The sequence below is a fragment of the Phragmites australis genome, chromosome 6, assembly GCF_958298935.1.
Source record: "Phragmites australis chromosome 6, lpPhrAust1.1, whole genome shotgun sequence".
In the NCBI taxonomy this organism is placed as follows: Eukaryota; Viridiplantae; Streptophyta; class Magnoliopsida; order Poales; family Poaceae; genus Phragmites; species Phragmites australis.
The window spans coordinates 30953094-31025182 of NC_084926.1; the positions used below are offsets into that span (position 1 = coordinate 30953094).

At 42.4% G+C, this 72089-nt stretch overlaps 1 protein-coding gene and 1 long non-coding RNA gene across 5 annotated transcripts; one reads left to right on the forward strand and one right to left on the reverse strand.

Annotated features, from left to right (window-relative positions):
* Nucleotides 1-24735: 24735 nt before the first annotated feature.
* Nucleotides 24736-38355, forward strand: LOC133922216 (AUGMIN subunit 6-like). Of its 3 annotated transcripts, none has more exons than XM_062367439.1 (13): nucleotides 24736-25178; nucleotides 25305-25361; nucleotides 25443-25537; nucleotides 32009-32159; nucleotides 33061-33186; nucleotides 33275-33434; nucleotides 34129-34189; nucleotides 34280-34547; nucleotides 36229-36354; nucleotides 36453-36608; nucleotides 36872-37103; nucleotides 37255-37701; nucleotides 37937-38355. In XM_062367439.1, the coding sequence occupies exons 1-13, from the start codon at nucleotides 24966-24968 to the stop codon at nucleotides 37975-37977; spliced, it is 2133 nt and encodes a 710-aa protein (XP_062223423.1). In that variant the 5' UTR covers nucleotides 24736-24965; the 3' UTR covers nucleotides 37978-38355. The 3 variants fall into 3 exon arrangements, with proteins under 3 accessions (XP_062223423.1, XP_062223424.1, XP_062223422.1); XM_062367440.1 differs by having other exon boundaries at nucleotides 36453-36521; nucleotides 36872-37115; XM_062367438.1 differs by having other exon boundaries at nucleotides 24737-25178; nucleotides 36872-37115.
* An 846-nt stretch (nucleotides 38356-39201) lies between these two features.
* On the reverse strand, nucleotides 39202-41977 carry LOC133922217 (uncharacterized). 2 transcript variants are annotated; one of them, XR_009910422.1, is made up of 4 exons: nucleotides 41699-41977; nucleotides 40884-41009; nucleotides 40326-40415; nucleotides 39202-39462 (listed from the first exon to the last, which is right to left on the reverse strand). It is a non-coding gene; the product is annotated as an uncharacterized LOC133922217 (long non-coding RNA). The 2 variants fall into 2 exon arrangements; XR_009910423.1 differs by having other exon boundaries at nucleotides 40326-40567.
* Nucleotides 41978-72089: the final 30112 nt, after the last annotated feature.

Here is a 72089-nt window from a genome sequence, read left to right on the forward strand (position 1 = left end):
GTCGAGACTTCAAGATATGCTAGAACCGAGTTTACAAAGATAACTAAGCAGCAGCCAGGCAAGTGCCCTTGAACATATTGCACCTATTTTAGCAATTTATGTTAGTTGTTTATCCTTCATGCATGCTTTTCTAAATTAGAATCCCATGATTAGGGTTTACTAGTATTTGTATCATTTACCTTGTCACCGTTGATGAGTCTTGGGAATAAAGGGTAGATATGCTAGTCGCTATCATGGTTGGGTTATGAGTTCAACTTGACTAATGTTTATGCAACATGAATCAGGTGTGCTAATCTTTTGTGGCAACATGGTATAGGGATCCTAACATGATGGTTGGTTTGAGGATGGTGCAAGAAGGCACATGTGTTGCGCTGCACGGTTGGAATGTGTATGTTCCTATGTGGGATCCTAAGGACTGGTTCTTGAACATGTAACCAGGCTAAATAGCGCAACGACGAGGCTTATATAGGTACAGCCTGGCCAATTAACTAGCCACCCCTCCGATTCTATGGGCACCAGTGGACGATTGAGTGGCACAAGAGGGGGCTTCTGCAGCGACGTAATCAATTGTTAGCGATGAAACCTTAGTGGTGCTTACGGGATGGCGGGAGCTTTGTAACAGCCTTGTAGTGATCTCTTAGAACACATCTCGGAAGTGTGTAAGGTACTGACGGGTACCGGCAAAAGAATTGATCATGACTCATGGGTATAACTGATCGATCAGTCGTGCTCACAGTCAAGAGTGGGCTTGGATTTCTTCTTGATTAGTTGGGATCAGGGTTCTGGTATGGATGGTCGGGTAGCCAGGTAATGGGATTACCTGGTGAGTTTTGGTAGCCGGATATGGGGTATCTGGTGAGTTTGGTTGTCGGATGGAATCTGATGAGCTGTTCCTCTTGCTTAAGTTGTGTCTTGACACTTAGTAAATAGGATGCATGTTTCTTGGAATGATAAGTTAAGATTGCTTAGTGTAGTAAACAAGTGTCTAACCTTTTCTTGACTCTAGCCCTCATGTCATGCTTTCCTACACTTGTGAAGTATGATATATACTCACACTTGTTGTTTCCAATAATAAATGATGCTCAGTTGGGGAAGACTACAAGGAGATCAAGGAAACTGAAGACCGTTGATTGGAGACAGAGCGTCCTAGGTCATGTAGCCCCAGTCGATTTCCTGTGGTGTGCCCAGAAGATCCATAGGAGTCCTCTTGAGTTCTTCTGCTGCTGAGTAAACTATGGTATTTAGTTTTTTTGTTCGATATAGAACTGTATATCACTTATATGTCATCAAATGTATGATGAAACTGATCATGGCATACATGTGGATTGCCCTGGTGATTCTTCTAAAAAACCGGGCATGACAAGGGGTCACACGTGCAAAGCATACTTCTGAGGTCGTGAGTTCGAGTCTTGGAATCGTGTGACTTGTGAATGGTCAGGTGCAGTTCGGTAAGCAGTGACTTGTCGAGTGCTTGGTCGGGTGTCAATTTTTTTTCGACCAAAAATTATTTCCCTTTTTTGTTTTTTAAAACACATATTATTGACGGGTCAGGACCAGACCCATCACTAATGTGGAGTCATTAGTGACGGGTCAGATCTAGACCCGTCACTAATGTGTATCATTTATGACAGGTCCAAACCCATCACTGATAAGTCCACATTACTGATGTGTTAAGAGTAACGGGTAAAATACCCGTCACTAATGAGGTTATAACCCACCAATAATGTGGATTCCTCAGGTAGTGGATGTATATCTCTTCTCTATGCATCACCTTTGTAACAACCTGTTAACAATTCTTAACACAATTATTAGTCTATAGGTACTGTTATTAATTACCAAAACCACACTTAGGGGCTAGATGCACTTTCAATCTCCCCCCATTTTGGTAATTGATAACAATCTCACTACATGATTATATTTGAAAACCTAAAATTCTAAGTATTTATTTAATCCAAAGACGAATGTATACAAAGAACAAGTTTTAGAAACATCGAATATCACAAAGATAATTGAGGTTAACAAAACTAGCTTTATTAGCATCAAACACTACTAAAGTTTTGATGTTAGTAGAACTAAACATATGTATATAGCAAACTCCCCCACAATCTATACATATGTGAATGAATCTTGATTATCATTGTATATATTGTCTATCTCAAATTTTAGATGGAGTTTCCTTTATACATATGAAGCGAGCGTGACAAAGTATATATTAAAATAAGAATGCTCATGCAAAGCAAAACTTTTCAAAAAAAAAGTGTTGCATGGTTTTGTTTTAAAAATCCCCCAATTGACATCCTCTTTACAAAACATAACATCTATTACAAATTCTCCCCCATAAGCAAAGTGCTCTTACAAAATAATACTTCTAGTCCAAATTCTCCCCAATTGACATCAATGCCAAAATGGAATCATTGAAATGAATTCTCCACCAATTGATGTCAAATTGGTAAGAATTTTGGAGGACTTGTTAAAAGGAGAAATTCTCCTCCAAAATATTTTATTTGACAAAAGGAAATTCTCTCCGAAGCACATTAGCCCTATCCCCCAAAACGAAATCATTGAAAGCTATTGCATGACCATGTATAGTGTAAACTCCTCATGATGTGTGCATTTCTTATAATTTGAGTGAACTCAAATGCACTTATCCAATTATGAACTATGTAAGGAGATCATGCTATACTATGTAATAAAGGGGTTTGAAGATATACCAAATGAGATTTCAAAAGGATACCAAGATACCAATTGAAGATATATACCAATTAAAGTCTTCAAAAGATATCAATTGGATACCTACAAGAGATACCAATTGAGAATCCAAGGCATATCAATAAAGAGATATCGATTGAAAATATAGGTCAATTTTAACAAATTCAAGTTGAAGGCAAGTCAAGCATTAGTCCGAAATCAATATCCACAACACCAGTGCAGTGGATTAGGCTCAAAAGGTGAACATAGAAATATTGTTGACATTATGTCGAATTATTCATTTATCACAAAGAGTCAACATCTCATAAGCTTATATGTTCAATAGAGCCAATTTAAAGCGGAGTAAAAACTTCAAGCAAAAGACTTTTCCATTTTCATCAATATTGCATATAAGAGCAACTCAAGCATTTGATGTGAATTCTTTTGCATATTTGGGATTGGATTGATCATAAACATGATTATAGTGTTCTCACAAAAAGATGCTACTTCAAATTGCCCATATTTGCAATAGAGAGGTTTTTAAGTACTTGCATAAAAAAAATTGTAAGTCTTTTTCATGCTATGATGCAATCTACACAAGATTGAATCTTTGATATTAAATGCACGAATTAAGAATAGGTTACCGAGAATGACATTAGATTGATGTAGTAGATCACTATTTATTCGTGCTTTGCTTTACATTGATATGGTCCTTCTTTTGATTCCAATTGAGGTTGAAGGAGAGGATCTTCTTTATGAATACCAGTTGAAAGATAAAGACACTATTTATGAGTCGCAATTGAAATGATCTTCATTATGATTAATCCAAGCATCCAATGCACCTCTATTGTACCTAAAACTCATTTAAGTACAATTTGATCCCCAAACTCATTGGGTCCTAAAAGGTTAGTGAAACCCCACCACACAGAGTAAACTTTCCAAAGGACGGTGCATATAAAATATATACCAATTGAAGATATATACCAATTGAAGTATTGAAAGGATATATCCCAATTGAAAGTCAAATGAAAACTCTATGCACCTTTTATCCAATAAAAGAACTTGAGAGAGGCTTACTCCATATGTTGGATCAAAGAAATCAAGCATGCTATAGATGTTAACATTTAAGTCAAATAAATATGCTTCTCCCTTTCAAGATCTAATAAAGATATAATTTAGACAAAAAAATAGCATATATGACATGAAGATAACAAATGAAAGGGAAATATTAAAAATAATTTCTAAATTACATCTAAGATAAAAGATCAACAAATGATCACTCACAAAGTTCAACAAATGAACTAAGTGAAAAGATTGAGCATATAAATAAATGAATAAGTTCCAAACATACTCAAAAACTTATCTCAAGCAATTATATTGAAAGGGATACAACATTGAGATTGCAAGCTTCTATAAACTCCAAAAGAAAAGTTTCCTTGAATAAACCAATTTTCCTAACATAGGAGTTAAAGGAAATCTTTCACAAAGAAAGAAATCACATAGAAGTAAAGATTGAAAGGAAGATGATCAACAATACTACCACTTGTACTACTACCAATTGTAAGAAAACAATGATATGTGGACATATCGGAAGATGGAAATTACAATAAGGCGTAGATCAACTTTCTTTCAAAGAAGCGTGTGAAGAAAGGTTTAGGAATAAAGCAACATGCTTCAAAAACACTCTTCACAAAATCAATTATTACAAGTAAACACCTAAAACTAATAGTTGGTTTGATTCGAATGAGAAATGATTCAAATTAAAATTTTGAGATTACATAGATCATTAAACAGGTACCAAGAATCTCAAGTTTCAATTTAAAACCAAATATGGATCAATTAATGGATTCTTGCGAAATTGAGCTTTATATGAGCTTGACATACCATATAGATGCTAGATAAATAATTATATTAGTTCCAAATGGTATTGCTCAAATGTTCACACTTTTATGGGTATTTAAGATGCACAAAGCATAATATTTTCTAATAATGTGATAATCCATTAATATCTACAAAAGAGCAAAAAAGAATTCAATGAAACGAATAGGATCAAATAAGGTTCAAAAACCACACAATCAACAAATAAATGTGCAACGCATCTTATACATACTAGTTATATGATTTACACATACTAGTCGGCAAGAAAAGCTAGATGTGCTAGAAACAAATTCATAGCACACTTAGCAAGCAATCAAGACATTGTAGGATATGAAATAAGATCATGTCAAGAATACAATAAATTCTACACATGCTAGGATAAGCATAAACTCTAAGCAAGCATAGATACAAAACCTACATATGCAAAGAGCTAGGAACTTCGAGAATCCAAAACTTCCGGATACAACCCTGAACTTCTAGTTTTTGTCAGCGTCCGGAACTTCCGAGTTAAACTAGGATATTCCAAATTCTATAAATTACATAAAATTATGTACAACAATAAATCTATCACAAAGATAAATTCTATGAATTTAAGGACATTGTGATAGAATGTTATCTTCATAGAATGACATTGGATAGATACTAAATATAATTCCACACAACTTGGCTCTTTAATCAATTAGATAAATCTTCAAATAATTTAGCCAAGTCTCCAATGCTCTCTATTTCACCAAGAGACTAAACACAAATTTCACTTGGATAAAGATTAGTCTCAAAACATAAAACATAGGATGAGCTCCCTCTAAATATGTGCATCCACGTACTTGAACTACTTGTAATATGCACTTAGTTCACTCAAGAATCTAGAGGAGTTTACCCTATATTTTGAGTTAAGCTACAAAAGAAATTTGCAAAGGAAATACTTATGCCAAGAATGAACTTACAACCATGAGATCATGTAGATTACCACAAGATGTAACTTATGTCTTGGCAATCGACATGTTTTTCCACTCGCTTTTTCTTCACATGGTAGGTTAAGTTCATCTTCCATAGTCACCACCAAGTCCAAATCCTCTAGTGTTTCTTTTATCATCCCTCTTTCAAATGTCGCCTTGAACATCATTGATGGAATGGTTTCTTGAACACTTGATGAGCTCTTGAACTGAGTACTTGAGGTTGAGGTCCAATTTTAACTTCTTTCTTCATCTTAACATACCTCTAACCTTCTGTAGATTTTAGAGCTTTAGAATTTAGCCCGGAATGTCCTATTTACGAAGTCCAGAACTTCTGGATTGAATCCGGAATATCTGGATTATCGAGAAAATCTAAGATGCTTGAGGTTTTCATGAGTCTTGATCTTTTCTTGATATTTCTCTAGATGACCACCATCAAGTATTCATTGCCTGCATCACTCACAAGACTTTGCTCTGGAGAGCATTATTAAATGCACCACTTTGTAATAATGTAGAATTTTGAGCAAATCCAACTTCAAGTATTCACAATCACCAAAGATTGTGAGCGATTCACACCTACATGAGGTTAAGGAGGATAGATATTTCAAAGTAGGTACTTGTTACCGAGATGTCACTGGCTCTTGATATTGGAACAATAATCTTCATACTTTATGCCCTTTCCACAAATGATGAGAAATACCACTTGAAACAAAACTTGATATGAGATGTGCAATATAAATCTTTTCAAGTAAGTTAAATCTTCAATGCATCTCCAAGTACCTATTTAGCAAATTAAGCACTTTATGGTACCCAAACCATGTTGGGTCCTTTAAGGTTATTCATGAGAGACTTAAGCACCCAACGGCCCTTGCATTAGCATGAGGTGAACTAATCACATTAGAAACACAAGTACCACTCTTAGCCTTACTAAGCAAATATTGATCATTATTGGAAGAGTTATGCTTAGTAATGTTACTCATGGGACAATTCTTACCAATATGTCCCCTCTCGCGGCATGTGTAGCAAATTTTGCTGCCAAGCCTCTTTATTTGAGGCTTCTCACCTTGATGACCCTTTTCTTTACCCCTTGTCTTGTGTGATCTTGTCTTAGCTTGGAGTCTCTTCTTTTTGTGTTTGTCATCATGATGAGAGCTTGCTTGAATTCTTAATGGTGATGAAGCTTCTTCCTTCTTGTAAGGACATGATCCAATTTCATGCTCCTTCTCAATGCAACCATAACACTTTCTTTTGTTGATTCTAGATTTCCTTCTTTGAAATGTTGCTTCATCATTAACTTTGCTAGGATAACTTGAATCAAAGTGTCATGCATTGATGCACTTGAAGCACTTGATGTGAGCAAAATTCTTCTCATTTCTTTCTATATTACTCATCTTTTTTTTTACTTTCTTCAAAGGGCAATCTATCACATGGTTATCCTCTTTCTTGCACTTGAAACAAGTGATGAGAGCATTGATCTTCTTTTGATTTTGCCCCTTGATCTTGATATTGTTGGACTTGTTCTTCTTGATGAAATTGAGTCCAAGTCCACTTTTATTTCTTGAATGCACTTGATCCTTGAGCTTGTTGATTTTCCCTTTACTATCAATATAACAAGCAACACTAGGGAAAACATTAGCTTTAGAGCAACAAGGATTAGTAGAAAATTCATTATTGGGTATATACTTGACATCAATTTAATTGCTAGAACTAGCACATGTCAAATTTTCATTAGGCAAAGAAAATATGCTAAAGTTCACATGAGGTTCATAGGATTTTACCTTAATGACCATTACCTCATGAGCTATTTCTAGCATGGCATGGGAATCTACAAGATTTTTATGAGTGCACAAAAGCTTGTCATGACTTTCTTGTAGGCTCATATGCTTGCAAATAAGCTTTTCAAGTTGAGCCCTTAGCTTAATATTTTCTTTCTCCAAAGATAGCTACACAAGAATTAGAGTTAGTAGCATAAGTATTAATAGGAGAAATAGTGAATTTATCTTTAGATAAAATATTGCAATTAGTATATGGTATTTCTAAATCCACTAGAGGCATATCATCTAATTTATCAAGCAAAAAATATGCTTAACTTTAAGATCCCCATAAAGATTATATAAAGAACTATGAGGTTCTTAAAGTTTTTCATATTTCACATTTAAAACTTTAATTTCCTCAATTTTCTTAATGAGGAATTCCTCTTGTCTCTCAAAGCTACCTTCTAAGCCTTCCATGGCAGTCATGAGCTTAATCATTTTAGATATGACTTTTTTGCCCAAATAATCAAACTCAAGTCCGTCAATAGCATTATCACTATCATCCTCACTTACCGGTTTCCTATTACCTTTTGCCATAAGGCTCATGTGGGTGTATGAATGAGGAGATGAACATCTTGGGGAGGTGGATGCTTCACTTCCAAGTTGAGGACAATCAATGCTATAGTGTCTATGTTGGTGACAAGTATAGCACATATTGTTTGTCCTTGATCTTCTCCTAGATGAAGCTTTCTTGTTGATTTTTGTTGTAGCTTCTTTACGTAGGCTTTGTCTCTCATAGATGGTAGTCTCACAAGTACTGGTGGAAATAGATGCATTGCTATGAGAGCAAACAACCATATCATCATGATGAATAAAATTTTTTGCACTAGATGATATGCAAGGATTAACAACACTAGTTGATGAGCAATGTTCGCCTGATCTTCCGATAGGTAGTGATAAGTCGGTGGGCGAAGAACTCGACGTTGATGATCCAAAGGCTTCGACCCGAACAGATCGTCTCCCTTGCAATCACTACACCACAGCTCCGATGGTTATCAACCGTGTCGCGCGGTTGACCTCGCCAAAAAGGCTCAATCCCTGCAAGCGTACCGAGAACACAAGCAAGAACGTAGAAGATGCAATCTGAAATATTGCGAATTGAATTCAAGCACTCGAAGTCGGGGTTCCACAAACACTTGCGGCGGCCTAGTCGGTCCGGAACAAGAGCGAAAATCTCACAACTGTGTGTAGATCAATGTCTAAGCAAAACCCAACCCTAATTAGGGTGGCGGCTACTGTATATAAAAGACTAGGGTCGGCCAAGGACCCCTGGACGTGTCCCTAATGGACTCCAACACGTTACACGGCCCAACGGCCCAAAAGATGGTGGCGCAGCACCCTAACAGATTCTGGACGTCCACTTGTTTCGACGATTCCCGTTGACTCAGAAAGAATTTGGACATGGGACCAGTACCGTTGGAAATCTTATCTCCTTAGCTTTCCAACCATGTGTAGAATGTCAACAACGGAGTCCGTATGCGTCCTGGGCGATGATTTTAGTGCAGACTGGTCCTGGACTCCGAAACGGACTCGAACTGGATTGGGCCTCCACCTTGGCTTGGGCGCCCTTGCTGTTCTTCTCCCGTGTTCCTAAATAATAATACATCACAATTATTCAGTAGCATCCCATCCTCATCAAAATATAAAGGAGCACTAAGGAACGAGCTCACCTCATGATTTAGTTGACGTGCACGAGCTCGTGTCAATGGACCTATTGTTGGAGGAATACTCGGTGTGTGTGTGTGTATCCGAAAGAGTGATGTCCTCATCACTAGTAGATACAAAAATTTCATTGCAAGTGTTTTTAAAGTCTAAAGGAATATTTGAACACTTACTAATCCCACTCACCATATGATTACCTTGCTCAGATTTATCAATTTGTGAGATGGATGACGAAGTGAAATCCTCTTGAATAAGGGTGGAAGTCATTTGGTGCTCTTCATGATGTGATGATGTAGTAGAGAATTCCATAAATGACGTCTCCGAAAGAAGTTCTTCTTCATCACATTTGAGTATTCCAAATAAGATGAGTGTCTTCAAGTGGCATGATGCATTCAACAAAATCTATACTCAACATTAAATAAAGTATTAGTAGCTTGAGCATTGAGATGTAGTCATTTATCTTCCGCTTCAGGTATTAGCAAGATGTCACTAGGATGAGAAATGTTTAGATCTACAACTTGCTCTATTTGAGAATCTATGGTCCTAAAAATTAAAAGCATGCGAGTACTCCACTCAAAATAATTAGAGAAATCTAATAGGAGTAGTTCTATATGCACTAATTCACTAGTCGACATCTTTACTCGCTAGGCGATAAAGCCCTAAAAGAGAGACTAGGCTCTAATACCAATTGAAAGGACAATGATGTCATCTAGAGGGAGGGTGAATAGGTGTCCTTGCAAAATTAAAACTATGCAGCAGATTGTACAGAATTTGGAACTTTCAGGTGTAAGAGATTTTCTAGCGGAATGTGCATAATCCAGAACTTTTAGGTTAAATCCGAAACTTACAGGTTCAGCAGAGAATGAACTCAAAACTGAAATCAAAATACACCTAAAGAGTTCTAGCTCAAACCAAATTATATCGTGTGTTCCAAGTGATGAATCAAAGTAGATCCATGGAGAACCTAAAATCAATTTCACACGAGCAAGTAGATCGAGCAAATTCCCACAATAGTGAGCAAGAACTCAAAAATAAAGAAATAAGAGAGGAGACACACGATATGTTTCTCGAAGTTCGGACACCTCCACTGGAGATTCCTACGTCTCCATTGAGGGCCTTGGTCACACTTGAGCCAGGTCTCTCTCAACTCTTTGCTCTACATGCTCGGCCACACTTGAGCTTGGCTTCCACTCTTGATTTCTTCCCTTACAAGGGCACACCCTAACTTTGGGTGCTCATCGATGACTCCTAACCGCCTAGGAGCTCCAAGCTCCAAGAGTAACAAACGTGACGACGAACTTCTTGCCGATGGCCTCAAGTGCTCAAGATGGGAGTTATGCCCACTTGCACTCAAACTTCTAATCTCTCAATCCAACTCACTTTTCTTCTCAAATCCCACACTAGATTGGCTTGGGGAGAGCTCTATTGACTTTGGCTTTTAGTGTTTTCGCGGAAGCACCAGCAGCTAATGAAGAGAGGGTGTGAGGTGGTATTTATACCCAACCCCCAAAAACTAGCCGTTATACAACTTTCTAGCTTAACCCAGAACTTCTGGGTTGACACTTGAACGCAAAATAGAGAGGCCTAGCCCGGACTCAATCCGGAGGTTCCTGCTACTCACCAGAATCTAGAAGTTCTGACCCAATCCATAACTTCCTGGTTCAAACTTGAAATTTAAACAGAAAACATCAGACCAGTCCTTATCCAGAACATCCGACTACTTGGAACTTCCAAGTTGGTTTGAAAAACCAAACCGAGCACCCCTGCTTGGATTCTAATCCGGTGGTTTTGGCTTACCTAGAACTTCTGGTGAATAGTAATTTCAAATTTTTTGATGAATAGTGTGTTTAGGATTTTCTTGCATGATGGTTATGTGGCACAAGAGGGGGCCTTTGCAGTGATGGAATCGTCTGTTAGCGGTGAAACCTCAGTGGGTGCCTACAGGTTAGTGGGAGCTTTGTAAAGGCTTTGTAGTGAGACCCCGACTCCATACCCTAAAAGTGTGAAGCAACACGGGAATCGTGACTTGTGGAGAAAGCTGTGCAAACTCAACAGAGTATAAACTGATTGATCAATCGTGCTCATGGTCAAGAGTGAACTTGGACTTCTTCAGGATTAGTTGGAATCAGGGCTTGGTCTGGTTGGTTGGGTAGCCGGGTAATGAAATTACCTGGTGAGTCTTGGTAGTAGGATAAAATCCGATGAGGCAATCCTTTTGTCATAGTTGTGTTCACTTGGTAAATAGGATGCATATTGTTGAAATCATAGGTTCAGGTTGCTTAGTGCAATTAACCTGTGGCTAAACCTTTTCTTGACTTAAACCCTATATCATGTTTCCCTCCACATGCGGAGTATATTTTTGTACTCACACTCATTGTCCCCTTCCTTGTATTCTTCCGCTGTTCAGAAGCCGTCAATGAAGCCACTACTTTCGACGAGGACGACTTCGACCCGGAGCTGCTATTCTATGCTGGTGTGCCCCCGGTCGACGCTTGTGGAAGATGGAGGCCCCGCTGGCACTAAAGACCTCTTTTTAGTTCTGCTGTGTTTTCTTTTAGACTCTTAGGTCCTTTTGTAATAGTTAATTATCCTTGTAATTTTGGCACTATGATGATACACTAATGAAGTAAGCACATGTATGAAACTTGATCCTGGCATACATGTGTTGTGTCCAGTTTTATTCTTTTAAAACTGGGTGTTACAACAAGCCCTTGATCACACGTGGGGAAATGAGTCAAATGGATGTGGTGACTTACGGTACTTGGCTTACCCGTTCCATATTCAAGTATGTGGTGACCACGAAAAAATGTTAAAGCCAATGGCACCGATAGACAGTGCTTAAACGATGCAAGCGGTCTATGGAATTTGGGCTCCTTTCCCGACCTACCACTAGCACCGCCCGCATCTCATCCAACCCAATATCATAATTATAAATGTGAACAATAGTAAGTAATCCCTAAGCTCGCAAACAATGGCTACACCGTCGTTTGACTTCTACAAAGGACCTAAGCATTGCTAAGTATTTCAATTAACCATTGTAGTTAGACATCGACAATATCATCCTAGGTTACAAGGAATAGGGATCATCAACAGATCAAGATAGAGGTAATGTAACAATATAGGTTCTACCCACATGACCCGACATCGACTTGCTAAATATGCAAACATACATAAAGAATACTTTATCAATTGTGACTCCATTCAATTTGAACAAAGAATGTAATATGCTTAGTTGCTTGCCTTGTTGATCAGCTTCACAAGTAAGGGAAATAACTTCCAGATTGCCCTTGATCACGCCCGCGTTACACTCTGGTTCTTCGTTCACTAAGAAGAACACATGCAATGATGAGCATGAAAGAGATGCTATAAAAATTCTACAAAATTTTAATGGGGATGTGGTACTGGCTAATGAACATAATGCAGCAAGAAACACTTGAATTAAAGCACATATGCTCATGGTGTAAATGATTTATTTAAGGACTATCCAAAAAGGACTGTAACTAAGGTAAATATCAAGATTAGATGAATTTCAACAATTTAAATAGCATTTTCATACCAAAGTATATTTTTCCTAGATAGCACTAATCAAAACACGAATTTTTCAAGTTGTTTCATAATTTTAGTAACTATGATTTAATTAAGCTGAAACACATTTAATTAATTAATTATCAAAATGTATTTTTCTTGAGTTCTAACATTTTTAACATGTAGTTCATACTCATACGAAGCTAACGCAATTGGTTTCATAATTCTTGAAGTTCGTATGAATTAATTATAAAATTTACAAGCTATCAACAAAGTAAACAAAGAAGAAAACCTCTGATGAATAGTAACTTCGAAAGTTCCGATCCTCGGGTCAGAACATCTGGTGTTTTATGAAAATGGGGTTCTTGGGTTGCAGCTCTTTTCAATAGAAAGTTCCGGTATAAAAGTCAGAACTTTAGTTCGGATCGGATATTCCGGACTTATATGAAAAGGAGGCTCTCGGTTGAGTTAACTCAAGTTTGACCGAAACTTTCGATATGAAAATTGAAACTTCTGATACCTTCCGGAATACAAAGTTTTGCAAATAACGTAAGTCGTTTCGATTTGTATGTTGAATCCTAACCTCTATAAACATATATTGGCACTAAAACATTGGTTCTAGACCTAATTTATACACTCCACAAGCACAATTCAGGTGTTATCTCATCCAACATTCCTTCTAGCTCAAAATTACCTCAAGAACGAAAATGTGCTTCGTAATCCTTCGTTCGCGACTGTAAAACATGAATTCTACCTATTCAAACTCGCATTATCACCAAGAAAAACCTAAAGGACTTACCTAAGGTCTTGTTGGAGGATGGTAACTGCCGGTTGAGGAAGAAATCGAAGTGAAAGCTCGGTGGAGAGGATGACAAGGCTGCTGAAAATGCAGTGAAAGAGAGGTGACAAAAATTGATTGAACTCCTCCAAACATTCATGCATGTGAGAAAAAATTAGATGGATGGAGAGCTAAGGATGTGGGAAACACTATGGCAACATATGCATACCTTGATTTGCCTTCTTGAGGGAGGAATTTAGGTGGAGGAGGAGAGAGCTTGAGAGAGAGAAGGAGAGCAGCTCTGCTCCTGCTGCTTTAGGTGGGAGAGAGAGAGTGTGAGAATGAGGGAGTGAGGGGGAGCACGGTGGGAGGGAAAAGGGCTACTGTAGCTGGGAGAGAGAGGTGAGATGGTGGGGTCAGCTAGGCGGGTCCCACGTATTAGAGTCACATGTCCATTTCAGCTGAAACTTATTTCTTTCTCTCCCCATTTTATTAATCCAAACGAGGTGTTCTAGTGCTCTAAAAATCTTAAGGATTATGTGCCACAATTATAAAATGAGATGAACTCAATTTAAACTGGACTCACCCAAACGCTTATGCGGAACTAAAATAAAACTCTAACATTGAGTATTTTCAAAAACACTTAGCAAATATCAAACCACCGTTTGAATTTAACAAGCAAATCCAAAATGTTAACAATTAAATATGATAATTATGATGCTAAATTATGCTTAATGACATGATTAAGAATTGGATATGAAAAGTCAGTACATAAGTTCTACCCGAGCACCCTTAGTCGGAGCCTTACCCGGAGGTTCCAGCAACCCGGAGATATCAGGTCAGCCCGGACACTCCGGGTGCAGACAAACACTAAGACCTTCCTGGTATTCGTGGGGTGATTGTGTCTCTTATATTTGGTCTAAAAGAGTCATTTGAGCATTGAGACCTCTTCAAGTCAATCTAAACTCATCTCTCTTGATAGTACGGTATTCATAACTCAAGTTCAAGAATAAAAAAAATTAAACCTAATGAGTAACTACATATCGCTTCTCTTTTCTTTTTGAGAGACGTCAATGTTGTTTAACTTCTCAAATGGAACTAAAACCTGCTTATAACTTCAAAACACATTAGTACCTTAATCATTTATCATTAATTATCCAAAACTCACATAGGGTCCTAGATGCACTTTCAAAAATACATATTGCTATTTCTGTTGAAATTGTACACGCCGAATATTTCGGCACTCACAAAGAAAAAAATCCTGTGTTCACAAAAATACTCCGAAATTTAATACAAGCCAGATGTTCCGGCATTCACAAAATGAGCATACCGGACCATTTTTTCCAGAGAGGTTGCAAATGGCTCGGTTGGCATCTTATGTACGTAGGATGTTCTGATGTTCAAAGGACATCATGCCGTATCTTCCGCCGTTCACAAGAAAAAAAGTGAAGTTCTAACAGCTAGTTTGTAGAGAGTACATCTCGGATGGTCTGGCGCTTGTCATGTTGCAAATTCTGGACCTAACGGTGAGTACAACAAAATATGACTGTTGGGGCAACGACTAGTCCGCAGGGTTAAGACTATAAATACCCCTTCACTCGATCATTTAAAGGTGTTGGAGTCTAGAGAAGCTTATATAAGAAGACATTCAAACCACTAAAGTGCTTAAAGTGATCATCTAATGTAATTAAGCACAAGATTAGAGAGTGATTAGTGCTAATAGGTCTAGAGAGAGTTGTTACTAGATATTGCTACCTAGAAAGTAGATCAAAGAGTGATCCTAGAGTGAGGGGTACGTTAGCATCTTGGAGTCTTGGTGAATCACTGAGATCGTGAGCCTTAATGACTCATGCTTGTTGACTCTCTGACTTGGTAGGGAGCAGTGGCAAAAAGCATGTATGAGGATATGGAGACCATTGCCTTGATGGTTCAAGCTTCGAAGTGAAGACGACGATAAGTGACCAGAAGAGAAATTAACGATGAGACCTTGCGTTGGTGTCTTAGTGGCTTAAAAGTCATGACCAGAAAAGTCTTGGTGATCGGAACCATATCTTTAGTGGAGCTCAAAAATGAATTATAGGTGGCATTCATACCAGCGATATTATATGATAAAAATATTTTGCACCAGATTTGTTTTCCCTACCTTATTTATATTTTCGTATTTACATACTTACAATTTACGTTTCTAAATAGATTATAAACCTTTTAAATAGTATAATAAACACACTAAATAAATTTAAAATATATTTAAATAAAAATTAATATAGATTTATCTTATAAAATTTTTAAAGCTAAATAGTTCTAAATAGCTTAATTTACCTCTATTTTATAACATAAAGATCCTTACCAAGATTTCAGGTCCGGTCTCAGGCCATCTCCAACGGAGTCTCCAAATTTGAAGATTCTAGTGCTACAGTGTTTTGCGGTATACTGTAGCACTAGAAATCCATCTCCAACAGATCCTCTATCCAGTGATACAGTACTGCTACAGTGTTAGGGATAAGGGATGCTGTAATAGTATTTTGAGGATGAAGATTTGAGGTAGCTGTTGGAGATGGTCTCAGCTTCTTCTCTAGCGACGTTGTTCCTGCGGCGGGATGTGAGTGAAATATCTGCCACTCGTGTACTAGTTAGCACGTTTTTATTCTTTAGGCACTAACCGGTTGACTAGACAGTAATAGCTGCACCGTTTCTTGTACATGTACGATATATACTTGACAGGTCAATGAGAGCTCCACTCTCGCTCACGTAGACATCGCCACATCGGCTTGGCCTCCGTACGTGGCGTTGGAGCCCGCCGCTCGACGCGTTGCAGAGGTGACCCGTCACTGTCTGTCAACCATCCTCATCGACACCATCGGAGGCCGCAACCCCCAGCGATGAGCCGGTGATGCACGATGGGCGACCTCCATGAAACCCGCAGGGTCATAGACCTGGCTGGATAGGGGTTGGTGAGAGGCGACCTCTGCAGGAGCAGCACTGGCCCCACCACAGCAACTTGCTTGCCCTTAGGCTCAACACAGCGGGAAGGCGACAAGTCGGCTAGCGCCAGCAGGGGCGGATCCAGCCTAATGCCAAGGGGGTGCTGGACCTCTTGTTATTGGACCAAATTCATAGTTTATGGGCTAAAATGATGTATTTTTTCTGGATTTTTCATTTCTTTCTCTGGGTTTCCTGGGCTTGTGGGCTAAAATGATGCATTTTTTTCTGAATTTTACTCTACTTCCTCTGGGCTTCCTGGGCTGGGCCCGTGCTGCAGCCCCCCAGCACGGGCCCTGGATCCGCCCCTGAGTGCCAGGAACCCCAATCGAGTAGGAAGACGAGGTGGCCGAGGACAAGGGGCTCTGCTCCCACCTTCATACTGCCGGACGGAGGGGATGGAGGGCGCAGCCTCACTGGATTCCGTCTCTGCAGACCCCAGGAACACGGCGGAGGCGGAAGCCAGAGTAGCGCTTTCTATCTCTGTGAGAGAGAAACCTACTAGCGGGCCTTATGGGTTTTATGGGCCTTGCTCTAACACATATGCCTTTTTAGCAAATTATCTACAATTATTATAACACCACAGCCATGACCGGCGTGAGGCTCTGGACTCTGCGGCCGGAGTGGTCACTGCCTCACCGGCGTGAGAACTTCAAGGGCGTGTTTAGTCATACATGCCAAAGCTAAAATTTGGTCTAACCTAACTATTTTAGTATTTATTTAGTTGAAGGTCAAAATTTAGTTTGACCGGTTAAAATTTAGCTTTGCTCATCTACAGTAAATGAAGGAGCTGGGCCATTTCGAGCGGCGTGTGGCCAGTGAGGAAACTAGAGTTTTTTTTATATTTTTTATTAAAAATTTAAATAAATAGATTTCTCGGGGTAATATTTGCAAAAATATGCGACTACCGCCTCCTGAAAGGGCTGCAGCCCTCTGAGAGAGCGGGTGGACTAACCGTCCCTGAGAGGACGGCAAGAGGCCTAACCGCCCTCACAAGGGATTCCGCGCGCCCGCCACCCTTACCGTCCTCTGAGAAGGTGATTAGACCCCTTGCCGCCCTCTCAGGGGGCGGTTAGGAGGCCAGTCCCGCGCCCTCCTCCCTCCTCTATATAAGTCGTTAAATTGAGGAAAAATTCTCATTTTATTCAAAAAAGAGAAAAGTAGAGAAGAGGAGAGGAGAGGAAGACAGCGCGGCGAAACCTTACTGTTTTCGATCAGCGGATTTAAAGAGTATTTTTGGGTAATTTTTTATACTCATATTTTTATTAGTAAGTAAAGTAGCACTAGATCTAGGTTTAGAAAATGCTGTATTTTGTAGTATATTGTCAATATTAATTACGAAACGGTAGGATAGTCATTAAATGTATAGTAGTATTTTTAGTATAGTAGTTTTGAATATCTAGATTGTATAGAATAATGATGTTAGTAATAATTGTATGTTAGTTTGCATATGGGCATTATTGAAGAACCTATTGTTAGGTAATAATCGGTGTCAGCAATTTTTTTAGTTTCGATAATCAGAAATATAGTTTGCCGGTCTTAACATTGGATATATTTACGGATGTTTCTAGGGATGACAGATAAATTATATTTTTAGATATATTATGGTGAAGATCAAATTAGTTATGATCCTAACAGTGTAGATCTCTCTAGATTTTGTCATGTCGTTAAGGGTCTTAGTAAAGCCAATGAGAGGATCATTGTGGGTGTGTGCAAGTGGCTGGTGCGACATTTTCTGAATCCGTGGTAACATGATCTTAAACTGAGAGCTGTCCTAAGCCGTGCTAGTCAGGGCTACTTTGGCGAGCTCGTCCCGATCGATGTGACATCTACTTGGAGGCAGTATGTAGATATATCATGTGATCGTGGGCTCCCTCTGATTTTGTTAGCTGAGATGTACCAGAAGGATCCAACAGAAATAAACTCTACGGAAGTGAGCACTCAAAAACTCTATCGGGAGTCTAACTTTAGTCACAAAGTGACCACACGACTCAACTTTAACTATTAAATGACATCACCTCTGTCCTGACGTAATCTGCAGACACGAATTGACCGTACCACTCAACTTTAACTATAAAATGACAACACATTTGTCCTTACGCAGGTTATAGACAAGAAGTGATAACACGAGAGAGTTTTACCAAAAATTAAATAACAACACATATATCTTGACACATGGAATCTCTGTCCAGCATCAATGCCACAACTTTTCTATTCTTGGGAATCCAATGCTCCTGCTCCCATCCCCCCCCCCCACTAAGCCTTTCCACCCACTCCTTTCTTAAAGAGGGAATCCAATGCTCCTACCCTCCGCCACCATAAATAGCCCCATCTTGATGCATGGATACACTCATTTATCAGTTCTCTCAACTGCAATGTCTTTCTCAGCTCCATCAAGCCCATCCAAGAAATATTGAGAGATTTTCATCCCTTAGGGGGTCAAACCACCGATGTGCTTCTGTGGTAACCATTGTAGGCTTCGTGAGTCCCAAGACATCTCCTACATTTATGGGCTACACTTCTTCATGTGTGCCAACTACTAATACGATAAGTCTCAATATGAACCGTATGAGTACCCACCGGTATAGCGACAAAGATCCGCCACATCTTTCCCGATTTCACACACTGTTTTACTAATCTTTCATCTTGCTCTATTTGTCCAGTCTCCTTCACCTATCTGTGACTTTATTGAATGGCTCGACATTGAGCAAAATAAAGACCAGAAGCGGTGAGTCGATATAACCATGCGATAGTGGAGGGAAGCTTACACACACCGAGAGTACGAGCAACAGTAAGAGGAACTACGTCTGAAGCGGCAGGAAGAAGAACGCATGAGGAAGGCAACGCAAGACCATACCGCGGCTCAGGCCCGCGAAGCTGAGAGGGCAAAGAATCAGGAGTGGGCCCGTCGTGCTAAGGCGGCAGATCCCGATGCCTTGCGAAAGAGCAAATATCCTAGGCGCACTCAGTAGAAAGTATCTAATATAACCCGACATGTTTTCACTCCCTAATGCATGTTATGATTAGAAGCGACGCACTATTAAGTAGGTTTTTATGTGAACCGTACATGTCACTTTTTTGTCGTCGTGTCTTCGTGGTTACAGTCCCGTATAATGTTTTTCACCGTATGGATAATCTTATGTTTGTTGCCGTTTGTAATCTCATTGCCGCCGCGTAATATGCTGCGAGTGCTTCACATATATAATTTGTTCATAAATATTAATTTTGTATCCTATTTTTTAAATGTTGCCCCCGATAAATCTATTTATTTAAATTTTTAATGAAAAAATATAAAAATAAAAAACTCAGAAAACTATATCTTCTCACGTAGCTTTGCTCATTTACAGTAAATGAAGGAGCTGGGCCATTTCCCCGGCGAATTGGCCAGGAGAGGGAACTAGCTCTTCTCCACCGTAAACAGTAGCTGTGACTGTTGTGATATAATACTACTACATTAAAAGAATAAAACTGTTGCAGATCCCTCGTTACAGTAAGATTACAATAATTTGTGAACAGTAATTACGATACAGTGTCGTGGCAATATTTTACTACAAACCACTGTTCACTCTCTTACGTATCACTGTTTATTCTACTATTTAGGGATGACTTTTCTCTCCTAAGTCAGAAATCTGGTTCCGAATTTGGCTTGACCGTTAGGCAGCCAGGTATGACGTGTCAAGCCAAGCCGTGAATGGATGCATTAAATGTATTACGTTTTGGATTATCAAATTTCTAATGATAATATATGCTAAACTATAAACCCGATTAATACTCTATTTAAACCATTGTACTTCTAAATCTATAAATCAAGACCTATATTAACTATATTTTGACGCTAAAAAATATTAGTTATATGTGGATATCACATGTCATACTCACATCTTTCAGAAATATTAACATGACTATAATTCAAACGTCCTCTTCTTCATTAATTTTGTCATTATCCTAATTTTGGTTTAGTCATGAACCAAATAATATTTTTTCTATCAAATTTCAACACTATCCTAATTTTATCCATAACCAAAAATTGACTTGAGATCAAAATTTAGCTTGGCCTGTTGACATCATCCACCAAACACGCCCCTAAGTCTGGGAGTTGGGAGAGGCGATACTCCCACCTCCTTGAAACCGAGGCAATTCGCACGGCATGCTTGTATGGGAGCAAGGACAGGATCCAAAAGGCACCATTTGGCTTTGACTTTATTACATAATCAGCTGAACTCGGCCTATCAAGAACAAATGTTCATCAGGTGAAGCTCCACGCTTGAAATCTTTATTCAAAGCCCACTAGCGCACGAACCAACATGTCGCTTTCGAACCAACGCATAAGAAACAAACCGACGCTTCAAACATACACAAGGACAGCAAGCACTACTCCAACCCCACACCAAACCCCAGCTCCTCTCTCGTGATCTCGTGGTGCCGGCCAGACCAGCGCAAAGTGTCCAACGGAATAAATAACAACGTCTCGCCTCTCCATCTCCGTACGCTTTCATGGCTTGATGGCTGCAAGTCTGTAACTGTAACCATCCATTCCAAGGCAGCCCTCTCTTCTCGTCCATTTCAATCAAAGGAAACGGTACAGTGGGAGAGGTAAAATCAACTGAGGAGTCGACAGTAAGATGAAATATCTCACACTTTGGAAATGTAATTGAAAGTACAAAGGAAATCTAAAGCCGCTATTCGCAGCAAAATTTCATTTCCTGTTTTTCTTTTGGTTTGGTTAGCTCCAGTTGAGTTTAAATTAGTTTTAACTTTTATGAGCCAAAGTCGATTTTAAAAAAAAATCAGGCGGAGTTGGGTTTAAAGTTGGAAATTCATAGGATGACACTACATCCAGAAAAGTTGGTATAGTGCTAAAACTTAAAAATGGTCAATATAATATCAACTAGTAGAGAGAACGGACAGGTGAAAAAATGTCTAACGAACCATGGTGTGGCTCACGCATCCGAGCAAGATGCCGTCGCCGCCCTATGTCGCCACCACTCGGATCCGCAGCCTCGTGCCGCCATCGTCCGGGATCTATGCCACCCCGAATTGCCAACTGCTGCACGATTGGTGTAGGCTGCCACCGTCAGCGGTACCACCACCCTCGATGTTGTCTTCGTTGCCACAGTGTACGCCATAGATGGAGTGGAGCCTCGTCTTCAAGAGGTGGGCTGGTGCAGATGCTACCGCTGCCTCGCACGTGATCACCTAGTGAGAGCCTGTCGGGACTCCTTTCGCTGCATCCGTTGTCGTCGTCCTGGGCATCGGGAGCGGCATTGCCGCTTTCAATCCCCCTCTCCCGACTCGCGAGTCCACTCCTCTCCCGTCCAACCATGTCGTCCTCAGCAAGCTCGATATTGGGCTGATGTCGTGGCCACTTCTCTGCCGAGTGGATGTCGCTCTCCGTCGTCATCTTCGCCTAGAGCCATCGTTCCCAACTGCCACAACACGGAGGGAGCCACGTGTGTCTGCCACTGTCGTGCCTCTCCTGTGATGCCCCACCCGAACCTTAAGTCCTTACTTGAGACAATGGTGGAATCACTGTGATTGGAGCTCCGTCAGCTGCTCTTGAACCATTTCGAGGAAGTGATGCAACCTCTTCGAGATGAGGTTTTCTCCATTAAGTTGTGGCTGGCGCGCGTGGCCAACCATCTCGAGCATGTGGAGCCTTTTACCATGGGTCCTGACATTGTCAGCCTCTTTGGTCCCTGCTCACGGGTTCAGCGCTCCCCGACACTGTCTCTCTTTGACTCTCTCGCGGCAGCATGCACGCCTCCAATGGATCTTGTGCTCCACGAGTCTACAAGATCCAATGTCGCACAGAAGCAAGCGAAGAAACCCAATGCATCCTCCGTCGACCTTGCGATCAGCCCCACGACTTCTGGGGGACTGTCGCCGTGCTTGTCTAAGTCTGCGGCTATTGAAATTCCAGAAGATCGTGATGTCCCCCTCATCATCAGGGCGGAGGTGGTGCCCTCATTGGCCTCTGTTGCATAGGTGCACCAGGAGACACCTGTGGAGCATATGGTGCTCCAAGTCGTCTCCCCTGCTAAAGGGCTCTACTTTGCGGATGGTGCTGCCCAGCCAATCACCAAGGACTATGATGAACGGCCTAAAGTTTACCTTTAATACCTTTCGGAGCTTTTGGACTGCTATTTGGACCCCTTTGCTGTACCTAAGCACCCCCCCCCCCCACGCGAAGGCTAAAGATCTGCAGTATCCTACTATGGACTCCTCCATCGAGGACTCTTCTTCTGAGGAACCCCTTGCACTACGCTACACCCTCAAATGCTAGTCACGCCTGAGCGTTCTCCCTCCGCCGGGGTTGTGTACCCCCCTCGCACTCCGCTGCAACCTCCTCCTTTGGCAGTGCCAACAAGGCAAAAGCGAAGGTCCTATGATCGGTCATCAATTCGCCAAAGCGCCCGCCTTGCCGAGTGCAAAGTTTAATAGGCTTAGGCATCGTGAGAGCCAATGAGAAGTTCCATGACGACACCTTACACGGCTTCGTCAAATCCCTCACAAAGCTAGTTTCATTGGACCTTCTTGATGCTCTTTTACGCCTAAAGGGTCGTGCCTTTTGCGATTTTGTGACGGGGAAGTCGCTTCCTTCTCGTTAGGCCCTTCTCCTTGCAGAAGTATCTCGTTTTGGGGGGTTTTATCTTTCGGATGTCGGTTGTCTGTTGTTTCTCCCCCGCAGTTGCAGTTGCTGATGTTGTGTTGTTGGGTTTTCTATTGTTGTTTTGCTGTTGTTGTTTTTGTTGTGGTCTCTGTCGACGTCCTGTCCAGTCTGAGCCTAACTTTTTCTTTTTTAATATAATAAGCAACCCTCCTATCTATTCATTTAAAAAAAGTATAATAGAGAAAGGAAAACAAAAGACACTATTCACAATGAATACCACTATTATTTCTTCGCTTTTATTAGTTTGTCCAGTCAGATGATAGATCACACTACTTCCGTTGTTTTTGTGAAGTTGTAAGTTTGTTTCGTGCTCACATTAAGAAGGTTTCTCTCCTTTTATGAAGGACATCTCTAGCAAGGATATAAGCTAGTAAGCGGATTCATATCAACATTTGTTCTATATGAAGGAAAGAGAGCGAAGAGAGAGAACACAACTAGCTTTTATTGAAGAGATAGTATATAAGTGAAAACGACGTAATGTGTGAGCATTTAAAAATATGAAGAGACAACTTTATAGATAATCTATTGGAGAAGTTATTTTTAGCATAGTCTATAGATGATATGTACACTCTTATAACTAAGAAGCTATCTATATTATTGAAGATGCTCGAATAACAAAATTGAAAATAATATTATTAGACAATGTGCTTGCTATTTTGACCTAGAAATTTACATTACATCTCTCTCAGATAAAACTAGACCTGAGCAAGATAGGCTTGGCCCTAGCCCAAACCCGAAGCTTGGCTCAAAAAGGCCCAAACAATAAGCCCGAATAACTTGTTGGGATAGGCCTGGGCAACATTTCCTCAGCCCTAAAAAATCTAGCCCGATTAGAGCTTGACCCGCAAAATACTCAGATCTAGGTAAAACAAGATTTAAGGATTGCTTGTTTGGCTTCTGTCTTTTACTTTTCTAAAAAACTACTTTTGGGTTTAAACTTCTCGCTTTTATAATAAATTTTTAATTTCTCAGCACACCACTTCTTAGAAAAGCTACTCTCAGCTAGTTCATAAGTTTCTAATTTATTTTTTCATAAGTAAACATCTGACTTTTTCAAAATCCACTTTTCAGTAATAATATTTGTTTGGGCTTCTAACTTCTGACTTGTGGCAACAGAAAAGACAAAGCAGAAACCTAAACATGACCTTAGAGTATCTATAAGTATACTCATAATAAGTTCAAATATTCAGTAGTGGACAATGTGCATTCTTGTCCTTGAGTTAAAGCATATTCATAATAGGTTCAAATATGAGCATTATATCTGTACATTTGTTTGAATTGAGTCGAATTTGGACAAATTGTGAGGTACTTTGGAGTAAAAAGATAGTACATTTTCTGTTGATTTTACATTGCAAGTGATTTTACATTTTCTGTTGATTAAATATCAATATTTTATCCGTGATTTTTCTTACTAGCTGGTGAACAACTCCATTCCTTGTTGGTTGTTAATGAGAAAAATTCGAATTCCTAGGTTGAACTCTGAATTTCTAGTTAAAAATTTTAAAAGTCAAACTTGAAGGTTTTATTGAAAGTTTAAATTTTGGGTTAAAAGTTCGATTGGCTAAGAGAAATTCACAGGTTAACTAACTCATGGACGTTCCAATTATTAGTTCCAAGTTGGATATTTATAATTGAATGTTCGAATTATTTGAATATTCTAAAACTTGAGTCGATGTGGATTTTCATTTCTGAGGGATTGTTGGTTCGAAAAATTTCTTAGAGATTGTTCGGTGGCTCTAGTTGAAGGTCAGTGAGTAGCCTCCCCCAATACTTGTTCATTCACAGGTAAGGGCAAACAAATCAAAAAACACAAAACCAAAGCCCCACCCACCTGCCCATTTCGACTCGACCCGGCTCGCCTGCTGCCTGCTTTTGTGTCATCTCCCTCCCTCTCCCACCTCTGCCTCCCTCCGCGAGATCTGACGACTCCATCTCCAATGGCGCCCTCCTCCTGCTAAACCTAGTCCCACCCACGCCCTTCCCAAATACCCGGGAAAGGCAGCTCCGCTGCGGCGGCCATGGCGACGGATCGGGAGAAGGAGCGTGAGGCGGAGCTGGAGAGCGCCATGTACACCAACTGCCTCCTCCTCGGTCTCGATCCCACCGTCCTCGGCTCCCCTTCCTCCCCCGCCGCCCGTGTCGGCCTCTTCCGCCACTCCAACCCCCGTCTCGGCGAGCAGCTTCTGTACTTCCTCCTCTCCTCCCTCCGCGGCCCCGCCCAGTCCGCCAAGGCACGCCCGCAATCCCTGCTTTCTTCAGTAATTTTTGGTTTTTCCGTTCCTCTCCCCTCCCCTTGTGTTTGGGGCGATTTCAGGGCTTCCCTGACCTTTAATTTGGTTCGATTCGCCTCAACGCAGGACTTTGACAAGGTGTGGCCAATCTTCGACTCCGCGCAGTCCAGGGAGTTCCGTAAGGTGAGATTCTGCACTTTGTTTTGGATAATTGGGTGCACTTTCTGACCCTGGTTGGGCTTCTGCTGATGGTTGGTTGCTTAGATTGTGCAAGGGATCATCAGCGAGCTCGAGCAGCAGGGTGCGCTTCCGCGTAGCAACTCCAGGGTCTCTTCCCTCGCCACATGCTGCGGCCCGAGGTCAGTGGAATAGACAGGGCTACCTTTTGGTTGGGTTTGTTGCTGATGTGCTTGAGCTGGTGCGGTGCTTACAGTAGAGTGCAATGTACCTTAGTTGAATCCATGCAAAATATATGAACCATTTTGAAGTTCAGAATATGCTGAATTTGCTGCAACATAGACTGTTTCTAGCCAAGTTCATGGTTTCTTTCGAATGCTATGCCATGCTGGTTTGAAGATAATTGGTGAATGTCAGTGCTTAAGACAGTTCGTTTCAAACTAAAAAGAGAGAAATCACTAATGCTTAATGGAATGCCTTAGTAAGGATTCTCTTGTTAGATGCTTAATGGAATGCCTTAGTAAGGATTCTCTTGTTAGATGTCAAAATAAAAAGAGAGAAATCGCTAATGCTTAATGGAATGCCTTAGTAAGGATTCTCTTGTTAGATGTTACTAGATGATTTGCTTGCAAGCTTGACTTGGCAGCAACCAAATTATCCTGAACAATGCTGTCAAAGGCCAAATGTACACAATGTACTGGGTCCTTAAATCACCTAAGGTACAGATGCATAAACGCACCCAGAGAAACAATACTTGGACACCAAAAAGAGGAGATATTTAGGCATTTTAGATAGACAGTCTAACCTAAGCCATCGTTCATGAGCTACTTGATCACATGCCATCCTCACCTGCCACTCCTCGGTGCCACCATGGTCGGTTGGGAGAAGTGGAAGTGGGAATAGGAAGAAGAGGGAGGGGAAAATGATCAATTCAATCTCAAAAGTAGCATATCCTGAAGATATACACAGTTCCAGTGGCATATAATCAATTAAATGTGGAGGGTTAGTAAACCCTAGATTTAGTGCCACTGTATGCCTGTATTGTCCTTGCAAGAGAAACCCAAGATCTTGGGATTTTGTAGCCCTAACTGCCGCATTGCCCTTCTTTAGGTCCATATATATTTCACTTAGTGTTTACCTTTTCGTGTGTAAACATGGCAAATCTCAAGATACGCGCCTTGTGCTTGAGGCATTTGATGCTTCTTGCTTCACCTGAGCACCTAGGCACACTTTTGACTGTGCCAAACTCGGCCTGTTAAAGATGCTATATTGTTACTTTAAAAGTTTGGAGCATATGTTAAACTATTAACAGATTTAATGAACATTGGCTCAATTTTAGAGGTATTGCTTTAGTCTAAATAATGGGGAGGACTTTTGACTTTTTTTCCTCATGGATGAATTTCTGGTAGTACCATCATTCTGTTTCTTTTATATGATGGATTTGTGCATATATCAAGCCCAGCCACATGCACGCGGAAATATAGGAAAATCAAATAGTTTCTTCTTTGTATGCCTGTCTGTACATTTCCAATTGATGAAATAATTGTCTGTTTATGCGCATTGTGATAGATAGCAGGTGTTGTCTTATGTCATGCTATTATTTGTTGTCTTCATAACTCATAAGCACTTTATGACACTTTCAAGTGAACATAACTGTTAATGCTATTCCTGGATAAGCCAAAAAAAAAAAAAAGGTTAGGGAGCACGGAGCTAAAGTATTTTCCATTTAACTGGGGGCTTATCTATCTGACTGATTTCGTCTGGAGCTTCAATGTACTAAGTTAAGGAATAAAAAACTGCGCAGAAAAGGAAAAAGGAGCTAGGATCACTACTGACTGTTAATAACATTAAGGCTCTGTTTTGTGTTTCTGTGCTCCCCTGCTCAGCATAACATAGCTCAGAGAGAAGTTTTGCCAATTTTAGTAAAATATTCCTTTATGTCCTTTACAATTACATTGTTCAAGGATTCATGACTTTTTAGACATTGGCATGGTCTCCTGGCAATTTCGTTTTTATATGAATTTGTTAAGAATAAGATACATACAGAATTATTATGAAACCATTTTGCCCAACAAACGTAGTGGCATCATTTCCGCAACCAATCTAAATAGCCTTCATGTATATGGGGTTGAAGTTAGAGAAGTTAATTGCATGTTCTCTCATCGCAATGCTAAACTAAGTTGTTACATCCGTGAGGAAGTGACCGAATAGGGTAGCTGTGGGAATTCGCCGGCTGATCCTTGGCCGGTTTCTTGCCCGTGGGGTAGTCTGGGACGCCTGAAGGGTGCCGGCCAGAGGAGATGAATGAACAGGAGACGAGATAATAGAGAATTGAGATGAGAGAACTAGATTGTTTTATTGCTTGAATTCCTAAAGGCCCTACTGCTCTTCATATATAGAACTTGGCTGATTACAACTCCCAAACAACTCAGACTCCTAACCGAATTAGATTACCTTCCTAATCCTATCTCTTCCTGCCGACTTGAACAAGGACTCCTAATCCTAACTGACTAAAGCCAAACCTTCCTATCTTCTAGAATCCGATTAAGGCATCCTCAACCTCCAGCTTGATCTGCTACTATCTTTACCCGGCATCTACCATATGCCTTGCCGACCATAACATCTCTCCCTTCCTTCGGAAGCAGCTCATCCTTGAGCTGAAATTCTGGATACAACTTCTTGAAGGAGGACGCATCTTCCCAAGTTGCGTCACTAGCAAGCATTCCTTCCCAACGCACCAAAATCTGCCACACCTCGCGGGCCGATCTACTCCGCACTACTTGAGATGGCTTGGGCAAAGCACGGCCATGCAACAGAGGAGGCAGCTGCGGTTGTACCTTTGGTGGTTCACCATAGAACTTTTTTAGAACTCGCACATGAAATATATCATAAATTTTTGCTCCAGCATGTAGACGGAGACGATAGGCAACCTCCCCAATGTGTTCCAAAATCTGAAAGGGTCCATAAAACTTGGGAGAAAGTTTACCTTTGCTATATTGAGGAGGAGAGGTTGCTGCTGCATTGATGGAGAGGTATCAGGCACATAGATACGACAGACAACCGTGGTCAAGCCATCTCTGAACTCCCAGGCTGGCCCCTTGCAGTTGTTCCTTTACGTCGTCCCTCAACTGTTGGAGTGCAGAATTTGTGACTAACTCCCGCCGCAAGGTGTTGAATATGTCAAATGCCTGTAGAGATCGCAAATGCAGCTGCAAAATTTGCACCTTGACAAGATAGAGCGTCGACCACATTAGTATGGCCTGGCTTATATTGCACCTCAAAGTCAAAGCCCATCAACTTGTTGATCCATCGGTGCTAAGGAATTGTAGCTGAGCGCTGATCCAACAGGAATTTTAAGCTATAATGGTCGGTACGAGCCATGAACCGTCGGCCCCAGAGGTAAGGCTACCAATGTTTGATAGCCTGCACGAGCTCGATCAGCTCCTGCTCATAAACCGCCAGTCCTATATGCCGAGGCGCCATGGCTCGGCTAAACAAAGCCATCGACCCCTTCCCTTGATGAAGGACAATGCCCATACCCGTCCCTGAGGCGTTGCACTCGACAAAGATCAGATGACGGAAGTCTGGCAGCTGCAAAGACCGGAGCCGAAGACAGTGCTAGCTTGAGGGTCTGGAAGGCCCTAGCTGTCTCCTTGGTCCACGCGAAGGACTCCTTTAGTAGGCATGTCAGAGGTTCAGCGCGAGAGCCATATCTCGCGATGAAGCACCGGTAATACCCTGCACGACCAAGAAATCCATGTACTACGTGGATAGAATGCGGAACATGCCATTCAGTGACCGCATATACTTTCTGTTGATCCATTGCCACACCCGCAGTCGACACCACATGTCTAAGGTATGACACGGATGAAGCCCCAAAGGTGCATTTAGACTTCTTGATGAAGAGTTGGTGTTGGCGCAGTGTTTCCAATACCAACCGAACATGGTGTAGATGTTCCGCCCATGACATGCTGTAGATGAGAATGTCATTAAAAAAAACAAGAACAAAGCGGTGCAAATACCATCGAAGGATGTCGTTCATGAGGGCTTGGAAGGTCACCAGGGCATTGGTCAAGCCAGAAGGCATGACCAAGAACTTGTAGTGGCCGTGATGTGTGCGTAATACTGTCTTCTTAATGTCTGCCTGATTCATGCGTACCTAATGGTAGCCCGAGCGGAGATCAAGCTTGGTGAAGTATTTGGTGTCATGTAGTTCATCGAGAAGTTCTTCCACCACTAGAATTTGAAAATTATCCTTGATGGTAAGGGCGGTAAGGGTGTAGTAGTCGACACATAATCGCCACGAACCATCGTGTTTCTTCACCAAGAGCACTGGCGATGAAAAAGAAGATGTGCTTACACGGATGGTGCCCTGCGCGAGCATGTCATCACATTGACGCTCGAGTTCGTCCTTTCTGTAGCTGAGGTAGTGGTAAGGCCGTACCGCCACTTGTTGTGCACCCTGTTTGAGATTTATACGGTGATCTTGGACACACGATGGAGGAAGGCCGCGAGGTTCGTTGAACAGATTGCTATACTCGTGCAGGAGACTTTGTAGGAGAGTGCCCTGCTCATCTGTCGCATACAACATAGGTGCACCGGGTCCTGGAACTTCACGCCATGTAATAGCGCGACCCTGCAGGTGGCATGACATGGTCAAGCGATCGAAGTCCCATAGAATGGGTCCTAGTGTACGCAACCACTGTGTGCCTAGAATGATGTTATAGCCGCCCAAGGGAATTGCGTAATAATGCAAGGCGAATTCCTCCTGGTCGATGCATATGTGCAATCGCTTGCAGACTCCCGACGTGGTGAGATGATCCCCATTGGCGACCATCACTCGAAGACCTGTACGTACTAGATCGAGAGGGATGCCGAGACTAAGCGCAAGGTCTTCACGAATGAAGTTGTGGATGACCCCGAGTCTACTAGTGCCAACAGAGGGCGGCCGCCGACCTGTAGGTGCAAGCGGATCGTGTCTGCTTGCTGGACATCGACCAACTGCATACATGGAGATCTGTGGCTTGGCCAGACCATCCTGCGTAGCACACCACTTCGCCTCATCTGTTGATGTATCGTTGTATTCGATGTAGAACAGGTGAGCACACCGGTGGTCACGCACAAACTTTTCGTCGCAATTGAAGCAAAGGCCTTGATGACGATGCTCTACCATCTCCGAAGGAGACATCTAATGAACTTGTTGGTTGGCTGCCACATTTTGTGCGGTGGGTGGTGACCCATGTGGCTGTGATGCTGATGCCTGCGGCGACACTGTCTGCTGAGATGGAAATTGGTGCGGACCGCTGCTCTGAGGTATGCGCGTGACCTTCTCATACGCTCGAGCCACTCATTGCTTCCTCCAAATCACTTGGGTCCTGAAGCTCGACATCAATCCGAAGATCGTGTGCGAGCCCTAAAGTGAACAGTTGTTGTTCGAAATGTTCTATTATATGATCTGCTCAGTTTAACAGCACCAAAAAACGACTTTGATAATCTTCCACTGTGCCTATTTGTCGGAGATGGCGCAACAACCCGCTACGGATGGCTGGCCCAAAGTGAATATTGCAGAGTGTCTTGAAATCATCCCAGGGCGGCTCTCCCTGGTTGCGTTCCGGGTGGAAATACCAGTGATGTGCATTGCCATCCATGTGGTAAGATGCAAGCCAAACTTTGTGTTGCTCCTGCCTTCGTTGCCCCCGAAAAAATTGCTCACATCTAGTAAGCCATGGCAATGGGTCATCTTTGCCATCATACTGTGGAAACTACAATATGAAGAAACGCGGTACTGCACCTGTACTGCTGCGATCCATATCATGCTGGCCTTCTGATATGGGCAGGACTCCTCCAACCGACATGGGTGGGACAGGCTCGGCTGGTGGTGCAGTGGACTTGCCGTTCCTGGTCAGGATACCTGTGTCGCCCAATCTGGGAAACAATGGTGGAGATGCACCTGACAGGTTGTCCAACTTGGGTTGGGACTGATTTGTGCCGATGAAACGGAATCACCCAGGATTGGAGCTTTATCCCCACCCTTAGATTGCTCTAGGGATGTAATACGATCCACCAGTCCAGTCACTGCACGCATAAGATCGGACAGCGCGGTCGTGACGTCGCTGAAGGTCGCCTGAAATTCCTTGCACAGCAAGTGCTCCGTTGCAGCTAGCATCGTCTTGAACTGGTCTTGATCCGTGTTGGAAGACATGGTCTATGATACCAAGTTGTCATGTCCGTGAGGAAGTGACCGAATAGGGTAGCTGTGGGAAGTCACTGGTCGATCCTTGGCCGGTTTCTTGCCTGTGGTGTAGTCTGGGACGCCTAAAGGGCGCCGGCCAGAGGAGATGAATGAGCAGGAGATGAGATAATAGAGAATTAGATGAGAGAACATAAGCCTAAATGGTCTTGCATTGTATACATCCCATGGTTTGATACTGCTGCATCTGCATGTCCAAATCTCCAGGTTATTTTGTACAATATCAAGAACGTGACTTACAATTCACAACTAGGCAACTAGCATAGTTCTTACTTTTAGAAAAAGCAGTCCAATATATATCTCTGCAAAATGCAAATTATCTTCTTCGGTTCTTGGAGATCAAATAACTTGGCATGTTTTTAGATTGTACATGTAATAATCTATACTCCATACATTGATGCAGATTTATTGAGCTTTTGTGGCAACTCTCTGTACATGCCTTGAGGGAAGTCCACAGAAGAACATTTGCAGCTGACGTTGCATCAAATCCACTGCCTGCAGCACTAACAGATATTTCTTATCTTCATGCTGCTTCCTTACTCCCAGTGACCAAGGCAAGGATGGCTGATCCTTAAATCTTCTGAACCATTGATTTTATATCTTATCATACGGCGCCCCTCTTGTAGATTATCACAATCAGTCTCTGGTCTTGCAATGCTGATCATTTATAAAGTGAGCTTAATTTCCTACAAAAATATATATACGAAGCCTTTTAGCCCCGTGAGCATAGTTTGTATACTCCTGCAATGGTGAACAATTTTGGCACCTCAGATGAGGTTAAATTTTGAGGAAATCTTGATGTATGATCAGTAATGAGGAGAAAACATTCCTGGTCAATGACTGAAGAGAAAACTTGTGTGGTCAATGATTGAGGAGAAAACAGTCAAACCTCAAGCTCAGTTTATGGCTTTACGTCCTATAATTGAAACACGATTTGTTTATTCATATGTTAGTATTGCAACCAAATAGACCCTTTAGCCAATTCAAATATTTGTTGATGTTGATGATTTGCCTTCTTATTTGTAAGGAACATCAACTGTGATTTGAAATTTGATGCATAGGAAACCTAGAATGAGGCGATGAGGGTTCAGTGGAAATTTCTTTACCTGGAAGATGTATAGTTCATATTGGGACCTTAAACAAAAAGTCTATTTTGGATTTTGGACAAGATGCAAACCCAATGAAACATGGGAAACCTGTTGGCTCATACTATTTGTAAAATTCTGACGGGGGCAAGTACCTGTCCTTTACGAGCATAATTTATTCAAACATGTGGAACACCCTTGCTTTTAGTGAGGAACAAAAAGGCATCTCTACTGTTTCTTGTTGAACTTCCCATGGTGCAAGGGCTGATTTCTCCATGTGATTTTATATTCTAATCCATATTTCATTCTTGAATTAATGAAGTGGACGTTTGGCTTTTTTCTTGTGCATTGATATGGTATTCCTAAACAGGCAAGGATAGCTCTCGAGAGGCGTAAATTTTTAAAAAATGCAAACATAGCTGTTCAAAGGCAAACGACCTGGTCAAATTTAGCCCATGAAATGACAACCGAGTTCCGAAGTCTATGTGCTGAAGAGGTACACATTAACTTCTATAAAGTCCATTCAGATAGTTGTGTGTTGCATCCTGTATTCATTTCTTACTATCTCCATCTGGAATTTTTAGGCCTATTTACAACAAGAGTTAGAGAAGCTACAAGATATGAGAAACAAAGCCAAGCTTGACGGGGAACTGTGGGATGAACGGCTCTCAAGCTCGTCTGGGCAGAACTCTCATTTGGTTTCTAAAGCAACTCGTTTATGGGAATCAATATTGGCCCGCAAAGGTACTTGTATTGAAGTATCATTATCAGAACATGCCGCTCAAATGTGTGACTAAATTAATCACATGTTTAAAATGAGTTTGTGGTAATTGGCACATGCGACGCATATAGTTATATTATAGCATGTCCTCATATTTCCCAACATTCTCTAAATATCCATGATGCACATGCTCAGAAAATATGGGCCTACCTATTGTAGATTGGACTTATCATGTAAGCTTGCTTACTGGGTTTGTACCATCGAAGCCTGTCAAATGACCTTATTAAATGAAGATCTGGAAACTGTTTATACATACTTGCCTAAACCTTCTGGCCTTGAAATTATCTTCCACTATAAGCCACCCCCCGAAATTCCTGAGAAACTTAGGTGGTGCGAGATCGGGTTGGGGTTTCGTTTGGGTTTCAGGTGATCTAGCTTAAGATTATTTTAGCGATAAGCCTGAGATTAAGCTATGCAATGATGCTAAATGACGGGGCATCCCTTAGGGACCCAGTAACATTTTCCACTTTAGGCAACTAAGTATTTGTTATGAAAACAAAAGGTTCTCCTATTCAGGTGGCTTTATTGCACTTATTGCATATGATGTAAAACTCCATTGTTATAACATCCTTGAAAAAATAAAGATATTTTTTGGAGAGTGTTGGAGGTTACAGTGATCATCTTAATTCCAGATTTTAATAGGTAGCATTCTTGCAGGCCAACATGAGGTTTTAGCATCCGGACCAATTGAGGATCTTATAGCACATCGTGAGCATAGGTGTGTTTTATTTTCTAACTTCTACTAAACTCTACAGTTCAATCAGTGTTACCATGATTCCATTCATTCTAATAATATGTATTCTATTAGGTACCGTATATCTGGATCACAGTTGCTAGCAGCCATGGACTTGAGTTTGAGTGTTCCACATTCTGAGTTACTATCAGCTCGAGCTGGTGAAACATCTCCAATTTTGGACAAACAGGAGCAGATTTCTCCTCTATTCCAAGGAAAGGAAGAAGCCCTTTCAAGGTTAGATGATAGGAATGGACACGCTCAACAAACTGTTGATGTAGCTGAAATTCTTCGCCGTTGGACTCATGCTTTACAGCGTATTCATAAACAATCTCTTCATTTGGTAAGATATTACTTTATTTGTGTTAGTGATCTGATTTTGTTCTCTCTTAACTGTTGTGTGTTTGACAAAATAGATTAGTTTGCAACTGATACATCATGGGAGTGACAATTGATGATTTTTTTAATCAAATGTCTTTTTTGAACGTAATTTTATCAAATATCTTAATGATGCAATTTCTGCATTGTAGTTTAAGAGCATAGTTGTCTATTTTTTCCCCCAAAGGTTGCATTCTAATTTATTTTGCTTTGCATTTTGAAAATCCTTGTAAATTTTCATTACATTGCTCTTGTGGAAGCATTGCATGTCATGTCTGAAACTTATCCTGCTGCAGAAGTTATAGCCCGTGAAAATATTAGACAGGCATTTGGTGATTGGCATGCAATGCCACTTTGTAAGTGTTTTTATGAACCATAACCCATCATAACAAACAAATTAAGCTAATCTGAGCATATGTTCTATCTGGATAATACTTGTTGCCATTGTAGAAATGCCGGTTGTGCTGGTCGGGTAGCAAGTGTTGTCCATCTTACAGGAGAAATCCAGTAAAAAATGATTGGACAACTAATAAACTTTTGACAGTTTGACTTAACATCAGTTGTAGTGTTGTCAATACTTAATCCCTTTTTGACAGCTTGAATGTTTTTTTTTCTTGCCACCCATAGCCCATAGGTATTAGATACAAACTGCTTGAGCAGATTCAACCTACCAATCCTACCATTGGATCTGCTACAATGAATTTTAGGATTGTTACGCAATGATAATCTATTAATCAGTCGAATTTCAAGTTACATATGGCTTAGAAGTACATCTTAGGTAATGTCATGTGCAAAAATAGCAGGACCTACAATTTAGCATAGCATTGAATCTTCTGAACCAGAAATGAAGTAAATATTGCTGAAGTTTAACTCTGCTTTCCTTTCTCAAGTTCATTTCACATGTTAGCTATAATTACATGATCAATTTCAGCATTCTTGAACGTTCAAACTTAAGCATTGAAAACTTATATATCCTTGTTTTTTTGCACTTGAGGTTATGTGCATATCTTATTTGCAAATATGTCATTGCAATTTCTCACAGCATTCTTCGTATTTAAAATTGTTTGCAGCCCTCATTTATGTTTTTTATAGACTGCCTGCACATTCTATGTTAATTTCATGTTTGTTAGTGAAATGTAGTCTCACTTTTCCTTACATGCTTGAACCTTGATTTCTCTAATTCCTGTCATGTCAGTTCTGAGTAGCATGGAGATGACATTTTCCCTGGCTCGTTAGTTCCGTGATGTGGCTACTTGGCTACATATGTCTTACATAAACATATGAAAGATGATTGATAGATAATATTTAGTGCAGTATGGCAGATACAAGTGCCATGGCCAAATGTTTTTTTTTTTGAGGGCACAATGACTAAATGCTCGATAGACAATGAAACAATATAAATATATAACAAAATGTTCCGTAGACAATATGAAGAAATGGATATTTGTAAGTCTCAGGCTGGGCTATGTCACCAAGGTATCGTTGCATACACCACTTATATGCATTGCTGGCGTATAGGCACTGTATTGTATTCAATACACATAGGATACTAGTATTGTGACTGCCTGGAACATTTGTGCATTAATGTTTCTGAACCAAACTACACATTCATTGAGCTGACTTGCGGCTGTGTACTAATTTGATAGGCCAAAGCAAATGATGGAGAGGGGCCAGAATTACTGAGGAGTGCGTCTGACAGTGAAACTAGTACTCATGCTGACTCGTTAACTGCAACACTGGCTGAACATCGCCAGCATTTAGTCAGTATACAGGTAAGAACAAATTCCATGTTGGAAGAAGGAGGTTTTTCTATTGATCACTTGTAACCTGGGTGGTTCTTTAATCTTTGGCTGTTGTTTCCTTTGTCTAGGGCCTAATTAATCAACTCAAGGAAGCTATTCCAGCAATGCAGCAGTCCATAACAGAACTTTCAGAGGAGGTGAACAACATATCTAGTAACCCAATGGGTCAATTAAACTCTAGACTGTCGCTGTCTGTACAAAGTGCAGGGCTCGGAAGACCAGAAGTAAGAATAAAAAGTTGAAAACTATTTAGCTGTTTTTTTTAAGACAATTTACTTGTATTTTCTGTCCAACCTGTTGAATTGGGGATTAGACACATATTACTGGAGAGATGGGCAAGTTTCTTATAGGCAGTTACCTCACAATATCTTTTTGTATGAAACACTATCAGATTGATATGTTACAAAATCTCATCAAGCAAAAAAGATTTGCTATATTGATCATGCACATTTATTCTACAGCTTTCTGACTACGCATAGTTAAGCAGGAAAGCAGCAGTGAAGTTTCAGAGATGACTTCAAAGCTCTCTTCTACAAACCTCGAAAAGCCTGGGAGCAGTCCTGCTTTAAAGCTACCGCCATTATTTAGTCTGACTCCAAGTTCTTCTGGAAAAGGAACACAGACACAAAGACGGAATGTGCTAGCCCGTCAACCTAGCCAAGAAGTCACATCTGAAGGGAACATACTTGCAGTCTCCTCAGCCAAAGACCAAACAAATGGTTCAGTGCATGGTATATGTCTTGATTCTTTAGCTTAATTATCCATTTCTTCTTACGTTCCCTGTCCTTTTTTTTGATTGATTAGAAAGTGGGGTGCTTTTGATGAATAGCATTTTGCTTAATTACTTTATGTTCTATATTGTCTCTGCAGAAAATGATGGCTATTTTGCTCATGGCATTAGACGTTCTGTTCGTGAAGCTGCTCTGTCAAAGCCATTGAGGAATACAGAGAGGCCACAAGATAAAAATAGTGATGATGGTTCAGAGCACTTCTTCATTCCACTGTCAACAGGTGCTTCAAGAAAGGAGATGGATGCTGTGGCAAATCGGCGAAAACAAAGTTTATCATCGCCTCAGATGAAGTTCCCTACGAGCACAAGTGATCTTTACTACAATACTGACAGGCCAATAAACACACGTCCAGTTCTGTTAAGTGAATTGAATGGACATGATCCTAGCAGTGGCCTGAATTTTCTTGACCCAGTCAGTGGTCTGGCGCATCAGTCATTTATCACTGATGATGCTCTTGATCAAGTATTCTCCCCGCCTCTGTTGTTGGAGTCTTCTTTGTTCCATGATACAGATGAGGACTTGCTTGGTAATCCTTCTCAAACTCAAATGGATCTTGTTTAGGGAAGTAATTATGCATATGCACACACTACTATACGCATGCACTTCTATAAGTTTGTGTCACTGGAATTTTGTTAGTCCTCAGCAGCTATGCCCTATACTTCTAGTTAAAAGAGAAATTCAAGGATAATGTTTATGGAGACCTATTATATTTTCACAGAAAAAAGTTTCAGACTGACCAATAATATGTTGCCTGTTTTCAGCGCCACTGTCAGAAACTGATGCAGCTTTAATGGAACATTAGGCTTCACATGTACACTATGTAATATTTGGACACTGATGAAGCTTTCAGCGCCTGACCACAGCCCGGATGATCTTGTGGCTTATGCTTGTCTTATTGCCGGAATATTTGCGGTGAACTTCTTGCTAGTCGAGTTGCTTGCAAGTTGCCACCAGCTTGTCAGAGGGATGCTTCTGCATCAGAAGTTGGGCTATTCTGTTTTTTTTTGGGGGGGGGGGGGGGGGGTTGGTATTTGATTTGGGTAGAGAAAGGGCTGCTTAGAGATGATATTAGATATATGTGATGTGCCAACTGTAGTGTGTACAGTAAAAATCCAAGTCGTGTGTATTTAGTATACATCATCTGTATTTTGTGTTGTAATAATTCTATCCACTTATTCAAGTGCCTGTCTTTCGGTTATGATGTGAGTTATGCGCTGAGAGAACTACATTCTACTGGAAAGTTATCTTGTTTCCACACGAGGAATGGCAGATCATAAATACAACGGGACTGATATATAACAGTCGACTAGTTATTTACTGTTCAGTCAAATTTGTAGCCACCAGATTAGCTTTGAGATTTGTTCTCGCGGGGCTCAAATTCGCATGTCTACTATAACCAGCTGAACCCGCTAAACTTCAAATCCATCACCTTTGCCCTGTCTTTAATTTATTGTATCTTTCATCCTGGCTCCTGCCGCATCCCTGTGAAGCAGTGAAAGGCTGAAAGCCTGAACGCGCGCATGAGAGGTGGTTTGAGAACGGTGATTTCGCCTGTTTTTTTTTTCTGAAATTACAAAATATCCCCTACAAGTCACCTAAAGTTGTAAATACCATCGTACTAGTAAAATAGTTATATTTATTACCTTGTCAGCACAAATATGTTGATATGAGATAGAGTAAGAACTTTTAGGGTTCGTTTGGCACCTGTGTAACAGAAAACGAGGGAGAATCAAATCACTTGGGGATTAGGTTGATCCCCTCCCACCACCCTGGCATTAATCTCTTGTTTGGTTGCCCATTTGATATTTGCTTGGATTAGTTGGTTTGCTCTGGTTTGGCGTGTTTCGTCCTGAGTCTGGATGTTGTGGCTTAGCCATGCCATTGGCCTACTGCCATTTCGGTATACACGTGACCGAAAAAATGTAGAAAATATATTATCTTTTAACATTAAGCCTAGTTTACTCCGAACTAAATGATTCATCAATAACTGCACTATGGTAGGAAACATATTGGACTGTCTCAGACATGTTAACAATCACAGATATGAACTATTTGAGAGTTGAAAGCATGACAAACTAAAACTGAACAACCATTCAAATCCGCCACTACTGGTTTCATTATTTTCTGGAAGTTGTATATAGCTGAAAGAAACAACACTGTGATGCTTTCTAAGACCATCAAATTGCTAATGTGCCATGAGCCAGGTGGTCGCCAGAGTACTGTTCCATCTTCATCTACTGTATATGTTGTTTTTAAATCGTCGTCGGAGAAAGCAATTGGTCATCCACTGCAATCATAATCAAACATGATCTGGTTAGACATTGTGCCACAAAAATGACTACTCTTTTAGGTAGAAACCATGCAAGAAGTAATAACTGTTAGTAATAGTGTAAAACTTGAAGGAAAATGCTATCTGCAAATAAGTAACATGCTCAAGAAGAGAGCCACTGCACAATGGTAGAGCTGCAAGCAGAACTAAGCAAGTGCTACATTTCACATTTTAGAAGAGAAAGCACACATTCTCAAAATAAACTGAAGGGTGGCACAATTTTTTTTTGCATTTCTGAAGTAAAGAACACAAGGAAGAAGGAAAACACTATCCATTCCTTTGAATGTTGCCAAATACTAATTTCCCAATGACATCAAGAGCAATAGATGAGTTCTAGCTATTGACAAACTCTACACCATGATCTTTAGGAAAAGGAGATGGTTGTAAGCAAAATTTCTACAAACTATTTGTGGGTATGTTGCTATCCACTAGGGCACAAGAGCTAGCAATCAAAATTTCTATAAACCACGGATTTCTAATTTGAAACCACAACACCCACAACCAATGGATAATTTTATAACCATAGCTCTAATGTAGATGTATAACTAGAATTTGCATGGACGAAACACAAGCCAATTGAATAATGTAGAGGTAGCAAAAGGTTGTGACCCCATCTTCGACTTACAACAACAGCAGGTACATATTCATGGCTCACGTGTCATGTGTTCAGATGAACTAGTGCTACTGCTACAACAATGTGACCTCATCTAGTGGTAATCGAGAGAAAGAACCACATAGTAAACAAGTAGGTATCTGTAGAATAAGCAATCACCCAGCACCACTCACCATTCATCAGTCACGAGAAAGTAGTCATCACTCACCAGATTGTTGCAGAACTTGAGTTACAGCCTAGAACTTGAGCAATTAAGCCACCGAACACTGCAGATCAACCACCGTGCACCACACATCCGCTGTACACAAATATGCATATGATTGATCCAATTTCTATATTTAGAAGAAATAAAAATATCTAATGCAAGAGTGTGAAATTGTTCACTCCAAAGCAAGGGAAGATTCGTGGATCTGTCCTATTCTTCTAGTGAGTTCCAATTCCAACAGTAGGCTACAAAAACAATTAGTTTCTATTATCTACAGCAAATAATGTAATTAAACGGGACATGGAAACTATTTCAAACATGAAAGCATCATATCATCAAGAAAAAAAATCATATGGCATATCTGTTTAATTACCACCCCTGTTTAAACCTATTCTAAAAATTTGAGAACTATGTCAAATTGGCAGCACTATGGTCTGAACTTATAGAAAGTTCTGAGAGACTGAGAATACAAATGCTCAATCAAAAGTGGTCACCAAAGAGTTATTTCAAGCCAAACCAGCAAATTAAACATTCGACATGCTAACTAGCTTCTCTACCTACCAATGATGCCCAACATAGAACTTGAGAAACTGGTCACAGATTGTTGAATAATCAAATTGCTGCTCAAGTACTTAGTCGCAGTCAAGCGCCAAAGGACTTGACTCATTCCACACTACCGATCAGATCCTGCAAAAACAAAGAGATACAGAACATCTGAGAGAAGATGGCTGAAAAAAATTCATGATACGCTAAATAAACACAAATTGTTCAGAAATTAAACAAGGATTCATCAAGAGCACATCAGCGTTGAGATCCTAAACCAGAGTACAAGATTTCATCAGTGAGGCTGAGCCAAATAGAATCGGTGTTGTACTAGCACCTGCCATAATGATACTGGACAAGGCCAAATTTTTTGCTTGAACACTAAATACAAAGGATACTCGCCTGCGTAAAGAGCACAATATAACAATATTCTTCTTAACTTCCATTACCAAATTAAAATTCAAAGAAAAATTAATCAAAGCCAAAAACACCACCAAGTAATGGAAGGAACTAATGACAAAATGCCTTCTTCAGGTAGTCAAGCTCTCTGTAAATTCCACTGCTACATGAGTCTTATTGTCTTAATACATTTGCAGGTCAATCGATTTTGACAATAAAGGTAAAAATGATCTTCTATGATGTCAAAGAACTTGAAGAAAACGCCAAAATCTCAGTCATCGTTACTAATCAATTAGAGAGAAATAATAGAATGCTCCATGATGCACTAATAAACATCTTGACTCAAGTCTGGACCACAGCACCACGAAGCCGATGCCACAGCAGGTCAGGAGAGAGGAGAGGAAGAGGGGAAGAGGAAGAGAAACAACACCTACCACCCTTTGGGGTCGGAGAGGAGCTACCGGATCAGCGAGGGGCGCGATTGCTGGAGTAGCAACCGCCGGGATCGAGTAGCGAGCCACCAGTCGGGGAGGCGAGTGGCGCTAAAGGACCGCCGGATCGGGGAGGTGAGCGGCATGAGAGGATGAGCAGGAGCAGCAAGAGTCGAGCACGGAGCCGCCGGAGTCGAGCAGGGTGCCACCGGATCGGTGAGGTGAGGGCTAGGGGTTAGAGACTTGGAGCATGCCCGAGAGCGCCGCACGTGAAGCCGTCCGTTCCCCTGCCCTCTATAGGGGATTTTTTTTTCCCTGATCCGCATGGAACGGGCATGGGTCGCTCCAATGCACGGCCCAGCCAAATGCAGTTTCGGCCTGCCGGGATTTGGCCCACGCGTGGATTTGGTTCGAATTTTTTTATTTATACATTTTTATTTTTCAATATTTAAAAAATACATGTCTTATTTCAAAAACTGCAAATCAAACCTACTGTTGCCCATTACAAGAGCGATAACAAGGTGTTATCCGATAAATGAGAATACATTGACGTAACAGGCCAACGTGACGACCCTCTAACGTAGCGCGGAAGATGTGGCCTATTTAACGGCTGTCGCCCCCATCAAAGGGTGACACCATGAAAGCAATCGTGTGCTGCACGCATGAACGTATGTTGGCAAGCTCACCTGCATTTGTGAAGTGAGCATACACTGACGGGCTCACATGCATGGTACTAGGGTCACATGCACTGCATGGCACTGGGTCACATGCACTGGTGATACTACGTGGTCCGACCCGTGTGCGTTGGCACCATGGCCTAAATCGATTTTTAGTTGTTACCATCAAGTTTTTGGCACATGTGCACCTCCTTGGATTGAAAACGTGCACTAAGCCTGGCAGCCAGCCAGCCTAGGAAGCGGCCCATCTAAGACAGAAGCGTAGGAACTGTCTGCTTGCTTCACACAACCAGCCTAGGAAGTGGCCCAGGAATAGCCTGGTAGTGAGTCACCTTGCCTCACGCACGCACGCACGCACGCACGCTTGTTGCCTGTTGAATATCTAACTATGGGGTATATGTGCATAAGGAATATATCACACACAGATAAGATATGTACAACACACATAAGGAAGCTTTAAATATTATGGAATAGAATCAGTGGTATCTGATATACCTAGAATCAAGGAAATATATATCATGAAAGTTTAGATTGATTATCCAACCCGATACGATCATTATTCAAAACAGATTCATCTACTTGGACGTCAAGAAAGACAACTCCCTGTCGATTACAGCTGAATAGAAGTTGGTACCTCACTCTTATATAAGGCGGAAAGGCTGGGGAGGGAAGAAAAGGGAGAAAACAACATGAAACACGCGAGAGAACTCGAGGCAAGCATCAAGACCCTAGTAGAGAAGATATTATGTGACTTTAGCCTTAAGTTAGATTAGATCCGATCTACTCTGTGTAATAATTTTAGCCGCATTGCTTGTACTCGAGATCATCAATATACGTCAACAACACCCCCACAGGACATACGGTATTACTCCAATCGGAGGCCCTAACCTGTATACATCGATTGTCTCATCTCATGATTAATCCCTGCACTCGAAGATACCCAGTTAATTTACGGACATATTTTCAGGAACTAATCTTCAACAGTTGGCGCGCCAGGTAGGAGCCTTCTTCTGTTTCGCAGGATTAATCATGTCTCGGGCTCACATTTACGTCGGATTCTCTGACAATGGCTTCTACGACCACTTTGAGTCGACGAAGGACAGCATCAAGTCCCCTCTTGTCGACTTAGAAATTATCTTTAGAACTATGGTTTTCTGTTGGGATGGTCAAGATGGACTGATCCACACCGGTACCCTCAAATCCAAACCAGTGGATGCGTACTGTGCGGTGGGACATCTCGAGTGGGATCCCGTGGAGCCTATTGTTCTCCACTGCATTGACACCGACAGCGATGAGGGTGGTAACGGTGATTCTAACGCTAGCCAGAGCAGCCGAATAGATCGGTTCGTATATATGGCTAGAAGCAACGACCCTCCATCGGCTAACCTAATGGCGATAGATCCAAAGGCCGTGGTCGACAATGGCGCAGAAATTCCCAAAGATCTGGCGACAGCTATCGCTACCAACGGTACCGGTGCCAGGTTACCACCAGAAACATCCGCAGCTAGAGCCTTACGTGCACTCGACACGACCCTCCATCGGTGAACCACAGGAGGGCAGATGCCTCCTAGCCTCTCCTGACGGCTTTTGGTGGGTGCGCCTCCGCCCGTGATGACCCACAATTTAAGGGAAAAGCTCCCTCCGAACAGTCACCATGAGGCTTCATCGGCTGGACTGCCACCAAGCCTCGGTAGCGACGTATTCAGTACTTCGGATGCTAACATACAAGGAGCTCATCTGATTCTCAGATCTCTTCCAGAGTTGGATCCGGCGAATCCACTAACTCCTATGGTCAATCAAGTCAAGGTCCTTCTTGATGCAGCCCAGATCCAAGTTGCTAGCAAACAATCCCATCAATTCAAGGCCTCTCAGTCGGTACGGTTCTGGCTTGAGGAGCCACGGGCGGGAACACTCTAGAGTAGAGGAATCTCGGACGGGAAGCTCAGGAGATCGATCCAAAACACGACACTGTGGGCTAAACTGTAGCAGCCCCATCCATAGGCGCAGAAATCAGGAAGGCTTAAGGAATCGTATTCCTCACAATCAGCATGGTCTATGGACAGTGATTGAAAACCACTGTGAAGATGATCACCGCCACTATGACCGTAGATCTATAGGACGAGATGATCGACATGACTCCCTTGCTTGAAGATTCAGGCGTGATAGTCCCCCCCATCTCCTCCTGAAGAGTTCGATGGGGGCTATGAGGCTTTCGTGCACGAACTACGATCAATTTGGTGGCCCGAGAAGTTCAAGGCGGACCCGATCCAGAAATATGATGGGAAAATCAATCCTAAATCGATTAGTTTGTGGGCAGATCTACAATACTATTATTTGAGCAGCCGGTGGTGACAATCGAGTAATGGCCAATTACCTGTTACCTGCCCTTGATGGACCTGCAAAGTACTGGTTGCTAAACTTGCCACCCAACTTGATTAGTTCATGGGCAGAACTTAAGGCTCTATTCATAGCCAATTTCCAAGGCACATTCGAGTGCTCAGGAACGGAGAACGACCTGCACCAGCTTCATCAAGGCGACAATGAATCTCTTCGAGATTTCATCGACAGGTTCAGCGACAAGCGTAACACGATCCCAAACATCTCAGATGAGTCGGTAATTATTGCCTTCAAAAGAGGTGTTCAGGAGATAGACTTGAGTGGAAAGATGGCTACTCGGAAGATCCGCATAGTCAAAGAGCTTGTCGAGTTGGCTGACAAGTGTGCAAAATGAGCGGAAGTACAGGTACGCACTAGAAACCTCCAATCTGGCAAGGACAGACCTGAGTCCTCGAAGAACGGAGGAAAGAAGAACAAACCTGGTGACAAACGCAAGGGTCTCGATACAACTATAGCCGGGATCGATAGGAGCAAATCACGCAACACTGGGGACAATAAAGGCCTCAGTCGAGGTGGTAAAAAGTGGTGCCCCATCCATCGGAGCAACCAACACGACTTTGACGAGTGCGTTGTGTTCAAGAAGAAGCTTGATGAAAAGATCAAGGCAAACGCCGAGCATAGCAATAAGCAGACTAAGTCAAACGTGGAGGGTAACGAGCCCCAGTTCCATAAGGCTGACCACAGCTTAGCACACATCTTCGAAGGATCCGCCACGTACGAGTCCAAAAGGCAGTACAAGGCGGTCAAGCGAGAAGTCAACTTGGCCCTAACTGGGCCCACTCGGTATCTCAAGTGGTCGGAACAGTCGATCGCCTTTGATCAAACCGTTCATCCAGTCGTGATACAACATCTTGGTCGATACCCAGTCATGGTTCAGCCGACCATACTCAACATCAAAGTCTATAGAATGGTGGTAGTTCACTCAACCTAATTTTCTCTAAAACCTTTGGACAAGATGGGAATTCAGAGGTCAGAGCTTAAGACGGGAGTCAAGCCTTTCCATGGCATAACTCCCAACTCATTGACCATGCCTCTCGGCTAGATATAGCTGCTGGTCATGTTTGGCACGCCTGATAACTTCCACACAGAAAAGCCACGAACTTCGAGACAGCGTACAATGTGATCCTAGGTCACCTAATGCTAGGCAAGTTCATGGCGGTGGTTCACTACGCCTATCAAACACTCAAGATCCCGTGTCCTAAGGGGGCCATTATCATTAAAGGGGATCAGCGTGTAGTGGTTAAATGTGACAAGCAAAGCCTGGTTATAGTCAAACACTTCAGTCGAGTGGCCATCATTCCTAAGGACACAAAATCTATGCGTCAAAGGCACCAAGGTGTCGTCGAGGCCAAAGACTCCAGGCTCGTAAGTCTTGCTGGCACTTCTAAGTCCTGCCAAAGGCAAGAACAACGACGGTGTCAACAACAAGAAGACCGATGGTTGCATCAAGGTAGTGCCCTTCAACCCGTCTGAACCATCCAAGACGGTTAAGATTGGGGCCAGCCTTGACCTTAAATAGGAACTCGAGCTCATCACCTTCCTCCAGGCAAACCAAGATGTGTTCGCATGGCAACCGTCCGATATGCCTAGGGTCCCCAGGGAGGTGATCGAGCCTTGACTAGTTGTTAAACCTGACATCAAGCCTGGTGTAGAAGCAACGAAGATTTGTGGAAGACAGGAAGCGGGCCATCCAGGAGGAGGTCGATAAGCTCCTAAAGGCGGGTTTCATCTGAGAAGTGCGTCATCCTACGTGGCTCACAAATCTCATCCTCGTCAAGAAGGCCATTGGAAGATGGAGAATGTGCGTCGACTTCATCAACCTCAACAAGGCTTGCCCTAAGGATCCTTTTCCTCTCTCGCGTATCGACCAGATCATCGAATCTACGGTAGCCTATAAATTGCTATGTTTTCTAGATGCCTATTCATGGTATCACCAAATTAGCATGGGGTTAGAGGATGAGGAGAAAACAACTTTTACTACCCCCTTCGGTGTATTTTGCTATGTAAAGATGCCTTTCGATTTAAAAAATGCTGGTGCTACGTATCAAAGGTGTATTTAAAATTATCTACAACCCCAAATTAGGTGCAATGTAGAAGCATATGTCGATGATGTCTGTAACACCCTGATTTTCAGATTTCTCAAATTTCTAAAATTTTCCAAAGTATTGAATAGCTTCACCAATAATATAGGTTTAAAACCTATTTTCTTAATCAATCAATCAATATAGGTTATTATTTTGTGTGCATTGCATGCTGAGTTTTGCTAGGAGCCAGGTAAATGCATTAGAGTTCTTTTTCCTTTTCTTTCTATTTGGTGTTTTGAGTGAAAAAGATTTTGAAAAAGGTTTTTACAAAACTCAGTAGTGAATAAGTTAAGGATCTTAATGGTTGGAATTCAAAATCTTTGAATTCATCATCTATTCAATCCTTGATCATACATGATCCTTCTCTAGTTCAATTCAAATCTTATCTAAATTCTTGTTTAAATTCAATCTCTCCTCTTTCTCAAATTCTACCCAAAATCTAAATTCAAATTCCTTATCTAGTCCTATTCTTGTTCAACCTAATCTTTTTCATTTTTCTTAAATTCACTCCAAACACAATTCAAATTCAAATCCTATTCAAATTTCTCTACAAAAGTTTCTTTTCTAAACCCTAGATATACCTAAAGTGTCTTTGAGCTCAATCTTGCTCAAGTCCAAACCCTTAGCCAAGTCTTCTAGATGGCCCAACAAAGGATCCACGAAATCTACAAATTTTCGCGGAGTCCTGGACAGCCTCATCTTCTTATGATGTTTCGGAGTTCAAAACGGTCTCAAATGCAAATCTTGACAATACCAAAGTTGTAGGTCTCGTCGAGAGCTTCGATTTAAATCTATGGAATTCCTCTTTTGAATAATGGAGCTAAGAGTTATGGCCCCCGAAATCAGTGCTGCGCAGAGAAGTCTGAGTTCAAATAGTTTATCTTGTGACACATTTTTGTAAATTAAGATGACGTATTCAGAAGTTTTAATGACTACCAAAGTTGTACATCTTTTCGAGTACTGCAATTTAGAATCAAGAAACGTCCAATTTGGAGTCCGAACGATGGAGATATCATCCTCGGAATACAGAGCTGCGAAAAAGAAAACTGTAACCGACTCGAACTCGAATCCGATTCGTGTTCGGTTTGGACTCGACCTCAACCAGCGGCCCTAGCCCTATATATATGAGTTGCACGCTCTCTCATACCCCTATTCCATGCCCCCAAGCCCTAGAAGTCACTGCTGCCCTGTCCGTGCGTTGCCGGAGCGCCGCCGTTCACGGGAGCCGCCGCCGCCTGTGATGCGCTACTTTGTCTTCTCCGCGAATCCTTCTTCCTCGACCACCAAAGCAACATGAGGACCCATTCTTCTCCTCCCTTACTACTGTTTTAGCATCATACTAAGTCCCTAGCCAAGCCCTAGCCCCGGCCAAAGCCCGATCTACGCCGCCACGGTCGTCGCCATCGCGGACAGCCGCGAGACAGTCGCGCTATAGCTGATTGGCATCGATATTCCCAACCGACCAGAGGTCAAATCACCAAGCCTTTTCACTGGTGCAAGTCCCATGATGTTCCCCACGCCCTCACCAACCGGTTCGGCCAGTAGATTAGCCAAACTACCGTAATCAAGGTCGACATACCCGCTGTCCAGTTTCTGGACGTGTTCTGCACGCGCACCGGATTTGCATTCGCGTCCCCTGTCAATCCAAAAGCCGTATGGATGCACCAACCACGTCACGGCGTGTCCCATGGAGTCTTCTACGTTACCCTAGGAGCCCATCCCCGTTTGTGCAGCGATACGACCAGGACGCCATTGCCAACCATAGCACATCGCAGCTATCACCCGTTTCATCTATGCTGATCGTTCTTCCTCTCAATGGATGATCTACCCAAAAACTATGCTATAGAATTGTGTTTCTGGGTTATATGAACATCCTTGTTCAAACGTTTCCTCAAAATTCATAGCCAATCTCCTGGAACGCGAGCGTCTTCGTTCCTACATTTGTTCGTGGTCACCACCAAACCTAGAAGTAGTCATCGCTGTTTTGCCGCTACCTTGGATGATCCCTTCCAAAACCAACCATACCGCTGAGTTAGTCTTTCCGCGTTCTACGCCATACTTCCCTCATTTCACTGAAATACCACTGAAGCTAACATCGATGTCTGTGGCCACATGCCCGATCGCCATCTCCGACGAAACCCGAACCACCACCGCTACATAGAGTCACCAGAAGTATCCTTAACCTAGAAGCGCAACCTTCGGCCTTTAGGTGGTCGATACTAGATCTCAGTGTATCCCTTCTTTAATCCAAGATGTTACTTGCATAGCATGCCAAATCAATGCCACATCATTCTCCTTAGCCTAGTCAGTGAAGTCTAGTCTGCCCTACACTTCTTGAATCTTGCGCAATGATGTTGTCAAGCCTGACACATTGATTGTGCGATAATGCCTTTCCCATTGGAAGATAGTTCTGAAAAATCAGCATTTCCTTTTCATCCTAATCCATCTCTCAAAAGCTCATTCTCTTTTCATCTTAACTTCGATTTAGGAGATTCTTATATCTAAATGTTTCTAAAACCATCCCTATCCAACCATAGTGTTTTTAAAGTGTTTTGATGATGTTTGGTATGTTGTTCTTAGTGTTTTCCTTTGTGTTGTTTGTCGGTAGTTCTCGTGATTAATTGATAACGTTCTGGAGCAGTTCGAGGGACTTCAAGACCAAGATTTCGACAACGCTGAGCAACATTGGGAAAAAGGCAAGTGTCCTTGATCATATTGAACCTATGTTTTAAATGTTTTGTTTTACAAAATTGCATACAATGTCTGTCAATATGATGGGTAGTCACCTATGTTAGGATTTTCCCTAGATTTTCCCTTATCATCCCTTGGAACCTAGATAGTTTATGGTTAGATATTCTTGTTGGGTAGATTGCTTAGCCATGCTTTTGGGATATTGGGAAGTGTCATATACTTGACTAATGAACATATGCAACAATAGTGGTTAACTAGTTAATGGTCTAGCAACATAGAACCTTAGGCCTTGAGCAAAGTAGTTTTGATGGTTGTCATGGTTATGATGTTGATTTAGTGTTTGCTCAAGTAACCTAAGTAAGGACCGGTTCGTGGAGCGACAACCTACGAAGTAACGTACCAACCATAAGGCTGATATGGGTAAGACGTGACATACTGATTAGAGTCTGTCCAGTGTGTGTTGGGTCAGCACAAAAGGGGGCTTCTGGGTAGGAGCTTAGCTTGCATAAAGCCTGGCGGTGAAATCTAGTGGGCAGACACATACTGGATTAGTCTCTGGTTAGTGGAAAGTGTCATACAGTGATTCTTGGTGGCACACCACTGGCGTGTGTTAAGTGTTTTGCGAACACGGCAACATGGAATTCACTGACTCGTGGGGAAAGCTGAACAACCTCTGCAGAGTGTAAAACTGTTATAACAGCCGTGCTCACGGATATGAGAGACTTGGATCCTCACATGATTAGTGGGTTGTGGTTATGAGTTTGGTTGTGGTTATGGTTCTGGTACAGGGAGTATTAGATGGTTGTGGTTATGGTTTTGGTACAGGGAGTATTAGATGGTTGTGGTTATGGTTCTGGTACAGGGAGTACTAGATGGTTGTGGTTATGGTTCTGGTACAGGGAGTACTAGATGGTTTTGGTTATAGTACAGGGAGTACTAGAAGGTTATGGTGTGCAAGGTGGGGGAGCCTTGTATGCTTGCGTGTTGGACTGTATGAGTTACATTCACTTAATAACTGCTTAATGTTTTTGAGTCCAAATATGTTTTCATTGCTCGCATTTACGCAAATATACCATGTGTTAGCCTATTCTTGATATAAGCCTGCATATCATTATTTTTCCCACACATGCTGAGCGCGTCATGTGCTCACACTTGCTATTTTCACTATACCATGCAACATGTATGCTGCTGCTCAGTGAGTGAAGATGTTGAAGACTATCAAGTCGAGGTTGTGACGTTCTAGGCGCGTGTCTCCCGGTCGGTTGCCTGCGGTGTTGTTGGGCACCAGTGCTTCTGTTCCACTGCAGATATCTTTATAGAAGACAATATATGTCAATTGCTGTAAGAGTTTAACGTTTATTTAATAAAAGTATTGCTTTTGTTACTTCACCTGTGACGTCCTTATGTGTGTTGAACATCCTGGGCACACATAAGTTGCATCTGGTTTTGGCCATTAAAACCGGGTGTGACAATGTCGTAGTCAAATCGGAAACCAGAAGTGAATTGGTTGAGAATCTCAGGGAAACGTTCGACAACTTCAGGAAGTATCGCATGATGCTTAACCCCGAAAAGTGCACATTTATTGTGCCGTCTGACAAGCTTCTCGACTTCCATTGAGGCCAACCCATGCAAAATTGAGGCTCTCGACCAGATACGGTCACCTTGAACATTGAAGGAGGTTTAGAAACTGATAGGTTGCATTGCTGCTCTTAGTCAATTCATTTCTAGGATGGGTGAGCGAGGAATGCCTTTCTTCAAGTTATTGAAGAAACAAGACCGATTCGAATGGACAGAAGAAGCAGAGCATGCCTTTCAGGACCTAAAAAAGTACTTATCTTCTCCATTAATTCTTACACCGCCTAACGAGAAAGAGCAGCTCTTTTTGTATATTGCAGCTACCCCACAAGTTGTAAGCACGATACTGGTGGTCGAACGGGAATGTCCCGAGAAAAAGGCCAAGGTCCAGAAACCTGTTTATTACGTGAGAGAGGTTATGCATGATGCTAAGCTACGATATCCGCAAGTATAGAAGCTGATATATGCAGTATTGATATTTTCCCAGAAATTACGGCACTACTTTCATGCGCACAGGATCACCGTCATAATGATGTATCCACTGAAGGATGTAATACACAATCAGGGAGCTACTGGATGAATCGCGCAATGTGCGGTGGAACTAAATGAGTTCAATGTAAGCTACGCACAACGCACTAGCATGAAATCCGTAGTGTTAGTAGATTTCATCGCTGAGTGGACAAGCGTTGAAGAGACAAGGCCAAACATGGTTGAAGATCACTAGACACTTTTCTTTGATGGATTGCTCACGCTTCAGGGCTCGGGGGCTGGCATTGTACTCAAATCTCCAACGGGCGACGAACTTAGGTACGCTGTTTAATAAGACTTAGCTTCTAATAATGTTGCAGAATATGAAGGACTGGTAAACGGGCTCCACATAGCTACATCGCTTGGGATTCAACGACTTCTTGTGAAAGGGGACTCACAACTAGTCATAAACCAAGTTCAAAAGGAGTACCAGTGCTTGGACGACAACATGATGGCTTACTTACTCGAGGTACGAAAGCTTCAGCAAAAGTTTGAAGAGCTAGAAGTGACGCATATCAAAAGGAGTGATAACTCTGGTGCGGATGAACTTGCTAGACTCGCTTCTTCTCGAGCACGGGTACCCATAGGGGTCTTCATTGAGAAACTCCTTAAACAATCTGTCCCGACAATTCGATGAACAGATGCTGCCCAACCCGACCAGCAGTCTGGCTAAGTCAACAAGGCAGAACCTGCAGACATGGATGCTGCACTACTCGAATGCAACACGACTTGGATGACTTCGTACCAAGCCTATCTCGAGGGTAGAGACATCCCTGATGATGATGCGTCTGCAGAGAAAATTGCTCATAAAACCAAGCTCTACATTTTGGTAAACGGCAAGCTCTACCGAAAGGGGAGTAACAAAATCTTGATGAAGTGCATCACTTAGGAAGAGGGCAATAAAATATTTCTCGATATCCATGTCGGCACATGTGGCAATCATGCGTCTTCTTGCACCTTGGTCAGAATTTTTTTTTTGCCAGGAATTCTATTGGCCAACTGCCCTCTATGATGCTTCCGAGTTGGTCAAAAAGTGCGAGAGCTGCTAATTTTTTGGAAGGCAGACCACTCGACCAGCCCAAGCTCTGCAAACAATTCCTCTTTCTTGGCCTTTCTCCGTCTGGGGCTTGGATATCCTGGGACCGTTCCCAAGGGCTCAAGGTGGTTATAGGTTCCTATTTGTGGCTATCGACACGTTCACTAAGTGGATAGAGGCCAAACCCATAGGAAAAATAACCACAGAAGTGGCTAAGAAGTTAATGAGGAGCATAATTACTCGATTCAGCATTCCACATTGGATAATTACGGATAACGGTAGCCAGTTCAGAAGCGGAACCTTTATTGCGTTTTACGAAGAATTCGGCATCAAGACTTATTTCGCCTCAGTGGCTCACCCTCAGAGTAATGGTTAAGTTGAGCGGGCTAATGGTATAGTCTTGTAGGGTATCAAAACTCGGGTCTTCGACAGGCTAAAAGCCTACTCGAAATGCTGGGTAAAAGAGCTTCCCTTAGTACTATGGGCCGTTCATACGTCGACTAATTGGGCCACCGGTGAAACTCCGTTCTTCTTGGTTTATGGAGCGGAAGCGGTGCTCCTGACCGAGTTACAGTTCGGATCATCTCGAGTGGAAAGTTACTCAGAAGAAGGGCAGGAGCACTTACAAGCAGATGACATAAATTTACTTGAGGAGTACCAAGATCGAGTGTCTATTCGAGCAGCTAAGTATCGGCAGGCATTGTGTAGATATCAAAGCCAGAGAATTCAGCCCAGGCAACTCGCTGCTGGGGACACCATCCTACGAAAGGTACGGAAATAGACCCAGTGCCACAAGTTATCGTGTAAGTGGGAAGGACCTTACATAGTAGTTGAGGTCACCCGACCTAGGTCAGTACAGCTATCTACTCCGAACAGCGAGATACTTGAGCACTTTTGGAATATCGACCAACTCCGAAAGTTTTTTTTTCATAAAATAGATTACAGAAAGGATCCACCTAGCTCTGGAAAATAGTGAAGATCCACCACCTCCGAAAGTTTGGAAGCGTATGGACCCTCATTCGCCCCTGAATGAGTCGAGGAACCTTCTATACTCCTCCCTCGGGTGGCAGCTGATCACCCCAGGAATCGGCCGCTGACCAGCATATGGGCCAGGAAAAATGGCCGATGTGAAGGTCCTACTAGAGCTAATGATCGGCTCCGGTGATGCCGAGTGGTCTTCTGCCTGGTGTGAAGGCGATCTAGTGGTTGTCGACGGAGAAGACGACCGTGCCTCCTTTGCCTGTGACGACTCGATGGTTCCACCGCCGAAGACCTCAGTGGTAGCTTGGTCGATTATCCGGTCAAGATCACCACCACCTTCATTCCACTCCGGTGCGGAGCACTGCGCCGAAGCATTGGTCTTGATGTAACGGCGAACGCGCTGAGTGAGGGGACGATGACGGTCCATGATGGATGTTTCTTCCCTCTCCTTCTGAGGCCCGCTACTCGAGTCCTCATCATCGGACGACGTGATGATGATGACCTCAGGAGGAATCATGGCGAGAGGCCCAGGGGAAAGGACCTCTGGGATCGGCTCAAGAGGCGGAGATTGAGTGGAGACCATGGCTTCAAGCTATATGAGTCCTAAGAGGCAATGGGTAAAAAAAAACAAAGGAGACGACAGACAAACGGCTTCGAGTTCCTTCTATTTATAGTGGGGGAAACATATTGTATTGTGTAAACGTGGCCGTCAAGATCTAAAATGATGGCATCGCCTCAAGCGCGTAGAGCATTTGGTGGAAGTCATGATGGCGTTATGGCTTGTCTCGTCTCTGCAAAGAGGGATGGATGGCCATTATGACGCATGAGATCAATGTTGCGGTGAAAATGAGTACAAATGGGAGTGGGGTCTTTTAATGCCCACCTGCCCACTGGTTCAAGTTCACTCGATAATCATGTTGCAGTCGAAACCATAATGCTCAGGGGCTTGCATTCTCGAGTATTCAGTCAAGAATGAGCCTCACCCTTCAACCAACTCTGTTATCGAGTACATGGTCGAGAGCGAGCCTTATCGAGTACATGGTCGAGAATGAGATTCGGTCGAGTACAAAGTTCTGAGCTATAAAACTACTTTTCGATCAATAGTACAGGTATGTCCTTTTCTACTCTTCGATCGAGTAATTTTTTCCTCGACCATAGAGTTGGGGGCTTGGATGTACTTAAAGTCGCCTAAAGAGGGGGTGAATAGGTGTTTCTGAAAATTAAAACTCAGCAGTGGATTATTCAGAGGTCAGATACTCCGGTGAAGGTCGGATACTCCGGTAGTCTGGAGTATCCGGTCTAGTCCGGATTATCCGGGTTATATAGGATTTCGAAATCAAATAAATCGAAGCAAGTTTACTAGAATCTAAAAGATACCACAGGTTCTAATATGAGTAAAATGCTTAAACAACAATAGCTTGCAGTAAGATTCTCACGAATACTAGAATTTGGGAAAAATCCCAAAACTGCAACAATGTAAAGCTTGCACAAAATAAGGAGACAAGAATTTATCCCGAAGTTCGGTCACCTCACAAAGAAGTGCCTACATCTCCATTGAGAAGCTCACAAAGAGCTGGGTCTTTTTCAACCCTATCCTCTCCTAGCGACCACAAAGATTAAGCTAGGTTTTCTTACTCAAATCGATGGCGATTACAAACTTCCCATGGCACTCCACAATTCTTGGGTGCTCTACGGGCGACGCCTTGCCGTCTAGGAGCACAAGGCTCCAAGAGAAAAGATCACAAATGAGTGCTTGATGACGAACTCAATGCTCAACAACTCAAATACTCTTCCAAATACAATCTCTCAATATTGGTGCAAAACTAAACACTAGAGATGTTTGGAGGGCTCTTGAATGCTCTTAGGAAGCTTTTTCAAAGTGTAGCTTAGCAGCATCAGCAAGCATTCAATGCTAGGGGGTGTGGGGGTATATATAGCTGACCCTCAAAAACTAGCTGTTACTATTCTGACTCACCTAACCCGGAGTATCCGGTGAACACCGGAGTCTCCGACCTGAAATCCAAAATGGGCTCAGAACAGTGTCAGAACTAGCCGTTACGGTTCTGTAGAACTGTCCGGAGTATTCGGTGAACACCGGAGACTCCGGGTGGGACTTAGTCACCTCAAAGAAACAGTCCGAAGACTTGCCGAACTCTCTGGCCTTTCCAGGTACCAGAGTATCCGGTGAACACCGAAAACTTTGGTCATTTAAATTAAATGCTAACCAAGACTCTCTAGCGGAGTCTCACTTGGAGACTCTGGCTAATAACTACATCTACCCGGAGTATCCAGTGAACACCGGAGACTCCAGTCCTTTTAAAAATAAAAGCTTAACCGAGGCTCTCTGCCAGAGACTTTCTTGGAGACTCTGGCCAAAATTCACCAAGTATCGGAGTGTCCGGTGAACATCGGAGACTTCAGATAATTAAAAATAATTCGGAATCGAGACTTTCTGCCGGAGACTTTCTTGTAGACTCCGGCCAAAAACACTGAGTACCGGAGTATCCGGTGAACACCGGAGACTCCGGACTCAGGACATTCTGCTTATTTTCCTGGTGTCCATGGGTGAATGTGTCTCTCAACTATTGGTTCTAATAGGTTACTTTGAGCACTGAGGCACCATCAAAACTAATAATTGCATCCCTCTTGATAGTACGGTTTTCCTAGACTCAATTTCAAAGATAAAAAAATTAAATCCTATTAAGTACTACAAACCTCTTCTCTTTTCTTTTCGAGGGACGTAAACGTCGTGTATCTTCACAAATGAGTCTAAAACCTGTTCATAGCTTCAATAAACATATTAGTCCTTTAATCGTTTTGTCATCAATAAGCCAAAACCCACTTAGGGGGCCTAGATGTACTTTCAATCTTCCCCTTTTTGGTGATTGATGACAACAAGATTAAAGCTTACAAGAGCTGAATTAAAAGATTTTGAATTCTAGAATATATGGTGAGCTCCCCCTAAATGTGTGCATTGATTGAGTGAGTTGAGCTGAAATGCACATATTTATAAGAACATTTTGCAAAAGCTCCCCCTATATCCTAGGATCCGTGGGATGCAAGTTTGTGTATACATAAATATTCGTGATGCATATGGCAAGATATATATCACTTAATCTAATAAAGAGATAAATAATCATAACAAGACAAATTTAACAAGCATTACACTAACATAAAATGTCTTACAAATTTTAAACACATCACATAATTCATCACAAATAGTACATATGTCTTAATGTCCAACGGAGACGAATAGAAAAGATAACAAAGCTGAAAAAAGAAACTGACATCTCTCTCCCTTTGGCATTAAGCACCAAAAAGAGGAGAGAAGCTAATCACTGCTTTCCTCATAGATTTCATCTCCGTCGTCGTCATCCCCGCTTCCATCGTTGTCACCATTATGAGAAGAACTTGCTCCAGGGACGTCTTCTGCATCGGAGGAACCATCATCATGCTGTGCTTGGGAGCTCTCCGCGGCCACTTGGGCTTCATCATACCAAGCCCAAGGAGTTTCAAACTCAACGGGTGCACTTTCTGCTTCATCTGAAGCAATTGGAGAACATGACAGCTGAAGATTCATGGAAGCATACATGGCTTTTTGCCGCTTCTCCATCTTCCTTAAACAGACATTCTGCTCTTTAATCTGTGTGGCGTTGTGAGTGCACATGTTGATATGGCCTTGAGAGCACTCTTGATAAAGGATGATCCTCGTGGTGGAGCACGTCTTGAAGCAATCTTTCTAGTGCTCGGGGGAACACGAGGTGGAGATGGCGATGTAGAGGGAGCCCTAATGTTCAAAGGCCTCATCCGATAGGGCTCATGTTTGATCTCTTTGACAAATGTTTTCTTGGATATTCTCTCAATGATGGACATTATATAAGGAGCATATCCACAGCTCTTGATATGAGCTTTGGAAGTAAAGACGATCTCTTCCCAAAGAAAATATGCAACACTGAACGGTGGATGATCATTGGACATTACAGTAAGAAGATTTCTCGAAATACTTTGCACCATAGTGGCATCTCTGCTCTTGGGCACCAAAGTGAGCCAAAAACCAGAGTTCAAACACCTATAGAAAGGCCTCATCCCAGTAAGTTTTCCAAATTCAACCCTTCCATGATTTAGATATATGAAACCCAATTCTTCCAGAGTGAGTTGATGCTCGTTATGAATCTGATCTTTGTGGGTGTCACGAGTATCAAACCTAAAGTGGTGAGAAAAAGCTCTAAAACTAACTTTATATTGCTCTCCCTCTGTCATCTAGTACATGGAGGGATTTTCTGCTCTATCAAACCAAACAGGGGCATAGAATTATACTATCACTTCTTCACTCCAATCATATTTAAATGCCATGATGTTCTTCACTTTCTTGTGTTCACAGGCAGCTATGACCTCATTGAATACAGAGTCATTCTTCTGTGCCATATAATCCCAATGAATCCACTGCATGTGAGTTATGGGTTTCTTCTTAATAAGAATGACTGTCTCATAGAAATTCGATTGGAAATCATTCCAAAAGCGATAATCAAAGATGTTTTTATCATACTCATAGGGATTTACATGCCTCTCAGAATTTACCTTCGAAGCATGTTTCATGTAGTTGACTGTTTGCCTTGGGGTTTCAAAAGGTGAAGCTGTTTTGATAGGCCTGTGAAGCTTCAGAGGCCTATCACAATATTCTCTTCTCGCTCCTCCTGCTCTTTTTCAAAGTCATCATCAGGAGGCCCCGAGCTACTCCCCATGGCAATTCCCTTGCCTCTCTCTTCTCGAGAAGGCCCTCCTCTTCCTCTACCTGTTGTCACTGGGGCTGATTCCCTTCCTCTTCCAGATTCTCGACCTCTACCCACTTGACTCTTTGTTCTGCCTTGACCAACATTTGTTCTTTGAGGCCATGCATCAATTGTTCCTTCTTCAAGTCGAATACCTCGTCCGGTGGCTTGGGGTGACTTTACTTTCTTCACCACTTTCCGAACGCGCTCACCGCTTCCATGCCCACTGCCACTGTCCTCTGTTTGTGGCGGAGCACTTTGTTCTTGTGCATGAAGATCACTTGTAACACCCTAATTTTTCCACCTTTGGAAATTTCAAAAAAGTTGCTAGAATTTAATATGATTTTAAATAATTAAAAAGGTAAAACCCTATTTTATATAAAAGAAAAACCCATTTTACATAGGATATAATTGATTATTATGCATTCATGTTGAATTAGGCAAGTAGGGTTTTTATTTGGCTTTTGATGGATTTTTTTGAAGTGGATTTTCTTTGAATTAGAAATTAGAAAAAAGAAAAGAATAAGAAAAACCTTCTCGGGCTGCCTTTTTCCCCTCTGGCCCAAATCCCTCACCCTCTCTCTCTTTTTTGGCCTCAGCCCAGCCAGCCGGCCCTATTCTCCTGCTCTAATTTCGTCTGGGCCTCGGTCCGGCCCAGCGTCGCGCGCCCACCAGCCTGGCGCGCCGAAGACGCCCGCGCAGAAACCGCCTTCGCTGCCACCGTTGTCTCCGACCTGGAGTCCGCACCGTCGCGCCGCCGTCCGAGTCTGAGTGGAGTACGAGCCACCGCCTTTCCCCTTTTTCCGCGTGAGACCTTGCCTATATAACCAGGACCCCTCCCCCCGATCTCATCTTGTCCCAAACCCGCCGAGTCCCGATCCAACCTCGTTGATTTTGAGCCCCACCGCAGCCATTGTCGTTGCCCCTCGGTTGAGTACGCCGCCGAGCCGCCCTAGCGCCGTTGAGATTGACCCGAGCAGCCTAAAAGAACCACGACCATCCACGAGGCTCTCCCCGCCGTCGCCTTGGCCCTGCGCCACTAGAGACCCCTTCCCGACGAGATTGACTACAGCCCCTGTGCTAGTTCTACCAGACATTAGCAAGAATTTCGATATCTACTGTGATGCTTCGCGACAAGGACTTGGATGTGTTCTCATGCAAGAAGGTCGGTTCGTGGTCTATGCGTCAAGACAGTTAAGGAAGCATGAAGAGCACTACCCTACACATGATCTAGAATTAGCAGCTGTGGTTCATGCATTGAAGATTTGGAGGTATTATCTCATCAGAAAACGGTGTGAAATATACACGGATCATAAGAGTTTAAAGTATATTTTCACTCAACCGGATCTAAACCTTCGCCAGTGCAGATGGTTGGAGTTTATCAAGGACTATGATGTGGGGATTCACTACCATCCACGAAAAGCAAATGTAGTACCCGATGCTTTGAGCCGGAAGGGTTACAGTAATTCGATGATGGTTCAAGATAGTCAACCTGGGTTATGGAAAGAGTTTGAGAAGCTCAACCTTGGATTTGTAGCAGATATGGAAGCAACCACCATGGAAATAGATTGCACTCTTGAACAAGAAATTCGGAAGGGTCAACTGGAGGACGAGAAGCTCAAAGAAATTAGACAGCTTATTAAGAAGGATAAAGCTCCAGATTTTACGGAAGACAGTCAAGGTACTGTGTGGTTCAAAAAGAGAATTTGTGTGCCTAACCAGGAGGATATTAAAAGGATGATTCTGAGTGAAGCTCATGAATCAGCATATTCTATTCACCCTGGAAGTACAAAGATGTATCATGATCTTAAGGATAATTATTGGCGGTATGGAATGAAAAGAGAAGTTGCAGAATACGTAGCTGTGTGATACATGCCAGAAAGTCAAAGCAGAACATCAGAGACCAGCAGGGTTACTGCAACCTTTAAAGATACCTGAATGGAAATGGGAGGATATTGGTATGAATTTCATTGTCGGATTGCTCCGTACCCAAAATGGATATGATTCAATATGGGTTGTAATTGATCGTTTGATTAAGGCCGCCCATTTTATTCCTGTTAAGACTACATATAGTGGAGCCAGACTAGCAGAGTTGTATATGTCGAGAATAGTATGTTTGCACGGAGTACGAAAGAAGATTGTTTTGGATAGAGGAACTCAGTTTACATCCAAGTTTTGGCAGAAGCTACATGAGTCCATGGACACGAAGCTGAATTTCAGTTTTGCCTATCACCCTCAAACAGATGGTCAGACGGAAAGGGTAAATCAGATACTCGAGGATATGCTAAGAGCGTGTGCTCTGAAGTATGGTAAGAGTTGGGACAAAAGTCTGCCATATGTAGAGTTCTCGTATAAGAACAGTTATCAGACAAGTCTCAAAATGTCTCCATTTGAAGCCTTGTATGGAAGGAAATGTAGAACACTGCTATTCTGGAATGACACAGGAGAAAGTCAGGTTTTTGGTCCAGAAGTTCTACGAGATGCAGAAAAGCAAGTTTAGATAATTCGAGAAAATCTGAGGATTGCACAATCCAGACAAAAAAGTTATACTGATAACAGGCGAAGAGAATTGGTTTTTGAAATTGGAGATTTCGTCTATCTTAAATTTCGCCTATAAGAGGTCTTCGTAGGTTTAAGGTTAAAGGAAAGTTATCACCAAGATTCATTGGACCCTTCAAGATAGTGGATAAGAGAGGAGAAGTAGCTTATCAGTTGGAGTTACCGCCTCAACTGTCAGATGTGCCCGATGTCTTCCATGTTTCCCAGTTGAAGAAGTTTCTTCGAGTGCCGGAAGAACAATTACCAATGGAAGAACTGGATGTTCAGGAAGATCTCTCTATATAGAGTATCCTGAGAAGATTCTTGAGAGATCAGAAAGAGTAACCAGAACCATGGTAATACCAATGTGCAAAGTGCAATGGAGTCACCACTCAGAAGATGAAGCAACTTGGGAAAGAGAAGAAGATCTAAAGGCAGAGTTTCCTCATCTCTTCTCTGTTCCATGCGAATCTCGAGAGCGAGATTCATTCCAAGGGGGGTAGGTTTGTAACACCCTAATTTTTCACCTTTGGAAATTTCTTAAAATTTGCTAGAATTTAATATGAGTTTAAATAATTAAAAAGGTAAAACCCTATTTTATATAAAAGAAAAACCCATTTGACATAGGATATAATTGATTATTATGCATTCATGCTGAATTAGGCAAGTAGGGTATTTATTTGGCTTTTGATGGATTTTGTTTGAAGTGGATTTGCTTTGAATTAGAAATTAGAAAAAAAGAAAAGAATAAAAAAACCTTCTCGGGCTGCCTTTTTCCCCTCCGATCCAAATCCCTCACCGTCTCTCTCTTTTTCGGCCTCAGCCTAGCCAGCCAGCCCTATTCTCCCATTCTCCTTCCGCCTGGGCCTCGGTCTGGCCTAGCGCCGTGCGCCCACCAGTCCGTCGTGTAGGAGACGCCCGCGCAGAAACCACCTTCGCTGCCGTCATCGTCTCCGACCTGGAGTCCGCCTCGTCGTGCCGTCGTCCGAGTCCGAGTGGAGTACGAGCCGCCGCCTTCCCCTTTTTCGTCACGAGACCTCGCCTATATAACCAGGACCCCTTGCCCCGATGTCATCTCGTCCCAAACCCGCCGAGTCCCGAGGCAATCTCCCTGATTTCGAGCCCCACCGCCGCCAATGTCGCCGCCCCTCGCTTGAGCACGCTGCCGAGCCACCCTAGCACCGTTGAGCTTCACCCGAGCAGCCTAACAGAATCGCGGCCATCCACCCAAGCTTTCCCCGCCGTAGCCTTGGCTCCTGCGCTGCTGGAGACCCCTTCCCGATGAGATCCTGAGGTCCTCCGCCGCTCCTTCCATCGTCGAGCCCATCCAGTGCTGCCCTACCCAAGGTAAGCCCTAAAACGGACCCGCCATGCTCCCCTCTTCGAAATCCGCCGCTCGTCGTCACCGCCGACGAGCCGGAACCGATTCCGGCGAGTTTTCCGGCTGTGCGTCGCTGTAACCCCCTCGGTGCCGCTGTGACCTCTTCCCCGATAGCCCGAGCTACTCTGTGTCGCTGGATCTATTTTGCACCGCCAAGATTAGATCCAATCGTACCCCTTCAGCACCCAATAGCATAGCGTCACGTGTTTATGCTTCAACCCTGTCAGCCGTTTTGCCACATCACCTTGCCACCTCAGCTGCCATCTCAATCCTCTTGCCTATGTGTCAAGCCAGTCGGCAGCCACGTAATAAAAGAGGTTTTTCAATCTAAAAATAATTTTAGATAACCCCTTTAATTGGTAATTTTGCAAGAAAGCCCCTGAACTTATCTGTTTTTAGCAAAAAGCACATATCTTTTTACAGATTAGTCCCTAGACTTTTCATAATTACAATTAGGTCCCCTATTTTTACAAAAAAGTCCCTAAACTTTCTATTTTATTCAAAATAAGCCCTTTTCCTTTTCAGATTAAACCCTAGATTTGGTTTAGCCCTAACTGTTTCGTCGTAGCTCCGTTTTAAGCGATTCTTGTGCCGATAGATTCATTTTTCAGTGCTCTTTCTTTCTAGATAGATTTTATCTCGTTGTTCTTTTGTTTTGTGCTCTATTATTTGTGTTTCTTGTTTGTATGTTTGTCGGTTATTGTGCGATTAGTCGACAACGCCCTGGATCAATTTGAGGAACATCAAGACCAGGAGCAAGAATACGCTGAGCAGCAGCAAGGAGAAGGCAAGTGTCCTTGATCATATTGAACCTATGTTTTTAAATGTTTTGTTTTACAAAATTGCATGCAATGTCTGTCAGTATGATGGGTAGTAACCTATGTTAGGGTTTTTCCTAGATTTTTCCTTATCATCCCTTGGAACCTAGATGGTTTATGGTTAGGTGTCTTTGTGGGTAGATTGCTTAGCCATGCTTTTGGGATGTTGAGAAGTGTCATAATCTTGACTAATGAATATATGCAACAATGGTTATTAATGTATTAATGGTCTAGCATCATGGAACCTTAGGCCTTGAGCAAAGTTGTTTTGATGGTTATCATGGCTATGATGTTGGTTTAGTGTTTGCTCAAGTAACCTAAGTAAGAACCGGTTCATGGAGCAACAACCCAAGAAGTAACGTACCAACCATGAGGCTGATATGGCTAAGGCGTGACATACTGATTAGAGTCTATCCAGTGTGTGTTGTGTCAGCGCAAAAGGAGGCTTCTGGGTAGGAATTGAACTCGCGTAAAGCCTGGCGGTGAAACCTAGTGGGCAGACACATACTGGGTTAGTCTCTGGTTAGTGGAAAGTGTCATACAGCGATTCTTGGTGGCACACCACTGGCGTGTGTTAAGTGTCTTGCAAACATGACAACATGGAATTTACTGACTCGTGGGGAAAGCTGGACAACCTCTGCAGAGTGTAAAACTGTTATAACAGCCATGCTCATGGATATGAGAGACTTGGATCCTCACATGATTAGTGGGTGGTGGTTATGGTTCTGGTACAGGGAGTACTAGATGGTTGTAGTTTTGGTTATAGTACAGGGAGTACTAGACGGTTATGGTGTGCAAGGTGGGGAGCCTTGTATGCTGGATGTTGAACTATATGGGTTACATTCATTTAATAATTGCTTAATACTTTTGAGTCCAAATATGTTTTCATTACTCGTATTTACGCAAATATACCATGTGTTAGCCTATTTTTGATATAAGCCTACATATCATTACTTTTCCACACTTGTTGAGTACTCTATGTGCTTACCCTTGCTTTCTCCTACAAAACGTATGCTGCTCAGTGGAAGATTTTGAAGATTTCCAAGACAACGACCTGGTGTTCTAGGAGCGTGTCTTCTAGTCAGTGCCTGTGGAGTGCTTGGTCACCGATGGTTTCGTCCCGCTGCCGTCGTTTAGATGCTGTCATTTAGTTTAAATTTTGAAGTTGTTTAGGTGAAGTCTTTATTCTGTAAGAAGTGAACGCTTATAAGTTAAAGTATTGCTTTTGTTACTTCACCTATAACATCCTTATGTGTGTTAACTTCCTGGGCACACATAAGCCGCACTTGGTTTGGTCCGTTAAAACCGGGTGTGACATCACTCCTCTACCTTTTCTTTCTCTCGAAGGTGTGACCTTCCACATACCTATCTCCTCCCATATTAAGATTCCTGAGATACAGGAGAGAGATAGATTTGAGATACAGTGAGATTTGCATCAAGACTGGGCTGTTTCAGAAAAGTTGACAGGGGCCGGTGTATCCGGTGAACAACGGATACTCCGGACAGCCTGAAGCTGACCCAAAACCTTAGGGTTTGAGGGATTCAGCCAATAAAATGTGAATCTCTTGGAGCAATGAGTTCTAAGGAGGATATTGATCAAGTCTACCAGAGGAAATCGATTCTAGAGAAGGGCATTGATAGATCGAGAGATTTTTCGAAAAAGTACATCTTTAGGGCAAAAGACCCCGGAGAATCGATCTATAGGAGAGTCCTGAGATTCAGACCTTGGATTTGAGAAAGAAACAATGAGAGATGACAAAAAATCCTTGGTCACGCTTGAAAATCGCCGGAGGGTTTAGTTTGTGAAGAGAGAGGTTGAAAGAGGATGTATGTGGAGGGAGAAACACTGTTCGGGTAGGATAGGGATAAAATGTATGGAGAGCCTGGAGACTCCGACCTAAACTAGAGACTCCAGACCTGATAGTTTACCGGATACTCCGGTGAAGACCGGACATTCTGAGTTCTGGAATCTGGACAGAACTCAGCGAATACGTGAACAGTGTCAGGTACCAGATACTACAGTGAAGACCGGACATTCTAGCACCTGGAACTGTGACAGGATTTGAAGATTTTGCTGAGATTCGAGGGGAATTTTTGGGAGATGAATAGTTGGACATATAAGACTATTTTACCACTTGTGATTAGCCAACAAGCATCATTACATAACTATGATCACAAGTAGCAAATTATGATTGAAAGATCAAAGAATCAAATATTTTGAAAAATAGCACACAAAATGCAATTTTTGCAAACTCCTAGCTACGAAAGCTATAACACTATAACAATCAAATGCATGCAACAGTTCAAGCCACGTTGCGAGAATCTAGGATATTTAATTCACTTCTCAACTCGCAAAACCTTTGCTTGTCTAGTGGCTTTGTCAGGATATCGGCTAGTTGTCTTTCGGTTCTCACATGGCGAATGTCGATATCCCCTTTTGGTTGCATGGTCTCTCCAGAAATGATGTCTAATATCTATGTGTTTGGTTCTTGAGTGTTGCACCGGGTTGTTGGCTATTTTGATGGCACTCTCATTATCACACAAAAGTGGGACTTTGGTCATGTTGTGGCCATAATCTCTCAAGGTTTGCCTCATCCATAAGAGTTGAGCACAACAAGCTCCCACGGCAACATATTTGGCTTTGGCGGTGGATAGGGCTACGGAGTTTTATTTCTTTGAAGACCAAGACACCAAGGACCTACCCAAGAATTGGCAAGTCCCCGAGGTGCTCTTCCTATCCACTTTGCAACCGGCATAATCGGAATCCGAATAGCCGATAAGGTCGAAGGATGACCCTTTAGGATACCATAGGCTAAGGTAAGGTGTATGAACTAAATATCGAAGAATTCTCTTAACAACCACTAAATGGAACACTTTTGGAGCGGCTTGAAATCTTGCACACATGCACACACTAAGCATGATATTGGGCCTAGATGCACAAAGGTAAAGTAAAGAACCTATCATCGAGCGATATACCTTTTGATCCACGCTTTTGCCATCTTCATTGAGATCGAGATGACCATTGGCTTGCATGGGTGTCTTGATGGGTTTGGCATTCTCCATATCAAACTTCTTGAGCATGTCTTTGATATATTTTGTTTGACAAATAAAAGTTCCTTCCTTGAGTTGTTTGATTTGAAATCCAAGAAAGAACTTCAATTCTCCCATCATTGACATCTCAAACCTTTTTGTCATAATCCTACTAAATTCTTCACAAAATTGTTGATTAGTAGAACCAAATATAATGTCATCGACATATTGTAACACCCTGATTTTCAGATTTCTCAAATTTCTAAAATTTTCCAAGAGTATTGAATAGCTTCACCGGTAGAATAGGTTTAAAACCTATTTTCTTAATCAATCAATCAATATAGGTTATTATTTTGTGTGCATTGCATGCTGAGTTTTGTTAGGAGCCAGGTAAATGTATTAGAGTTCTTTTCCCTTTTCTTTCTCTTTGGTGTTTTGAGTGAAAAAGATTTTGAAAAGGTTTTTACAAAACTTAGTGAATAAGTTAAGGATCTTAATGGTTGGAATTCAAAGTCTTTGAATTCATCATCTATTTAATCCTTGATCATACCTAATCCTTCTCTATTTCAATTCAAATCTTATTCAAATCCTTGTTTAAAGTTAATCTCACTTCTTTCTCAAATTCTACCCAAAATCTAAGTTCAAATTCCTTATCTACTCCTATTCTTGTTCAACCTCATCTTTTTCGTTTCTCTCAAATTCACTCTAAGCTCAATTCAAATTCAAATCCTATTCAAATTTCTTTGCAAAAGTTTCTTTTCTAAACCCTAGATATATCTAAAGTGTCTTTGGGCTCAATCTTGCTCAAGTCCAAACCCTTAGCCAAGTCTTCTAGATGGCCCAACAAAGGATCCACGAAATCTGTAAATTTTCGCGGAGTCATGGACAGCCTCATCTTCTCATGATGTTTTGGAGTTCAAAACGGCCTCAAATGCAAATCTTGACAATACCAAAGTTGTAGGTCTCGTCGAGAGCTTGGATTTGAACCTATGGAAGTCACCTTTTGGATAATGGATCTAGGAGTTATGGCCCCCGAAATCAGTGCTGCGCAGAGAAGTCCGAGTTGAAACAGTTTATCTTGTGGCGCATTTTTCGAAATCAAGATGACGTTTTCAGAAGTTCCAATGAATACCATAGTTGTAGATCTTTTCTAGTACTACAATTTAGAATCAAGAAACGTCCAATTTGGAGTCCGGACGATGGAGATATCATCCTCGTAATACAGAGCTGCGAAAAAGGAAACTGTAACCGACTCAAACTCGAATCCAACTCGTGTTCGGTTTGGACTCTACCTCATCCAGCCGTCCTTAGCCCTATATATATGAGTTGCACGCCCTCTCCTACCTCTATTTCATGTCCTCAAGCCCTGGAAGTCACTGCTGCCCTGTCCGTGCGTCGCCGGAGCGCCGCCGTTCGCCGGAGTCGCCGCCGTCGCCGCCCGTGATGCGCTACGTCGTCTTCTCCGCGAATCCTCCTTCCTCAACCATCAAAGCAAGGTGAGGACCTCTTTTTATCCTCCCTTACTACTGTTTTAGCATCATACTAAGTCCCTAACCAAGCCCTAGCCTTAGCCAAAGCCCGATCTACGCCGCCACGGTCGTCACCGTCGCGGACAGCCGCGAGACAACAACGCTATAGCTGATTGGCATCGATGTTCCCGGCCAACTAGTGCACCGTTTGCCATGCCCTTTTACCAGCACATGTCCCATGATGTTCCCCATGCCCTCACCAACCGGTTCGGCCATTAGAGCAGCCAAACTACCGCAATCAAGGTCGACATACCCGCTGTCCGGTTTCTGGACGTGTTTAGCACGCGGACTGGATTTGCATTCGCGTCCCCCGTCAATCCGAAAGCCGTATGGATGCACCAACCACGTCACGGCGTGTCCCATGGAGTCTTCTATGTTACCCTAGGAGCCCATCCTCGTTTGTACAGCGACACGACCAGGACGCCATTGCCAACCACAGCATATCGCAGCCATCACCCGTCTCATCTATGCTGATCGTTCTTCCTCTCAGTGGATGATATACCAAAACCCATGCCATAGCATTGTGTTCCCGGGTTATATGAACATCCTTGTTCAAACGGTTCCTCAAAATTCATAACCAATCACCTGGAACGCGAGCGTCTTTGTTCCTGCATTTGTTCGCGGTCACCACCAAACCTAGAAGCAGTCATCGCTGTTTTGCCACTACCTCGGATGACCCCTTCCAAAACCAACCATACCGCTGAGTTAGTCTTTCCGCGTTATACGCTATGCTTCCCTCGTTTCACTGAAACACCACTGAAGCTGACATCGATGTTTGTGGCCACATGCCCGATCGCCATCTCCGACGAAACCCGAACCACCACCGCTACATAGAGTCACCAGTAATATCCTAAACCTAAAAGCGCAATCTTCAGCCTTTTTGATCCATCATAGGTGTTCGATACTAGATTTTCGCGTATCCCTTCTTTAATCCATGATGGTACTAGCAAGCCAAGTCAGCACCACATCATTCTCCTTAGCCTAGTCAGTGAAGTCTAGTCTGCCCTACACTTCTTGAATCTTGCGCAATAATATTGTCAAGTCTGACACAGTGATTGTGCGATAAAACCTTTCCCATAGGAAGATAGTTCCGGAAAATCAGCATTTTCTTTTCAGTTTAACCCATCTCTCGAAAGCTGTTCTCTTTTCATCTTAACTTCGATTTAGGCGATTCTTGCGTATAAATATTTCTAAAATCATCCCTATCCAACCATAGTGTTTTTAAAGTATTTTAATGAGGTTTGGTATGTTGTTCTTAGTGTTTTCTTTGTGTTGTTTGTCGGTAGTTCTCGCGATTAGTTGATAACGTTCCGGAGCAGTTCGAGTGACTTCAAGACCAAGATTTCGACAACACTGAGCGGCATTGGGAAAAAGGCAAGTGTCCTTGATCATATTGAACCTATGTTTTTAAATGTTTTGTTTTACAAAATTGCATGCAGAGTCAATATGATGGGTAGTCACCTATGTTAGGTTTTTCCCTAGATTTTCCCTTATTATCCCTTGGAACCTAGATGGTTTATGGTTAGGTGTCTTTGTGGGTAGATTGCTTAGCCATGCTTTTGGGATAATTGGGAAGTGTCATATACTTGACTAATGAACATATGCAACAATAGTGGTTAACTGGTTAATGGTCTAGCAACATGGAACCTTAGGCCTTGAGCAAAGTGGTTTTGTTGGTTGTCATGGTTATGATGTTGGTTTAGTGTTTGCTCAAGTAACCTAAGTAAGGACTGGTTCGTGGAGTGACAACCCGAGAAACTCCGTACAAACACGAGACTGATATGGGAAGGCTTAGCCGATTAATTAGGGTTCTTCCAGTGTTGTGTGGACCAGAGGGGAGGCGTGGATGAGAGAAGGTAATTCTCAGAAACCACATGGCACAAGAGGGGGCTTCTAGGTGGTAGTACCTAGCGGTGAAACCTGGAGTGTTGGTGACACATACTGGGAGGATTCTTTGTAAAGGCTTCGTAGTGATCTCCTGGCAACACACCACTGGCGTGTGTATAGTGCTTGGCCGGCATTGCAACATGGAGACTTTAGTCATCTGCTTGCAGGTGATGAAATCACGACTCGTGGGAAAGTTGTACAACCTCTGCAGAGTGTAAAACTGTTATAACAGCCGTGCTCACGGATATGAGAGACTTGGATCCTCACATGATTAGATGGTGGTTTGGTTTTGATTCTGGTACAGGGAGTACTAGATGTTGTGGTCTTGGTCTTAGTGCGGGGAGCACAAGACAGTTGTGGTGTGCAGGGTGGGGAGCCTTGTATGCTAGTCGTTGGATTATTGGGTTACATTCATTTAATACATGTCTAATGCTTTTGAGTTCAAAAGTTGTTTTCATTACTCGCATTTACGCAAATATACCTTGTGTTAGCCTATTCTTGATATAAGCCTGCATGTCATTATTTTTCCACACTTGCTGAGTACATTATGTGCTCACCCTTGCTTTCTCCTACCAAAAACATATGCTGCTCAATGGAAGACTTTGAGGATTTCCAAGACGACGACCTGGTGTTCTAAGGAGCGTATCTTCCAGTCGATGCCTGTGGAGTCTTGGTCGCCAACGCTTTCATTCCGCTGCCGTCGTTTAGATGATGTCGTTTAGGTTAAATTTTGAGTTTTGCTTAGGTAAAGTCTTTTATTGTAAGAGGTGAACGTTTACATAAATAAAGTATTGCTTTTGTTACTTCACCTATGACGTCCTTATGTGTGTTAAATTTCCTGGGCACACATAAGCCGCACTTGGTTTTGGCCGTTAAAACCGGGTGTGACACATATATTTGGCAAACGAATAAATCATCATCAGCATTTTTAGTAAAAATAGTAGAATCGACTTTGCCTATTTCAAAGCCCTTTTTAACAAGAAAATCTCTAAGGCATTCATACCATGCTCTTGGTACTTGCTTTAGCCCATAGAGTGCCTTATGAAATTTATAGACATATGAAGGATACTTGGGATCTTCAAATCTGGGTGGTTGCTCCACATATGCCAATTCGAAAATTGGTCCATTAAGAAATGCACTCTTCACGTCCATTTGGTATAGGTTGAAATCATGATGAGTAGCATAGGCTAATAATATGTGAATTGACTCAAGCCTAGCTACGGGAGCATAAGTATAACCAAAATCTAAACCTTCAATTTGCGTGAAGCCTTGAGCAACCAACCTTGCCTTGTTCCTTATCACGATCCCGTTCTCATCTTGTTTGTTACAGAAGACCCATTTTGTGCCGATTACGTTTTGTTTCGGTCTTTCCACTAAGGACCAGACTTCATTCCTTTTGAAGTTGTTTAACTCCTCTTGCATGGCCATCACCCAATCCGGATCTTCAAGAGCTTCTTCTACCTTCAAAGGCTCCAAAGAGGAAACAAAAGAGTAGTATTCACAAAAATTTGCAATTCTTGAGCAAGTAGTTACCCCTTTTTGTATATCACCAAGTATTTTGCCCACCGGGTGATCTCTTTGGATGCTTTGATGAACACGTGGGTGTGGCACTTGAGATTGAGGTTGAATGTCTTCCACTTCATCATCTAAGAATTTATTGGAGTCATCATAGGCTTGATTTTGGTCTTGAGGTTGATTTTCACCTTGATCTTGAATTGATGTTGATGGCTCCACTTGCATTGATGAAGATGGTTTCTTACAATAGGTTGGTACACTCCACCACCAAGGTAAGTCACTGCGAGACTTCATCCGACGTTTCACCAAACGTCGAAACACCATTCCAAATATCATAGGTGAATCCGTGGTCCTTGCCTTCTGGAGGGGGCCAGATACCAAAAGATGGTCGAAAAGCTGACTACCAAGCAAGTCGGAAGCACCACCGAGCTCTTCAAGATCGCATATAAGGTGTGCAAGCCACTGAGGCCCGATAGCACCAGAGTAGCATGAAGCCGCAGCTGATCTCTAACCAACCCGCCTCTTCCAAAGGGTTCAACTACAAGGAGAAAAAGAAGAAAAAGCGTGAGGCAGGACCACCTGAGGTTGTAGCGGTCGAGTAGATCGGCCAACCACACTAGTGTTTTGAGAAAAAAGGACAGGAAGAAGAGCAATGGCTACTTCCAAATCCATTGAACAAACGCCCATAACCTGACTGAGTGTAAGGTTGTGCGGGGCATCATTGAAAGGAGCTTCAAGAGCGCAAACCCAGGCATGATAATGATGGCAAGGATGAGGCCGTCCCTAACCATTCAACGCTAGGGTTCCAGCAGGCTGACCACATGGTCCACCACATCTTCATAGGTGTCACAACATATTCCTCGAATAGGGAGTGCAAGTAGGTGGTCCGTGAGGTGTGGGCAACCACGTCGGGCCTAGGCCCTCGTCTGAAGTTGTCAGAGGTACCCCTCATCTTCAG

What these genes read in the sequence shown, in the direction of transcription:
- LOC133922216 (XM_062367438.1), top strand. Translation starts at nt 24,966, where the DNA reads ATGGCGACGGATCGGGAGAAGGAGCGTGAGGCGGAGCTGGAGAGCGCC. An exon ending in AGCATTTAGTCAGTATACAG is followed by an intron (nt 36,355 to 36,452) that starts GTAAGAACAAAT and finishes TCCTTTGTCTAG; the next exon opens with GGCCTAATTAATCAACTCAA. An exon ending in CAGGGCTCGGAAGACCAGAA is followed by an intron (nt 36,609 to 36,871) that starts GTAAGAATAAAA and finishes ATAGTTAAGCAG; the next exon opens with GAAAGCAGCAGTGAAGTTTC.